The 72,089-nt window shown below is 41.8% G+C and overlaps 1 protein-coding gene across 5 annotated transcripts; it reads right to left on the minus strand.

Annotated features, from left to right (window-relative positions):
• Positions 1 to 17,673: 17,673 nt before the first annotated feature.
• LOC147451637 (MADS-box transcription factor 23-like) lies at positions 17,674 to 48,251 on the minus strand. Of its 5 annotated transcripts, none has more exons than XR_015188814.1 (8): positions 47,729 to 48,248; positions 39,536 to 39,630; positions 39,342 to 39,396; positions 39,147 to 39,246; positions 38,439 to 38,480; positions 38,312 to 38,353; positions 33,085 to 33,216; positions 17,674 to 17,981 (listed from the first exon to the last, which is right to left on the minus strand). XR_015188814.1 is itself a non-coding variant. In XM_086517556.1 (7 exons), exons 1-7 carry the CDS (start codon positions 47,908 to 47,910, stop codon positions 37,120 to 37,122), a joined length of 645 nt encoding a protein of 214 aa, XP_086373682.1. In that variant the 5' UTR covers positions 47,911 to 48,251; the 3' UTR covers positions 36,972 to 37,119. The 5 variants fall into 5 exon arrangements, 3 of the variants coding, with proteins under 3 accessions (XP_086373682.1, XP_086373681.1, XP_086373684.1); XR_015188813.1 differs by lacking the exon at positions 17,674 to 17,981 and adding an exon at positions 29,048 to 29,205; XM_086517556.1 differs by lacking the exons at positions 17,674 to 17,981; positions 33,085 to 33,216 and adding an exon at positions 36,972 to 37,248 and having other exon boundaries at positions 47,729 to 48,251.
• Positions 48,252 to 72,089: the final 23,838 nt, after the last annotated feature.

Genomic DNA, 72,089 nt, shown 5'->3' on the forward strand with positions numbered 1-72,089 from the left:
ATCTCAATCTTTTGACGAGAGTGTGTGTGTGCAAGAAAGAGTTACAGAGAACCATCTTCTCTATATGGAGAAAGACAGAGAGTGAGAGAGAGAGAAATACCTGTTTTTTCCCTATTCACGAGGTGTGCAATGTCTCCTGAGAAGAAGCTATGCCCGATGCTGCCCTTCTAGAAAGCGTTGCATACGATGCTGTTTATTTATCATGTGTTTCTGTGTGCTCCACCTATGCGTTGTGTACGATGCGGGGTTCGATCCTGTGCGCGCACGTATACTCCAACTGTGTGCGATCCGCGTGTGCTTTCTCTGTGTTTGCTACTCATCTGCTTTCTCTGTGTGCATTTCTCATGCGCTCTCTCTGTGCCTAATCTTGATAGGGTTTATTAGAATGCCACGTAAGCTACAAGTCCACGTTTTATCATAGGATTAAAAAAAAACAAAAGCAGTATAAAACATTAACCAATTCACATGGCCAAAATTAAAGAAATCATGGTTGAAAAGATGCAAAACATGTGTAATTCACTTTATAAAAAAAATCTATGGGCATTGCCCCTAGCCCTGCGGGGGCGCTGCCCCTCGACCCCGCTCGGCAGTCGCACCGGGAGGCGACAAAGGGCTGCTGCCCCTTGACCCCGCCCAGAACAATATCCCAAAATCACCCTCCCAAGCCCCGCCATCGAGAGCGCTATATTCCACATCCCCATCAAGAGCGCTACCCCCAAACCTCGCGTGGAAGCGCTGCCTCGTCGGATGCACCCCATTGTGGCATTGCCCTAAGACCCCGCATCTGGAGTGCTAAATGGGAACATTCGTCATTAGTGAAATTTTGAACATAAATTATATTTAGCATATACTTAAATATAATGTAAAAATTTAACATAATAATTAGACTACTAAATTTACTAAAGAACTTCTAGATTATGTCCAATACTATATTTAAGGTGCCAAAGTTTTGTCCTTATGGTCCTAGATTTAGCCAAGTGGTCAACACATATAGGACCAAGTACACACTGTGCCAAGAAACTTGGCCACCACTTCACTTGCAAAAGTTTAGGCCACATGGTCAATCCTAAGTTTCCGTTGTTCTTATCATGTCATAAGAGACAACAGTTCTTTTCTGTCACATTTTGCCTCGTGGAAAACCTAGGCTTGTTTTCACATACTCAGGCACTTCAAGCCATAAGAAATTTTCATTACTCTTCGGCAACCCTTTAGTTCAAGTCTTTGAAAAACGTTGTTTAAGGCCACCCTAAACCATTTTCATTTAGGGGTGTCTAAAACTAGCTTTTTGGCAATTCGGGAAGAAAACGGACAAAGTTTTATACTTAGTTTTAACCACTTGACCAATTCAATATTGGAAAGCAAGGTCTTGCAATACTTTCCTTTGGACATCACACATTAAAACTAGGTCCCTCACTTGTCCAATCTATGCTCTAATACAGTAAAGGGCTTTTGGTTTCAAGATGCACCACTTTCCCAACCTTGATTTCATTAAAGAAGCTAGCTCTACTTAGACATTTAATAGCAAGGTCCTGTAGCAGTTCCCATTGAACATTTTCCATGACAGCTAGATCCACCACTTGTCTAAGCTAATAGAGCAAGGGGGTTTTGGTTTCAAGATCCACCACTTGTCCAAACTTCATTTGGCAAGCAAGGTCCTATAATAGTTTGCTTTGGACATTCACCATTACAACTAGGTCCACCACTTGTCCAAGCTATGTTCTAATACACTAAGGAGGTTTTGGTTTCAAGGAGAACCACTTGTACGACTATGTTTTTGGAAGTAAGGTCTTTCCATAGTTCACCTTGGACCTTGGACATTGGATACTACAACTAAGCCCACCACTCGTCCAATCTATCCTCTAATATAGCCAAAGGGTTTGGGTTTCAAGATTCACCACTTTCCAAACCTTGCTTCCATTAAAGAAAGGAGGGGCTACGTAAAAATTGTCAAGCAAGGTAGCAAGGTCCTCTGGTAGTTCACCTTGGACATTGGGCGTTAACACTAGGTCCACCACTTGTCCAAGCTATGCTCTGATATAGAAAGGGGATTTTGGTTTCAAGATCCACCACTTGTTTCACCTTGCAAGACTCAAGGGCTACTTGGACATTGGAAATCATAGCCTATAGTAGTTGATAGGTGTCAGTGGGTATTACAACTAGGTCCACCACTTGTCCAACCTATGCTCTAATATAGCAAGGAGGCTTTGGTTTCAAGATCCACCACTTTTCCAACCTTGCTTCCATTAAAGAAAGGAGGTTCTACGTAAACATTGGCAAGCAAGGTAGAAAGGTCCTAAGGTAGTTCAACTTGGATATTGGGCATTATAACTAGGTCCACCACTTGTCCAAGCTATGCTCTGATATAGAAAGGGGATTTTGGTTTCAAGATCCACCACGTGTTCAACCTTGCAAGACTCAAGGGATACTTGTACATTGGAAAGCATAGTCCTATAGTAGTTGATAGGTGGAAGTGGGTATTACAACTAGGTCCAACCTATGCTCTAATATAGCAAAGAGGCTTTGGTTTCAAGGTCCACCACTTGTCCAACCTTGCTTCCATTAAAGAAAAGAGGGGCTACGTAAACATTGGCAAGCAAGGTAGCAAGGTCCTAAGGTATTTCACCTTGGATATTGGGCATTATAACTAGGTCCACCACTTGTCCAAGTAATGCTCTGATATAGAAAGGGTATTTTGGTTTCAAGATCCACCACTTGTTTCACCTTGCAAGACTCAAGGGCTACTTGGACATTGGAAATCATAGCCTATAGTAGTTGATAGGTGTCAGTGGGTATTACAACTAGGTCCACCACTTGTCCAACCTATGCTCTAATATAGCAAGGAGGCTTTGGTTTCAAGATCCACCACTTTTCCAACCTTGCTTCCATTAATATAGCAAGGAGGATTTGGTCTCAAGGTTTACCACTTGTCCAACCTATGCAAACCTTTTTCATGTTGTAGCATGATTTTTTGTTTGAAGAGTATTTTTCTATGACTATGGATTTAACAATGTAATCTTTTTCACTTAGAGGATGGACTTCGAATCTGGGGAGAAATTACATATGATACTTGACAATGAAATTGTTGGTATTGGTTGTGTGTGTAGAACAGATCTAGATTCCACTTGTGGTGGTACAAAGATAGGGCAAGGAAATGTCTCCATACTAGTGGAGGAATGCTTGAAGGATGTGGTCCTACCTTTTCCTACAATGGATACTTCATCTCTCCAAGGTTCATTATGGAGTGTTGTTCGATGGTCAAATCTTCTTTTGAGATCTTGTATATTGAATGGGAACTTAATTGATCCACACAAAAGCTACAATGGTGATGAAGAACAGGATCATTATGATCCTCTAGTTACAGATGCAATACCTATGACAAGCCCAAAATTTGAAGCAGTGATTCGAGAGTCTTGGAGAAATCAGAGGGTCCTTTTAAAAGATGACACAATGATGCAAACCATGAATGAAGGGACCATCTTATATGTATTTCAACATGATTATATCAACTTTCAGGAACTTGTTCATGATTGTGTGGGTGTGGGTGTGGGTATTGAAAGAGAAAATGCAAGCATTGATCATGTGGTTGAAGTGGGTAGTATCACTTTGCTAAAGTGGCCCATCAAGCAGACAACAATGTTGAATGGGAGCCCATTACAACGCTTTGTTCCTGTTGGTGGAATGCATGCTACATATGAGGATGTATCCAATGATGACAATGTTGGAAAAAACTTGATGGGAGTAATGTTGTCCAGTTGTCAAGGAAGAGACGATACACTTTCATGAACATGACTCAAAAATCAAAAGCAGCACCAGCTTCCACTTTTTACCTTTCAAACAAATCAATTCAAAGGGTCTCATGCATTGATTGTTGTGCACAAAAATGTTTCCAGTTTGCATATCGTGATATGGTGACAAGGTTACGACAACAATTTTGGAGAGTCTCAAAAATCACGCACTAATTATGTTTATGATGTTCTTTCTATATGCTATCAAAAAGATAATAAGTCACGATACCAATTCAGGCTAAATGGCTCTATTGTTTGCTGTAGAGCATGGTATAAGCTGCATGGAATACCAAAGACATCATTTTATCGATACAAAGAGAACTTTGAAAATGGTGTGCGCCAATATGTACATGGGAACACATGTACATTGAGAAGGGGACTTCAACATACTAGTTTAGCAAGAGCACTGCTAAATGAGTTTGTGGAAAACAACTATGAGAAGATGCCACATAGAAGTAGACCATTGCTACATGGCTCAAGAGAGACTCAATTGGTGATTCCATCAACATACAAACAAGTGGATAGTTTATGTGAAATCAACACGACACTTGACCAAATGGGCTATGGAGAAGAAGCTATCCCAATCTTCTTTTGGTAGAATTTGGAACAAAGAGTACCCACATGTCACTTTAACAAAGACGAGTGAGTTCTCTAAGTGAAATATTTGTAGCTCAATCAAGGCAAGGTTAGAAGCTAAACCTTCTCTTGAAGAGAGAGCTCTTCTCTTGAGGGAGAGACAAGTTCACATGGCACAACAAAAGAGTTGCAGAAGCCTATATTATGCATGCGCACATATTCAGAAACTCAACCACAAAAATATGTATGTATAATCCATGATAAGATGGATCAAAAGAAGACTGCCATTCCTAGATTACGCATTGTTCCTAAGGGTGTGGATTCAGGATATAATCTGTAGGTGGCATTGATTGGCATGATCACTCATGGACATGGAGAAGGTCATTAAGAACACTTTGTCTTGAATGGTTTGTGGGTAGTTGATCCAAATCTTACATTTGGCTCAATTTCTAATTGTTTACATAACCTAGAGAGGATAGATAAGCATCCTCTTGGTGATCTAGTAACAAATGGACTTCCAAGGAGCAATATTTCACTACTACATGCTTTGAACTTAAGGGATGCTTTGGACTACCATAACTTGAGTGATGGAAAAGAGCCCATTGTGCATCCATTAAAAATTGCAGAAGAGGAATTGGGGTCAACATTTTGCAGGTTGCCAGAGAACTTGTTGCTAAAATTTGATAATTGTGCAGGGGAAAACAAAAATTGATACTTATTTGCCTATTTGTCAATGCTTGTTGCAAGGGGTGTTTTCAAAACCATCCAGCTAGGATTTTTAATGGTTGGGCATACACATGAGAACATAGACGCCATGTTTAGTAGGTTTTCAAAGAAGTTGAGAGTTACACAAACCTATACTTTGCCACATTTGATGGATACATTACGAAACAGCTCATCTTCATCTCCAGCTCCATTTTTTCTCACAAAGATCCCTGATTCAAGCAATATTGTGATGGCTATCTTTGTGATGGACAAGACATACTTGTTGGACATTCCAAACCGCTTCAGTTTAGGTTCTTTATGCAGGATGAGACACAAATGATGCAATATAAATCACATGTAGGTGGATCAAGTTCGAGTGGAAGTATTCGCCTTTGGAAAATAGACATAGAAGGCAAGCCAATGTTACCACATGGAGATCCACCTCTGGTACAATGGCGGAGTATGTCAAGGCCCACGTAGAAGTCATTTTGGGGCTAAAGAACTATATAAAATTTTGGAAAAATTTAGGGAATGGTTCAAGTGTTCCGCGATATTATAGACCCATGATAGATTATTGAAGTAAGGTAATTGAAGAGATTGGAAAAGCAATCATATCAGAGGAAGTCTTGTATGAAATGTTTTGGTCGAAAACTCAAGAGTATTCTCACCTACAAAGCACTACAATGAATTTGCAACAAGGAGCAGAAAGATTCCTATGCCTTGAAGAGTTGAATGATCATTTTTGTGGGCCTCAACGAGATAGGCCAAGGGAAGAGTTTGACCCTATGTCTTATGTGCACCAAGGTGACTTTCTTATTCTTGTTCCGAGTGACACAGAAATCTATCCAATGTGGCTTGCAGTGGCTTTATCTGACATTGATAATGAGCCTACATCACCAAACTACAAAAAAACTCTTGATTCAATATTGGGCACCTTGCCCGAGAAAAAGTGGGATGACAGATACTCAAGCTTACAGTAATTGTTGGAAGGGTTGTTGGGCTGTCAACTATAAGGACCCACAAGTGTGGAAAACTGTAGATGCAATTGTTTGCTCCTGGAGACCCAACAAAGAAGGACCATTTTCTAGAATAAAGATTCCAGAAAGGCATGCTCTAAGAAAGCCTCACTCGTGCACATCAACCACACTTGGATCAAAGTTTAGATATGGTATCAAATGTGGAGTAGAATTATATGGAGCTTCTATTGGGACTATACTAGTCAATTTTGTAAACAAAATATTTTTTGTATCTTCCTTTGTTTTATGTAATTCGTTGTTTTTATTCAGATCCATGTGTTGTACATCCTCTTGACTTTTGGTGTTTATCAACACCACAATCCTATGAGATTTTCACTTTATTTACTAACCAAAGACCTCAATTTTTCCCACTTTAAGTGGAAAATTTCCAAATTACATGAATTTAGTCGATTTGGAGATTCCCATAATGTGAGATTTTTACCAAAATACCTAATATGGTCTTTGAAGACATTGAAATGAGTTTCTGTCCACAATAAGAACTACCTTGCATCGGACCGCACAAGGAAGTATATCCTTCTTGGCCTCTCCTCCAGTACCTGATCATATTGTAGATTCCATGTAGGGAAAAACATATCTTCTTCCAGATCCACTTTATGAATCAAAAGACCATTCATATCCCAAATAAGAGCCCGAGGATCATTCTGCACACTTTCTGGGACAACATGATAATCCTCCTCAGCTGATGCAAGCATCCTACTTGGATCGTTGCAATTTGGGAAAGCCCATGAACATGAGCTGGATACATACACATGTGCCAACCTGATGTGGTACATCCACTTGAGCGCCATGTACCATCTCCACCTTTTAAACGGGTGATCTATCACGAGTTTTTTTGGCCTTGACTTGGGCTTCGCTTCTGACTGTGGACATACTACTAGCATCAACATCAATTCCTTATGAATTACTGCATACACAAGACTGTCTACATAAGTTGAATAATTGCAAGGAAAAACAACAAAATATTTGCAAAAACAGCTTGGAATAGCATTCATATTATGTCCTTGAAACAGAAAAGTTTACAAAGATGCATCAGGGGACAATAGACCAGCACCATGATCTTGGCTGGTGGTATTAGGGTGATCAGCCAAAGGGCTTGCTTGATGAACTTCCTGTGGAGCACGCACACTGCCATCAACACTACCATCAATGCTCACACAATGAGCACGGACTTCACTATTTAGGCTTGCATCAGCAACTGTATCAGGAGTAGGCACGGTACCATCAATGCTCACATGATGAACAAGGACTTCATTGTTTAGGCTTGCATCAGCAACTGTATCAGGAGCAGGGCCTTCAGCACCAACCATTGTTAGGTCAATTACCCGAGTCAGAGTAGGGTCTTCACCAGCATCCTTTTCATGCCTTTCTATTTCAACATATGGGCAAGGGATTTCATCGCCACTCTTAACATCTGGAGGAGTTTTGTTGAACAGAGTTTTCTTCATCCTCTTGGATCGTGGCTTTGTTGACCCTTGCCTCTTTCTTTTAGCTTCTGCCAACATGTTCTCCAGAGTGTCTCCGCAATCTTTATTGACAGGAGATTCTGCATGTTGTTCTGCCATTAGTAAGTGCTCCAAAAAGACAAAAAAACTCAACCACGTGTAAGTGGGATGACACTAAATTTACTAAGGCATACCTTTCTGCATCAATTTATTGCAATTTGTATCTTCATTGTCAGCTCGTGTGCAATTACTGACCTTCTTGTCAACCTCCCAGACATACTTTGCCCATGCTTGCCACCTCTTGCAAGCTTTCCCTATTTTACCTTGTCCTCTATGTCTCCAACTATTGCCTCTGGAACATCATCAAGTGTCTCAGAGATCCCTGGAGCTGCAATGGAAGATGTGATTAAACTAGAAGTACCTTCAAAGCTACTTAATAGCTATCTAGAAGTTGGCTAATAACATAATATTAATTGGCTAACAGCTTTCATACACCACCTAAAACTCTGTAATACTTTGCCAACAACATGTAGCCATAGCATGGTTGGAGAGGTACACAACTTGAAACTTAGCAAGAAAATCTTGGAACTCACCTTTGCTTTGAAGACCATCTTTTGGACTTGTGGAGGAGCCCGCAGCAACGTCACGAGTACTACTTTTCCGATTACTGGTAGCTGTGAATTCTTGAAGGGGCTGCAAGAAGATTTTGTTGGGGATTCTCCCCAACAATCAGAGCTGACTGTGAATCTTGCTGAATGCATTGTATCTCCACCAAATGTCTTCGTTGACTGCATTGTATCTCCACCAGATGTCTTTTTTGGTGTGAACATACATGTGGTTGGAACACAATCAGCTGCTGTTACAAAAAGATGCTAAGCAGCAATATTAAAAAAGGAAGTCCACCTTTTGGAAACAAAGTCAAACTTTTCAACAAATTATTGGACAGCTTTTGGTTGTTAACAACTAGAAATACTTCCTACATAGTGAAAGAGAAAAGATTTACCACACACAGTCAACAGCTATTAGGGAACTGATTAACAAGCATCAAGTAGCATTTGCCTGCTACTAGCTCTCTAAACCTAGCAAATGGCTATCACCCACTAGCTGGTTAGAGCTATCTGTTAGGCATCTATTAATAACTGGTAAAAAAGCTTTCTAAGAAGCAGTTATAGCCTATTTGCTTGCAAGCTATTGAGCAGCAATTGGTTGTAAATAAATAGGCAATACTGGCCACATAGTCAATAAGAGTATATACCACACAATCAACAGCTAATGTGGAGCTATTTAACAAGCATAAAGTAGCTTTTACTAGCCAGTAGCTCTCTAAACCTAGCAGGTAGCTATCACCCACTAGCTATGAAAAATAATAGCTACCCAATAGTTAGTTAATACCTACACAATAGTTAGCTATCACCCACTAGCTATGAAATACAATAGCTACCCAATAGATGGTTAATACCTACACAATAGCTACCTAATAGCTGGTTAAAATAGCTAAAATCTCTCAAAACCTGGAAAATAGATATTACCCACTAGCTGTGGAAGACAATAGCTTCTTAATAGCTGGTGAGATAGCTACTTCCAGCTAATAGCTCTCAAAACATTCCAAATAGCTGTTACCCAACCCAATAGCTTTGGAAGACAATAGCTACCTGATAGCTGGTTCTAAGTTTTCAGTCAAGCAGCTATTGATAGCTGGCCAAAAAGCTACTAGCAGCTGATAGCTCTCAAAACCAGGCAAATAGCTTTGACCTAATAGCTATGGCAAGCAATAGCTACCTAATAGCTGGTTATAAGCACTATCAAGCATCTATTAATAACAGATTCAAATGGCTACTTCCAGCTAATAGCTCTCCAAAATTGGCAAAACGCTATTACCCACTAGCTGTGGAAGACAGTAGCTGTGATCAATAGCTACTTCCAGCTAATAGCTCTCCAAAATTGGCAAACGCTATTACCCACTAGCTGTGGAAGACAGTAGCTGTGATCAATAGCTACTTCCAACTAATAGCTCTCCAACCCTGCAAAATAGCTATCACCCACTAGCTGTGGAAAATAGCTATCATCCACTAGATATGGAAGCCAATATCTAACTCATAGCTGATTAAAAGCTCTATCATAGAGCTATTAATAATAGGTCAAATAGGTACTGCCAGCTAATGGGCCATCACCCACTAGCTATGGTAGACAATAGCTACCTAATAACTGGTCAAAAGCTGTCTGAGAAGCAACTTTAGCCAAGTTTTGGTCTATAATATCTACTTGCAAGCTATTAAACAACTATTTCTTGTTGCTAACTAGAAATAGTGGCCACATGGTGATTGAGTGTGTATATCTACACACTATCAATAGCTATTGTACAGCTACGAAAGTCAATAGCTACCTCATAGCTGGTCAAAAGCTTCGAGACCAGTAGATATGTAATAGCTAGTACCCAGCTATTAGAGAGCTATTAAATTCTAATAGCTAGGAATACTGGCCACTAGTGAATGAGAAAGTATTTACTCACACAATTAACAGCTATTCTAGAGCTATTTAACAAGAGCCAGGTGGCTATTACCAGCTACTAGTTCTCTCTAAACCTAGCAGATAGCTATCACCCACTACCTATGGAAGCCATTGGCAAACTAATAGCTGGTTTAAAGCTGTATCTAATAGCTTTTTAAAATATTGTGATAAGCAGCTATTGGTAATTGGATAGTAAGCTGTATTAGTAGCCAATAGCTATCAAATAGCTAACTCATAGATGTACCTAATACAACTATTGGTTACTAATACAACTTACTACTAAATACAAGCTATTTGACAGCTTACCACTAATTATAAGCTATTGACAGCTATTGGTTACTAATATAATTTACTACTAATACAGCTATTTGACAACTATTGGTTACTAATAGAGATTACTACTAATACTTTTGGTTACTAATATAGCTTTTCCTTCCTTGGGAGCTTGAGTAACCAGAATTGGGAACATACCTATTGGAGTAACTTTTTCTTCTGCCATGGACGTTGTCTCTGCACCAAACATCTTCTTCACCAAAGCAGAGATCTCTATGCCGCATCCCAATGCCAAGCAGGAATCATTCAGTGTGGACAAAGTTGTGAAACAAAAATTGTGATAGGGGTGTTGGCATGGTAGCATGCAAACACCCACCAGTATTTTATCCTGAAGTTCCAACCCACAGGCTGTGCACGGCTCGTCACAATAAATATAACGCCTCGACGTACATTTGGCATGATTGGAAGTGATGGAGAGAATACAGGTGCTTTTCCCTCTTGCAATTGTAAAATTGCACTACCAACAAAAGCCTCCTGATTTTTGAGTCTCGCCAAGAGCACATTCTTTTGTTCCAGCCTCTCTTGTATCGGAAAAAAAAATTCAGCAAAACTGTTCAAACACAAAATAAGAGGAACAACAGTATCTTCTTGGTGTTTGCAAATCAACCCTGTATGGCTGCAACATCGTTGTTTTCAGACGTGCCATCCTCTACGACACCAAGAACTTGCAAGTTAGCACTGATCACAATTGCAACGTCATCACCCTCGCCAACGGCACATTGCCACTAGCCTCAAGCGTGGCTAATTCCTCTCGTGCTTCCTGTAACTGTTTCAAGAAAGTGTATGCCTTTGACTGAACCTGCACTTCCACTTGCTTGCTGCATTTCTTTATAGATCTACCCTATTTCACTCTCAAGCTGCCTAAATTTAGCTTGTACATCAGATCGCATGATCTGTGCCAGCTCTACATCCTGACTATTTGACGTATCCACACTCGCCTTCGATGACTGAGCTACAAATACTGACTTGCACACTATTTTTCCGTCAGTCATGTGCGTCATTACTCTGGACATCTTGTTGGAGAGCCCTTGCTTATGTGCCCCCAGTCGAGTAACTGAGTTCTCAACCACAACAGCCCAAGCTACCCGGTATTTGGACATGTCAAGAGACAAGTCCACCCTCTAGAAATTTCAAATGCAAATGCTTTGTCAAACAAGGCAACGCACTCATCGCTTATAGGTAACTCCTGGTAAACCATCTGATACAGCATCATGAATTTATCGTAAAGCTCTGACCGTATGGTTCGAAGCTTCACCTTCTGCCCTTTGGTTCGTAGCACCGTGAACACGGACAACCAGTCTTTCTCTGTAACATCCATAAAGTGTGGGTTCTCAACCCCGTCCAGACTGAGGTTGTAGACTTCATGGAAGTCTTGTCTTGACATGCAAAGTTTTGTATGTTGGATTCTAGTAAATGGAGGTGGGTTCCACCTGAAATATACATATAAAACCAGTTTTATAATTAAATGACCCATCGAAGTAACATTTTTAATCATCATTTCACCACAAGAAGTAACTAATAACACATAAAATCTCCTAAGAGGAAGGATTTTTGCACCAATAACAAATCCTAATGTTGAAACAAGACTCTCTGTGTGTAAGTGTGTGTGTGTGTGTGTGTGTGTTCATATCTATGTCCATGGATATGCATCATGGAACAAAATGAAACTGAAAAAGAAACATACAATGGTCACAGTTGGGTGGTGAAGCTATCGGGCCATGAAGCACCTTGTAATGGTGGTGACAAGGAAAAAAGCAAGAAAAACATGTCCAATCAAAGGTGGCAAGCTTGAGACTAGCTACCCTATTTCAAACATGCAATACTTTCAGTTGTGTGTGTGTGTGTGTGTAACTATTTAAATCTTAACTAATAAGACCTAATTGAATTTTTACATTCAAAAGACAGTTGGCCAAGGAACAATGAATTGATATGTACAAAAACAACTCAGTATCAGAATTATTTAGGTACAATGATTGTAAACAAGAGGTCCTCTTTCAGTAGGGTTGGTAGTAAAAAACTTCCCCGTTCCTCAGTGGGTATTTCATCACAGTAATGTTGCTTGCCAAAGAAAAGAAAACCCTCTAAGATAAGATAGAGTCCTTACTTGCATCCATCCAAACAAGACAACAATTCTGTTAGCCTTGGATGTGTTTTACATGTATCAATGGACTATATCAGTTGTTATCCATGTCCATCTTATAGGTTTTGATTACTTTAGACAAGCAAGTTTATTCATTAGTTTTTGGTATGTTTAGCAGTCTTTTATATCACTTTATAGTCTATGGTGAAGTCCATCAGTAGTAAAACTACAAGCCATAGCTTAGTAGCTATGTATAAAAGCAACCATATACTTACCTTCAAGATCAGTAGCACCCATGGTATAAACGGGTATTTTCTTTTAGACAGAGAGATGTGAAATCCGACTTCTTTTTGTCATCCAAAAAGTCACAGATGAGGGTGGTGACAACCTTTAATGTTTAAAACCAATAAGACAACCATGTAACCGGTCAAGAGAGTAGTAAGGCCCCCCCTTTTTTTTAAACAAACCTCGGCAAAATTTTGGGAGCTATACCCAAGACAAAATAAAATTGGCCATATACTTACCTTTATTTCCATCAGTCATTATCAGTTTTCAAGAACAGTAATGTCCGGCCTTGCCAACCATAGCTTTTTTGCAAAGACAAAAAAACCTGTGAGCTGGTGTATACTTACCTTCACAAAATGCCAGGCTATCACGGACTGTTAATGTCCGGCCTCATATGAGCTCCCCATTTGTGATAAGCCTCAGCGATAATCAGTTTAATCACTGAAAAAACCAACCATTTTCGAACGCTGCCAGTCAATTAGATGCCTCTACCTCCTTAGAGAGAGAGAAAAAAACAACCAGTTATAACAGCGAAAAAAACTAGTCATAAAGAAGTTTTTATTTCCGCCAGATACAAAGTCAAGTGGCCCATTGGTCATAACCCCTATGTTGCCACAATTTATACAGTCGGGACACCGTATCAGTCCCCATTTTTGTATACACATCCAACTGTAGCATGTGTTAGGAACGGCCATCAACCCAACCATCATGTTCACAACCATATACATACACATACTGCCATATATGCTCAAGAAGCTTTATGCAGAGATGAAGCCTTTTACAATTTCCTGAGGCTACCCTTAACCACCGACCTATGTTTTCTTATGCATAAGAGACCCAAGGTCTGCCATGATGTCAAGGCTTTAATACAATAACCAGTCATGCTCATAAACCTGCTACGAATCGACAAATCCTTCAATTATGCTACATAGGCGATCTATTCAGTCCTGAGGTTAAGAGACGCTTTAATACAAGGCGGGGATACAATATCCCTAGGACCATATCAAGCTTTGTAAAATATTATCAATAGAAAATAGCATTTGTACACAGTTCTGCACGAAAAAAGCCCAATGCTTTGTATGCACAAGCAGTTCCAAGGTTCAAATAAACCTCATAGTACAGTAGTTGAATTAATGCAGCGGCTACTTTCTAAGCCGAATATATGCAGGAAAAAGAATCCATTGCTCAAGTGCTTTAGGCAAAGCAAGAAGTACATAGTGCTATGCAAGGTATTGCATCTTTACTTTGACAAAAAATCCTAAGCTAAGTAAGGTACCTGTGTGACTTGAGCTGCGAGCTCCATGTTAGCAAGATCAGACAGTAGCAAAAAAAAAAGACAGAAATACCTACTCTAGAGCTAAGTGAGGGGCAAGGTGCGCCCTCACCTTATTTATAGAGGTTTGAGCTTCATTTCCTGAGCGTGATCAGCAAGAGAGGCAAGCCGCCCTCCTGTTAATTGTCTTCAAGTGATGCACAGAAACTTTGCAAGGGGAGATCTCAGCCCAGGATGCGTAGGCCGCCTCATGAGAGCCCAATGTGTCTATTTTTAGGAGAGCTTTTTTTAAGCAAGGGCCTAGTCCCACCGGCCATGAGTAGCGAGTTATGAGTTAGTGTCCCATGAGTGCTTCAAAAGGGGGGGAAGGGGGGGGGGGGGGGGGGGGGAATATATAGAAGGAGGGTGAAAATAAAGCATTTAGTAATACCACAATGTGTGTGTGTGTGTGTGTGACATAGAAAGAGAGAGAGGGATGGCAGATATTGACCACCCTGCCTCAGAGAGCGAGAGAGAACCTGAGAGACATGCTACGAGCGCAATGAGGATCTCAATGAATGCGAGGTCTTGAAGAAAAGGAAGTTGGTTACCCTCATGAACAGAGCTTTGGATCCATCAATAACCAAATAGGACCCATGATACTTCAGTGTGTAGTCTGAAAACAACATTCTGACACTAGGATCATTTGAGGTATACTTAGTTCAATCTAAAATAACAAAAATATTGCATGTATGGTTCTTGATTTTATGCTCTTATTTTAATTATAGATTGATAAGGTAGATTTTTAAATACTCCATTGGGTTTTAGGTCAACCCCAAATTCTTTCTATCATCAATGAACAAAGAAACAGAGGTGTACTTTTGGTGGAAGGTTTTGGTGACTATATAGTCAAATGGCACATGTCAAGTGACTTAAAGAATCTTAAGTGCATGTATAACATAGCATGTGGTGCAGTTGTCGCAAATCCATGCTTATACTACATGGGTGATGCACATTGGTTTCCACGGACGCAATGTCAAAGATTAAAAAGGACCCTAAGATATCTCAAAGTCGTTACAAGGAACCTACGAAAGCATCGATAGGTGATGTTGGAGAGGGGGAATGGGGAACACACCCAGCACACACACAGATGCCTCTATATATCTCAGGGTATCCACATCACCCCTATCCTCTCAAAAAACATATTCAAAGAACACATTTCTACTAGCAGATGACCGCCTGCATACCTCCCAACTCAACAACACTGTATCAGACCACAATCAACACCCACGCTCCGCATGGCACAATCCACAGCTTCCCACACACCCCAGGAGCCTCTTTCTCTCTCTTTGCCACAAGACACCGCTAGTTCGATGGGGGCACACTTGTCTACACACACACACTCACCGACACTGCGAACACAAGTACAAGAGTAGAAAAACAAAGGGGAAAAGGGGAAATGATGCCAACATGCGGGCAGTCCTTGCTTTCTTTATTCAAGAGAGCCAATTACAAACGGCTCTGTCGGCACAACCTTGATAGGCACAAAAAAAGAACTTCAACAACCCTCATTGACATCGTCTCAATGATGGATATTTCCTCCCCTACCTTCCTCGCAGAAGCAGGCACACACAAGCTCTCCTCCCTTCTCTGGTCTTGTCAACCAAAAGAAGAAACCGCTCCTTGGGCTCGCTTCACCCTTGACAAAACAAAAGAAGAAGCTGATGAAGAAGCTCTCGTCATGCAAAAGGAAAAGCCTTCCCTCACGTTCACAAAAAAATGTTTTTTTCCTTATCCTCTTGAGCTCCCTTTCCCCACTTGGAAAAAACTCCTTTCATTAGTCCTCCTTGGCACCTTAACTTAGAAACTTTGCAATGGCAGTATCTCTCTCACACTTTAGCACATGTTAACTTATTTTCTTTTTGTACTCCCAAGGGCAACAATGGTGCCATAGTTGCTCCCTGTGAGCCACTTTGCTTTCAAAAAAACTAAGAGTAGGCACCCATGTGCCCTTGTGTGAACGCGCCCTCGCGAGCCCGCTACCATGTCATCACCCACTTTGCTTGAGCAATGTCACCCCAAAACCAGCCCATGGCCACCCGTTTTTGCCATGCACACCACCGACGCAACACCCGAATCCTCCATAACCAAGGGATCTCCATAAGCTCACCTTTCTCATGTGATACCCAAGTGGGCGCACAGCCTTGCCAAAATACCCCTGGCCAGAGGCTCTTTCCTTTGCATGTGGGAGTACTCGTGTGCCACATGGCGGCCTCCCAAAGCCTTCAAAGTTCACCAAACTTTCCAAGCCTTCATTGCATAAAAAATCTTTTTCCTCCCACCACTTCAAACTAATGCCAAATTTTGGTGCTCGATGATCGGAACACGAAGACGCAAAGTCCACCCGAAACTTCCCATTGACGGTTTTAATTCGCATAGAACTCACCGCATCTCAAGATTTCTGGGGCCACAAACTCAAGCCGCCAAAATGGGCAAAAAGCATCCGACACCATAAGAAGTGGATGCATTGTTGTTACCACCCTTTCTTTGAGAAGCAATAAAAGCCTATTCAATTGCACGTTGTCTAGTCCTGTTTTTTCTGGAAAGTGACTCTTGCAATAGCAATGTGCATAATGCATCAAACTTGACAACTTTAGTATTTCCTTGGATCATAACTCTCCAAGTACTAGCAAAAGTCTGATAAGAATCTGGTAAGGCATCAAGAACAATCTGCACAAGGGAACTGTCTAAAATGACTTCACCTGTAGAAATAAGTTGCTCATTGATATCCTTGACACCAGCAAGGAAAGTATCCATATCATCTTTCTCATGTATAATCTTCGACTCTAGCTCTTTACGCAGCAAAGCAATTTTAGCCTCATTACGACTTGCATAAAGACCAGCCAAAATATCTCAAGCCTGTTTTGCAGATTTTGTTGAACGAATGTGAGGAACAATGGTGCGCTTCACAGACAACGAAATCAATGCATGAGCCTGCGCATCCTTTACATCCCAATGAGATTGTTTTGCCGTAGGCAAAACAACTCTAATAGCAGCAATCCTTGCAATAAGACGTACCACATCCTCAACATCAACTACATCCTCAGCACCAAGACATACATCAATGCCCTGCACAATATTCTTGACATCCTTTGACACAAGAACATGTTGCATCATGTAAGCCCACATAGGGTAATTGTCCCCATCCAGTCTATCCTCAGCAACAAACATCTTGAACACATCTGCGTTGTTGTCAGCCATGGTAAATGTTGCACCAGATGTGAAAATTGTACGAAAAGAGGAGAAACAAAGCGGGAACAACACGTGCTATATAGCACAAACCGTAGAAGATTCTAAGGCACCTGATATGCAGAAAACAACACTGATAAAATTTTGCACAAAATGACGAAATATCCTGTGCAGTACTGTCTATAGTGAAAATGGAGGCCGAAATGAGCCCGAATCAGAACTTTGAGCAGACTACGCTCTACGAGCTTGTCCGAAATTTTTGTCGACCTGCGAAGCTCGCCAAAGCTCACTGAAATCGGAGAAAATGAGTAGGCTTCTATTGGAGCTGCTAACGACTAAGCCCGAGAGGATGCAACCTGCTCTGATACCAATTGTTGAAATTAGGGTTGCACAGAAACGTACACATCTTGAAGAAGATGAAGGAAGCTCAAGGCACACAATAGAGACTATATTACTTAGTTTACAATGGAAAGATAGATAGCCCTAGAGTGATGGGCGTATATACAATGCACGGGGAAAAAAACCTCCTAAAGAGGAAAAAAATGTCCCGATGGTCCTAGTGTGGTCACACACATCACTACCACATGTATATGGTAACATAATTTCCATTCATAATACAAAACAATCTTTATACACAAGTACAAGAGAATCAAGAGCCTGAAAATATATAAGTCCGCCATCTTCAAGCCAAGGAACTTTGAAAACCATAGTTGTGAAGATAACCCTCACCTGCACCCATGGAAGCAACACAACATATAGTTAGCATTGGCACGTATGCAGGTGATGCATGAGTATCCCACATGTTATAGATGTCACCCAACTAGATTGCTTTCAAAGACAAATAGTAAGAAAGGTAAAGCTAACCATAACATATATTCACGGATGGTTTCTTTTACAAGGGGTTGCAGGGAAACCATGTGGAGTCCCTTTTGCTTTGCAAGCTCTCATGAGATAAGGCCGGAGACGAGTTTTATGAGGCTTTTTAGTCCCGAAGTGGGCCAAAAATACCTGTTTCTTAACTTTAAAAAGTTTGGCACTAATTGCCGCTATTTTTTTTGGGTCAATAATATTGCTCATACATGCAATCAAAGCTAATCTCATTTGGTGGTTTGGGGCATGGATGGTTTGGAACGTGTGTGCGCACCCGTAGGTATATCTCTTATGCTCCCCTTCTTGAACCACAAACCTCTCCCTTTGAACTATTGCCTTTGGTAGCAGAGCGGGACCGCCTGCCGACGGACGGGCAATGACCCCCAGTGTATGTGTATGTCCGTGTCATAGTTGCAAAGAAATTCCATTTTCTTTCGCCGTTCCCGTTTCAACTTCCCATTCCGAATCACCATTCCATGCTTTAGACATGAGTAACTATAACAAAGAATAGCAATTGTTGCCCATTTGTGTTCCCCATTCTGGATACCAATTTTTTGTTCCTCGTAACTGAGTGTGTGTGTGTGTGTGTGTGTGTGTGTGTGTGTGTGTGTGTGTGTGTGTGTGTGTGTGTGTGTGTGTGTGTGTGTGTGTGTGTGTGTGTGTGTGTTTCATTTATTCTAGGGCTACAATAACCACAACTGAATACTTACATATTCAATAGACTCCTGACTCCTGATTCTCACAAAAGATAATACAAAACATCCCTTGTTATTACAGACATTTTGCATTATTACAGTATACAAAATCCATCAAGCTTGGAACATCGTAAATGGGGGGATGATACAATCACCCATCTGAGCCGGATAGCAATAAACAAAGCAACAGCAAACAAGATAGACCCTTACCTGCATCCATACAAACAGAGCAACATTTCGTTAGATCTCGCTGCGTTGGATAGGTATCATCAGGTCTAGTCAGTTGTTATCCATGTCAATCTACTGAAAACTTAAATTACTGCTACACCTAATAGTGCAGACCATAAGGGTCTAAGTATATAGTCCATATTTTTCCCATAGGTCATGACATCCTAGGGGAGGCCAGTGAAGTGCCTAATCCAAATATTTACGAAATCTCCCCACGTCAAAGTATCATTAACAAGTCAAGTTACCTTAAAAAAATGCAAGCTTTTCAAACATGCATAGAGTGCAGGTGGCCAAGTGGTGGTGTTTTACAATCACCCAATTCGTGCATAACACCCAATGTTTTTACTGAGCTGTGTCTAACGAAAAGTCGAGTGTAATTTAGTGTATACGATATAGTATATAGCTTATCCTCATATTTCCCAACCATAACGACGAGTATGTAAAAAAAAAAATCCAAAGTTTTGTTTGAAAAACGGATTATTTTTCAAAAAAAACCAGCATCTCTCAAGGAGACCCTCAACATGAGGATTTGTAGCATAACCTTGTCTTTGAAATTAAATCAAAATCTTTTCCAAAACATCCTCTTGAATCCCATAAATCTATTTCCAAGAAGAAGCTATCAGTGATACAGGATCTTTAGCACGAGTTGACATAGCCATAGTATGAGGGACTACACCTCTTACTACACAAAATGTTATACCTACCTCTACAGATGCATAAGTTTAAAAAAACTATCATATGGTCATAGGCCAAAACTTAGTGTATACAAACAAGGGGTACACAAACCAATGGTTCATTTACTGTGAGCTCAAAGTAGATCAATCATTGATCAACCGAGTGGTACCTGCTGATGGTGATAAAATTAAACAACTAAATCCAGCAACAATATTTGTGAATATTATGCAGAACGGAGAGGCCCATCCTAGGGCCATACTTTGCTGTAAATACCCGATTATGATCTTTTTTTAAAAAAAAACCTTTATTTAGTCTAGTCTGTACACAAGTTACATTGGTTTTTTTACAAAAAGTAGAATTCAGGCCGGATTTCCCAGCAGCAGCAGCCTTCTCAGCCAGAGTTATTCCAGACATACCATACCTTCCATCTCTCAATCCATGTTCATATGCCAGACCCCTCTTAAAACACCCATAGGGTAGGTATATTTAAACACCATTATAGTAAGCTCAGACAATGACCAGTTTATGAAACCTTAGTGTTACTTACTGATGAAGATTCACCGTCATATACAGTATCCATAATCAGCCAAACGAATTTGTGACCCATGTGCAGTTAGGATGCACCTTACCAGTACCATATACGTTCCGATGATCCATGTTAAACCAACTAGTTAGTCATAGTTTCATGATTCCCTTAGTTTGGCAATGTAACAAAACGCCCTGAAGAAGTACCAATGTCAGTATAGTCAAGCACACTCAGCCAGCAGTTAATTTATTCTATGTTAACAACCTGATGTATTTCCACAGTTTAATGTAATGTTATTTTACGGATGGACATCCATCTAGCTCACTCTATCTTAGTCCCAGTGCTACTCTAGATTAGTCATGCCATGCAAAAGCCAGTAGTATGTACATCAACCTGGACTCAACAGCCAGCCCATCTTACAGGACTAAATTAAAAATTGTGTCTTTACTATATAGTCAGAGGAAGGAGCAACAATACAGCAACCCATAAGTGCCTTATATTCACAGCCAGCTAACAGCTCAACTACTGGCCCACATATACTGAGCCCTATACAAAGCTTAGCAGGGTCAACTACTAGGTGATCTTTCCTTATGACATTTTTCAAAATATTCCCAGTATCATCAGGGCTTTAAAGATGCAATAGACCAATCCCCACCTCAATCCAACCAACGGTAGACCAAGTACGGTGAACCAGAGTTGAGTAAGGTGAACCAAACACATAATCACTGTTTATACGCGCTATCAACCATTAACAGATGTAGTTCCATAATGAACAAGTTAGCAAGCCTGAGTCATAAGGGCCAGGATGTATAGTAAGTAGCCCAATGGTTATGGCTAAAAAGGAAACATTTAACTAGAGTCCCGCAGCTATTGCCGAGCCAGAATCAAGAGGAGTTAAATGTACGACAACAATCATTATATTATGTTGCTTCAAAGAACAGACAAGTAATCCAAGTTTTCAAGCCACAGCCTTCAAGAAGCATGCTAACCTGCATAGCCTCGAGTTCATTCCCAACAGTCGGTGTTGTCTTCTTAGGCATGATTACTAATTAGAGAATCTCTCCCTTCACCTCACTTAATCCCTCAATGCAGAAAAACAGACAGTAGCGCAAACGATCTAAGTGAGAAGCACAAAGGGGCTCTCACCTTTATACATAGCAGGACTTGTAGGAGTACTGAGAGGCATTCAAGGCATTATTTCCCCGAGGCCTGGGCACGTCTAGCCATGTTGAGTGCCGAGACCAGCTGTACGACACAGTAAAGCCTCCTGTAGAATCCGCAGGCTCAATTAGATGGTGTGGCACAGGCAGGAACAAGTCCCCATCAAATATCCGTGGAGGCATCGCCTTGTATGGCGCAATTTCCACATGCGCAGAAATGCAGGGCTCGGTGAAGAGCAAGCCAAGCTACCACTGGGTAGTCTCACAGTAAATTACCCAACAAGTAAAAGCCAAGTCTTTAAAGGACTCGTCCCCCTTTTTTTAAAAACCCTTATTAGTCCATGTGCTAGGGTAGTATCATGTGTTGAAAGGTTCGACTAGGGACACTATCGGTTAAGCCCTCAGCCACCCCGTATTTTAATCCAATATGGTCAAGCCTGCAATTAGTTGGATGTAGCTTGCAAACATGAGGTATATTTTTTTTACGCGGTGTAGCGAGCAAACCACATGTGTGTATGTGTATGTGTGTGTACTGTTTATGCGGTCCCATCGGGCTTAGTATAGAATTATGTAGAGCAACAAGCCACTACCTGGGTGTGTATGTGTGAGTGTGTGTGTGTGTACATGTGTGTGTGTGTGTGTGTGTGACTTCTGGAAATCAGACCGATTGTGAGCATGCCCAGCTATTCAGGCTAACGAGACCCATATGTGTGTGTATGGTTGATGCAGTTTCTTCTAGCATAGTATTCATGTCGCGTAAAGAGTCACCACTTGTGTGTGTGTGTGTGTGTGTGTGTGTGTGTGTGTGTGTGTGTGTGTGTGTGTGTGTGTGTGTGTGTGTGTGTGTGTGTGTGTGTGTGTGTGTGTGTGTGTGTGTGTGTGTGTGTGTGTGTGTGTGTGTGTGTGTGTGTGTGTGTGTGTGTGCCCTCCCAATCCCAGGCACCATACTCTAAGAGGTAGCAGGCCCATAGAGTATGGGCCTACTACCTCATCATAGAGATGAACAAAGTTTTATTTACTTTACATCCAGGCCAATCTTTTTCTTCAATCGTCCTAGACAATAAGCTCAGCAACTCAGTTTTCTGAAAACCATTTCCTTGAAATTTTCTAAGCAATTTTGTGATTTCTTCAAAAGCTGCATATGTATTAGTTGAAGAGTACATGATTAAATGCAGCATGCCAAGGGAAGAGTTAATCGCAGTTTTATGTGGTCAGTTACTTTTCCTTTTCACAAACTCAGAGGGTAGGATCTCCAGCTTATCGCGCTTCCAACTGAATCTTGTTACAGAATCCCCAGAGAATGGTGAGACAAGAGTTATCCCAATATTGAGATAATTTGTACTTATTGCAAATGATTTTGAATTGATATCAATGTTATGAGCAGTAGTGGGAACCACTGAGAGTACTGAGGGATATATGTTTTGGAAGGAGTCAATGTTGGCATGGTTATTAATACTAAAGATATCATCCATAAACCGAAAAGTATACATAAAGCTAGGTAGCATCATAGCCGTATGATGACACGCCAGTTGCTTTAATATCCAAGAGTATTCAAAGTAGCCTAAGTACAAATTACACATAACCGGTGAGCAGGAGAAACCCATAGGGATGCCAAGTACCTGTCTAAAACATGAGTTTCCAATACGTACGAAACAATTATTGAGAACCTAGATAATATGTTGAAATAGCTTATATCGATCCAAATGAAGTGGCATTTTAAGCGCAGTGGTCTTTACCCATTTCGGTTTCTTTACAAGGGAAATCATATGGTATCCTTGCTTATTTTTGGAGTTGAAGGTCAGCTCAATTATCTTTTCAAGAGTGTTAATCAAGCCAAAGTCTCTTGATAAAGGTATATTCTCATAACATTGAGAAATGTCAGCTGTAAAGATGTTATATATCTTATCTGGTAGATTTAATAATACATTTGCAGCATTTTTTATAATCCAGAACGGGCAGATGTCAAGGCCAAATAAGTTCTTGCATAGTGTCTTCTTTCTTTCCCAAACCGCTTCAAATTCGAGTAAAATAAGATTAAGGCATACTGTAATGTTCTGTGTGATATCAGTATATATACATTTGGATGCATCTGAGATCCATCGAAACTTATGCTTATGGCTCTTATATGTAGGAAATAAAATAGGTAGTTTCCTACAAGTGTTACCATATCCTAATGCTTGTAGTTCAATTAGGATATTATTTGTAAGCACAAAAGGAGTATGGTTAGATGAGTAAAATTCATTTCCACTAAGTCGTTCTTTGGCTGCATCCCAAGCAAGTTTTTTACACATGATACTAGCATTGTTTGCAGCTTTGTCTAAGCCGACAATGAACCACTTGCTGGCCACTTCTTGACAATTGATCGCAAGAGCAGGTGTTCACCAACTAGTGTCATTGCTAAGCCATTTTATGGGAAGAGAACTAATTTTCTTTAGAAAATTGATTTTGACATATTGAGCTAAGTCCTGTAGGACTTCTGACTCCAGTTGGAGTGTTGTAGTAAGATCTGCCATGCAGTTTCATAATGCGGCCATAGCCAAGTGTGCGTTAAGAGGTTCACAAGGTATATGATTAAAGCAATTGCCCTCCTACGAGAGGTTAGTCTGTATTGCTTTTCATGAGAAAGGTAAGTGAATTGAAGCATGACAAGATGGGTGTGGATAAAAAAGTCATTGGTAGTTCCTCCTTCTTAACTATCAGTCATCCCGTAGAGGATATCATGACCAGGAGGAGGAACCCCACCCTAGGCTAGTACAACACCACCTAACACCTACCAACCTTTTGAGGGTTTACAGTAGTGGGTGTTAACTAGTTTTCAGGCTTAGTGTACCCAGGAGTCCGAGCCCTGACTATCGCAAAAATTGCGATAATCTTGTGTTTAAAAGTGTGTGTGTTTCATTTATTCTAGGGCTACAATAACCACAACTGAATACTTACATATTCAATAGACTCCAGACTCCTGATTCTCACAAAAGATAATACAAAACATCCCTTGTTATTACAGACATTTTGCATTATTACAGTATACAAAATCCATCAAGCTTGGAACATCGTAAATGGGGGGATGATACAATCACCCATCTGAGCCGGATAGCAATAAACAAAGCAACAGCAAACAAGATAGACCCTTACCTACATCCATACAAACAGAGCAACATTTCGTTAGATCTCGCTGCGTTGGATAGGTATCATCAGGTCTAGTCAGTTGTTATCCATGTCAATCTACTGAAAACTTAAATTACTGCTACACCTAATAGTGCAGACCATAAGGGTCTAAGTATATAGTCCATATTTTTCCCATAGGTCATGACATCCTAGGGGAGGCTAGTGAAGTGCCTAATCCAAATATTTACGAAATCTCCCCACGTCAAAGTATCATTAACAAGTCAGGTTACCTAAAAACAATTCAAGCTTTTCAAACATGCATAGAGTGCAGGTGGCCAAGTGGTGGTGTTTTACAATCACCCAATTCGTGCATAACACCCAATGTTTTTACTGAGCTGTGTCTAACGAAAAGTCGAGTGTAATTTAGTGTATACGTTATAGTATATAGCTTATCCTCATATTTCCCAACCATAACGACGAGTATGTAAAAAAAAAAATCCAAAGTTTTGTTTGAAAAACGGATTATTTTTCAAAAAAAAACCAGCATCTCTCAAGGAGACCCTCAACATGAGGATTTGTAGCCTAACCTTGTCTTTGAAATTAAATCAAAATCTTTTCCAAAACATCCTCCTGAATCCCATAAATCTATTTCCAAGAAGAAGCTATCAGTGATACAGGATCTTTAGCACGAGTTGACATAGCCATAGTATGAGGGACTACACCTCTTACTTCACAAAATGTTATACCTACCTCTACAGATGCATAAGTTTAAAAAAACTATCATATGGTCATAGGCCAAAACTTAGTGTATACAAACAAGGGGTACACAAACCAATGGTTCATTTACTGTGAGCTCAAAGTAGATCAATCATTGATCAACCGAGTGGTACCTGCTGATGGTGATAAAATTAAACAACTAAATCCAGCAACAATATTTGTGAATATTATGCAGAACGGAGAGGCCCATCCTAGGGCCATACTTTGCTGTAAATACCCGATTATGATCTTTTTTTTAATTTTTCAAAATATTCCCAGTATCATCAGGGCTTTAAAGATGCAATAGACCAATCCCCACCTCAATCCAACCAACGGTAGACCAAGTACGGTGAACCAGAGTTGAGTAAGGTGAACCAAACACATAATCACTGTTTATACGCGCTATCAACCATTAACAGATGTAGTTCCATAATGAACAAGTTAGCAAGCCTGAGTCATAAGGGCCAGGATGTATAGTAAGTAGCCCAATGGTTATGGCTAAAAAGGAAACATTTAACTAGAGTCCCGCAGCTATTGCCGAGCCAGAATCAAGAGGAGTTAAATGTACGACAACAATCATTATATTATGTTGCTTCAAAGAACAGACAAGTAATCCAAGTTTTCAAGCCACAGCCTTCAAGAAGCATGCTAACCTGCATAGCCTCGAGTTCATTCCCAACAGTCGGTGTTGTCTTCTTAGGCATGATTACTAATTAGAGAATCTCTCCCTTCACCTCACTTAATCCCTCAATGCAGAAAAACAGACAGTAGCGCAAACGATCTAAGTGAGAAGCACAAAGGGGCTCTCACCTTTATACATAGCAGGACTTGTAGGAGTACTGAGAGGCATTCAAGGCATTATTTCCCCGAGGCCTGGGCACGTCTAGCCATGTTGAGTGCCGAGACCAGCTGTACGACACAGTAAAGCCTCCTGTAGAATCCGCAGGCTCAATTAGATGGTGTGGCACAGGCAGGAACAAGTCCCCATCAAATATCCGTGGAGGCATCGCCTTGTATGGCGCAATTTCCACATGCGCAGAAATGCAGGGCTCGGTGAAGAGCAAGCCAAGCTACCACTGGGTAGTCTCACAGTAAATTACCCAACAAGTAAAAGCCAAGTCTTTAAAGGACTCGTCCCCCTTTTTTTAAAAACCCTTATTAGTCCATGTGCTAGGGTAGTATCATGTGTTGAAAGGTTCGACTAGGGACACTATCGGTTAAGCCCTCAGCCACCCCGTATTTTAATCCAATATGGTCAAGCCTGCAATTAGTTGGATGTAGCTTGCAAACATGAGGTATATTTTTTTTACGCGGTGTAGCGAGCAAACCACATGTGTGTATGTGTATGTGTGTGTACTGTTTATGCGGTCCCATCGGGCTTAGTATAGAATTATGTAGAGCAACAAGCCACTACCTGGGTGTGTATGTGTGAGTGTGTGTGTGTGTACATGTGTGTGTGTGTGTGTGTGTGACTTCTGGAAATCAGACCGATTGTGAGCATGCCCAGCTATTCAGGCTAACGAGACCCATATGTGTGTGTATGGTTGATGCAGTTTCTTCTAGCATAGTATTCATGTCGCGTAAAGAGTCACCACTTGTGTGTGTGTGTGTGTGTGTGTGTGTGTGTGTGTGTGTGTGTGTGTGTGTGTGTGTGTGTGTGTGTGTGTGTGTGTGTGTGTGTGTGTGTGTGTGTGTGTGTGTGTGTGTGTGTGTGTGTGTGTGTGTGTGTGCCCTCCCAATCCCAGGCACCATACTCTAAGAGGTAGCAGGCCCATAGAGTATGGGCCTACTACCTCATCATAGAGATGAACAAAGTTTTATTTACTTTACATCCAGGCCAATCTTTTTCTTCAATCGTCCTAGACAATAAGCTCAGCAACTCAGTTTTCTGAAAACCATTTCCTTGAAATTTTCTAAGCAATTTTGTGATTTCTTCAAAAGCTGCATATGTATTAGTTGAAGAGTACATGATTAAATGCAGCATGCCAAGGGAAGAGTTAATCGCAGTTTTATGTGGTCAGTTACTTTTCCTTTTCACAAACTCAGAGGGTAGGATCTCCAGCTTATCGCGCTTCCAACTGAATCTTGTTACAGAATCCCCAGAGAATGGTGAGACAAGAGTTATCCCAATATTGAGATAATTTGTACTTATTGCAAATGATTTTGAATTGATATCAATGTTATGAGCAGTAGTGGGAACCACTGAGAGTACTGAGGGATATATGTTTTGGAAGGAGTCAATGTTGGCATGGTTATTAATACTAAAGATATCATCCATAAACCGAAAAGTATACATAAAGCTAGGTAGCATCATAGCCGTATGATGACACGCCAGTTGCTTTAATATCCAAGAGTATTCAAAGTAGCCTAAGTACAAATTACACATAACCGGTGAGCAGGAGAAACCCATAGGGATGCCAAGTACCTGTCTAAAACATGAGTTTCCAATACGTACGAAACAATTATTGAGAACCTAGATAATATGTTGAAATAGCTTATATCGATCCAAATGAAGTGGCATTTTAAGCGCAGTGGTCTTTACCCATTTCGGTTTCTTTACAAGGGAAATCATATGGTATCCTTGCTTATTTTTGGAGTTGAAGGTCAGCTCAATTATCTTTTCAAGAGTGTTAATCAAGCCAAAGTCTCTTGATAAAGGTATATTCTCATAACATTGAGAAATGTCAGCTGTAAAGATGTTATATATCTTATCTGGTAGATTTAATAATACATTTGCAGCATTTTTTATAATCCAGAACGGGCAGATGTCAAGGCCAAATAAGTTCTTGCATAGTGTCTTCTTTCTTTCCCAAACCGCTTCAAATTCGAGTAAAATAAGATTAAGGCATACTGTAATGTTCTGTGTGATATCAGTATATATACATTTGGATGCATCTGAGATCCATCGAAACTTATGCTTATGGCTCTTATATGTAGGAAATAAAATAGGTAGTTTCCTACAAGTGTTACCATATCCTAATGCTTGTAGTTCAATTAGGATATTATTTGTAAGCACAAAAGGAGTATGGTTAGATGAGTAAAATTCATTTCCACTAAGTCGTTCTTTGGCTGCATCCCAAGCAAGTTTTTTACACATGATACTAGCATTGTTTGCAGCTTTGTCTAAGCCGACAATGAACCACTTGCTGGCCACTTCTTGACAATTGATCGCAAGAGCAGGTGTTCACCAACTAGTGTCATTGCTAAGCCATTTTATGGGAAGAGAACTAATTTTCTTTAGAAAATTGATTTTGACATATTGAGCTAAGTCCTGTAGGACTTCTGACTCCAGTTGGAGTGTTGTAGTAAGATCTGCCATGCAGTTTCATAATGCGGCCATAGCCAAGTGTGCGTTAAGAGGTTCACAAGGTATATGATTAAAGCAATTGCCCTCCTACGAGAGGTTAGTCTGTATTGCTTTTCATGAGAAAGGTAAGTGAATTGAAGCATGACAAGATGGGTGTGGATAAAAAAGTCATTGGTAGTTCCTCCTTCTTAACTATCAGTCATCCCGTAGAGGATATCATGACCAGGAGGAGGAACCCCACCCTAGGCTAGTACAACACCACCTAACACCTACCAACCTTTTGAGGGTTTACAGTAGTGGGTGTTAACTAGTTTTCAGGCTTAGTGTACCCAGGAGTCCGAGCCCTGACTATCGCAAAAATTGCGATAATCTTGTGTTTAAAAGTGTGTGTGTTTCATTTATTCTAGGGCTACAATAACCACAACTGAATACTTACATATTCAATAGACTCCAGACTCCTGATTCTCACAAAAGATAATACAAAACATCCCTTGTTATTACAGACATTTTGCATTATTACAGTATACAAAATCCATCAAGCTTGGAACATCGTAAATGGGGGGATGATACAATCACCCATCTGAGCCGGATAGCAATAAACAAAGCAACAGCAAACAAGATAGACCCTTACCTACATCCATACAAACAGAGCAACATTTCGTTAGATCTCGCTGCGTTGGATAGGTATCATCAGGTCTAGTCAGTTGTTATCCATGTCAATCTACTGAAAACTTAAATTACTGCTACACCTAATAGTGCAGACCATAAGGGTCTAAGTATATAGTCCATATTTTTCCCATAGGTCATGACATCCTAGGGGAGGCTAGTGAAGTGCCTAATCCAAATATTTACGAAATCTCCCCACGTCAAAGTATCATTAACAAGTCAGGTTACCTAAAAACAATTCAAGCTTTTCAAACATGCATAGAGTGCAGGTGGCCAAGTGGTGGTGTTTTACAATCACCCAATTCGTGCATAACACCCAATGTTTTTACTGAGCTGTGTCTAACGAAAAGTCGAGTGTAATTTAGTGTATACGTTATAGTATATAGCTTATCCTCATATTTCCCAACCATAACGACGAGTATGTAAAAAAAAAAATCCAAAGTTTTGTTTGAAAAACGGATTATTTTTCAAAAAAAACCAGCATCTCTCAAGGAGACCCTCAACATGAGGATTTGTAGCCTAACCTTGTCTTTGAAATTAAATCAAAATCTTTTCCAAAACATCCTCCTGAATCCCATAAATCTATTTCCAAGAAGAAGCTATCAGTGATACAGGATCTTTAGCACGAGTTGACATAGCCATAGTATGAGGGACTACACCTCTTACTTCACAAAATGTTATACCTACCTCTACAGATGCATAAGTTTAAAAAAACTATCATATGGTCATAGGCCAAAACTTAGTGTATACAAACAAGGGGTACACAAACCAATGGTTCATTTACTGTGAGCTCAAAGTAGATCAATCATTGATCAACCGAGTGGTACCTGCTGATGGTGATAAAATTAAACAACTAAATCCAGCAACAATATTTATGAATATTATGCAGAACGGAGAGGCCCATCCTAGGGCCATACTTTGCTGTAAATACCCGATTATGATCTTTTTTTTAAAAAAAACCTTTATTTAGTCTAGTCTGTACACAAGTTACATTGGTTTTTTTACAAAAAGTAGAATTCAGGCCGGATTTCCCAGCAGCAGCAGCCTTCTCAGCCAGAGTTATTCCAGACATACCATACCTTCCATCTCTCAATCCATGTTCATATGCCAGACCCCTCTTAAAACACCCATAGGGTAGGTATATTTAAACACCATTATAGTAAGCTCAGACAATGACCAGTTTATGAAACCTTAGTGTTACTTACTGATGAAGATTCACCGTCATATACAGTATCCATAATCAGCCAAACGAATTTGTGACCCATATGCAGTTAGGATGCACCTTACCAGTACCATATACGTTCCGATGATCCATGTTAAACCAACTAGTTAGTCATAGTTTCATGATTCCCTTAGTTTGGCAATGTAACAAAACGCCCTGAAGAAGTACCAATGTCAGTATAGTCAAGCACACTCAGCCAGCAGTTAATTTATTCTATGTTAACAACCTGATGTATTTCCACAGTTTAATGTAATGTTATTTTACGGATGGACATCCATCTAGCTCACTCTATCTTAGTCCCAGTGCTACTCTAGATTAGTCATGCCATGCAAAAGCCAGTAGTATGTACATCAGCTTGGACTCAACAGCCAGCCCATCTTACAGGACTAAATTAAAAATTGTGTCTTTACTATATAGTCAGAGGAAGGAGCAACAATACAGCAACCCATAAGTGCCTTATATTCACAGCTAGCTAACAGCTCAACTACTGGCCCGCATATACTGAGCCCTACACAAAGCTTAGCAGGGTCAACTACTAGGTGATTTTTCCTTATGACATTTTTCAAAATATTCCCAGTATCATTAGGGCTTTAAAGATGCAATAGACCAATCCCCACCTCAATCCAACCAACGGTAGACCAAGTATGGTGAACCAGAGCTGAGTAAGGTGAACCAAACACATAATCACTGTTTATACGCGCTATCAACCATTAACAGATGTAGTTCCATAATGAACAAGTTAGCAAGCCTGAGTCATAAGGGCCAGGATGTATAGTAAGTAGCCCAATGGTTATGGCTAAAAAGGAAACATTTAACTAGAGTCCCGCAGCTATTGCCGAGCCAGAATCAAGAGGAGTTAAATGTACGACAACAATCATTATATTATGTTGCTTCAAAGAACAGACAAGTAATCCAAGTTTTCAAGCCACAGCCTTCAAGAAGCATGCTAACCTGCGTAGCCTCGAGTTCATTCCCAACAGTCGGTGTTGTCTTCTTAGGCATGATTATAAATGAAAGAATCTCTCCCTTCACCTCACTTAATCCCTCAATGTAGAAAAACAGACAGTAGCGCAAACGATCTAAGTGAGAGGCACAAAGGGGCTCTCACCTTTATACATAGCAGGACTTGTAGGAGTACTGAGAGGCATTCAAGGCATTATTTCCCCGAGCCCTGGGCACCTCTAGCCATGTTGAGCGCTGAGACCAACTGTACGACACAGTAAAGCCTCCTGTAAAATCCGCAGGCTCAATTAGATGGTGTGGCATAGGCAGGCCATTATGCAAAATTTGGACTCACAAAGGGGTCCTTTAAGGAGTTTGACTTTACCTGTCTCTACCAAAACGGGCGCATGGATAAATTTTTGCAAATAAACTCCAAAGTGGACGGAGGTTTGACAGTTAGAATGTCCACTTCAAGCTCTATCTCCTGATATATAGCACGCCATGAGATTCTTCATATTTTAGAAGATTCTTTTTTTGATTCACCTATGATGTGAAAAATCTAAGTGAATCAAAAAAAGAATCTTCTAAAATATGAGGAATCTCATGGCGTGCTATATATCAGTAGATAGAGCTTGCAGAGGACATTCTAATTATCAAACCTCCGCCAACTTTGGAGTTTGTTTGCAAAAATTTATCCATGTGCCCGTTTCGGTAGAGAGAGGTAAAATCAAACTCCTTAAAAGGCCCCTTTGTGAGTCCAAATTTTGCCTAATGACAAGTCCCCATCAAATATCCGTGAAGGCATCGCCTTGTATGGCGCAATTTCCACATGCGCAGAAATGCAGGGCTCGGTGAAGAGCAAGCCACGCTACCACTGGGTAGTCTCACAGTAAATTACCCAACAAGTAAGAGCCAAGTCTTTAACGGACTCGTCCCCCTTTTTTAAAAAACTCTTATTAGTCCATGTGCTAGGGTAGTATCATGTGTTGAAAGGTTCGACTAGGGACACTATCGGTTAAGCCCTCAGCCACCCCGTACTTTAATCCAATATGGTCAAGCCTGCAATTAGTTGGATGTAGCTTGCAGACATTAGGTATAGTTTTTTTACGCGGTGTAGCGAGCAAACCACATGTGTGTATGTGTATGTGTGTGTACTGTTTATGCGGTCCCATCGGGCTTAGTATAGAATTATGTAGAGCAACAAGCCACTACCTGGGTGTGTATGTGTGAGTGTGTGTGTGTGTGTGTGTACATGTGTGTGTGTGTGACTTCTAGAAATCAAACCGATTGTGAGCATGCCCAACCATTCAGGCGAACGAGACCCATATGTGTGTATGGTTGATGCAGTTTCTTCTAGCATAGTATTCATGTAGCGTAAAGAGTCACCACTTGTGTGTGTGTGTGTGTGTGTGTGTGTGTGTGTGTGTGTGTGTGTGTGTGTGTGTGTGTGTGTGTGTGTGTGTGTGTGTGAGAGAGAGAGAGAGAGAGAGAGAGAGAGAGAGAGAGATTGCACCTCTACATGTCCTAGTATCTCTTTCCTATATATAGAGAGATAGTGTGCACGTGTGTATTACACATTTATGCTTTATGACTTTGTTTGGACAGTTAACTAAAAGCCATAAGACGAGAGAAAAAGAAAGGGGGGGGGGGGGGGGGGGGGGGGGGGGGTTTGCTAATTACCTGGAGCTAGTGAACTCGAAGAGCTTGCCAGAAGAAGAGAAGATGATGAGGCCCACATCAGCATCGCAGAGGATAAAGAGCTCCTGCGCCTTCTTCACCAATCCTGTGCGTCTCTTTGCAAAAGTCACCTGCCTGCTGCTAGAGTTCTCAATTTTGCAAATCTCTATCTTCCCCTCCCCATTCTCTCTCTCTCTCTCTCTCTCTCTCTCTCTCTCTCTCTCTCTCTCTCTCTCTCTCTCTCTCTCTCTGCGCCTCTACCTCCCTAATCCTCTCTTCTTTATGTTATGAATTAATTAAACCCTCAACTCTACATCAGCCAGATGGCTCAACTACTACTTAATGGCACGGAGCGACGGACCTTGCACATACATCTATGTTATATATACTAGTACGGCCGGCCGCCTTCGGCGGCCTCTCTCTCTCCCCCTCTCCCCCTCACTCATATAAACCGGAACTCACCGAATGCAGCAAACTTTGACACGTGGCACTGGAAAACCAGTCTCCTTAATATATAGTATAGATATATATATATATATATATATATATATATATATATATATATATATATATATATATATATATATATATATATATATATATATATGTTCAAATAGGGTAAGCTTTTCCCTTGAGGGAAGATTGCTTGTACAAATCAGGCGACGTCTCTCGCAGTGTGGGAGGGGTGTGTGTGCGCCCACGCAAATACACCCCACTTTTCGTATATAGGCATTGTTGGGCCGACGTGATGGGCATAAAGGAAGGGTGGGCAACTTGGTTGAGTTGGCATTGTGCAAGTGGATGAAGTCGCCAAGGACAGGATGTGAAAGCTCTCTTGCCCTCTATATAGCCTGTGTACGAATGGAGCTTTAAAAGGCAGGGGCAATGGCAACAAGAGTACGACTAGTGAAAGGTGTGTGTGTGTGTCTCTCTTCTAAGTTCTCTCTCACGCACACACACCGCTCTCTACTCTCTATTGACACGAGTGATGGCATGCACACATAAGAGAGAGGGGGTAGAGAGCGGTGTCTAAATGAATGATTACTCTAGAGTCTATGGTGGTGGTGGACCGATGGTGTTGGGCACACACAAGGTATCTGCCATCATTGATGCAAGTAGTGTTTGTGTGGGGGTGCGGGGTTGTGTCAAAAATGGAAAGAGGACAAATGCAGGAAAGGGATAGGCCTAATTAGCTCAGTCTTCCCAATCCCTATAGATCAATCCCGCCATTTCCAGGCAAGGCATAATGTCCCCATCACCTTTCAAGTGGGTGCTCTCTTTTCTCTCACATTTTGTTGCAAGTTCCCGCATGCAGTTATGGGCCAAATCAAACACGCTCTCTCTCTCTCTCACACACACACAATTGTTTTATCTATAGTGGTCTCCACCCAAAGTGGATTCTGCTCCTCATTTTTTCAAATCACAACACACACCCAATTACCTCCATAGGTGGAGGCAATCCGACTTAAGGTTAGTCTTCCCCATCCGCAAAACACATGGAAAACACCTCTAAAGGCTAGAACATGTCTTTAGACGGTCAAGGGGTGTTGAACCCACCACCTTTGAATTATAGGCTATGATTCTTCCAACTAAACTAGCATGCCAACACATGAGCAGCTATAAGGTCGGACTAGTTACAAGTATCAAGTTCAAGCCCAATCCTTAGATAGAAGTACATGTTTAAGCTAACAGAAATGTCCAAATTAGTCGATATTCCAATCGTCATAGAAAAACATCAAGATTATATTCTATTCAAGAGCTTTGCCAAAGATCTGTCACACAACAATCACTAGACATAGACCATATCTAAGCAAAAAAGGCAAGCTCAATAACAAGTCCCAAAGGCACCTCATCAAAAAAATAACCGCAACAGCTACCCCAGTAAAGAGGACCGTGTATGCTTATCTTAAACCTCCCAAAAGTAAGCCAATACTTACCATATAATATAGGGTCATCCACCAAGTTGTAAGAAAAACCTTCTATCATTACTTTCTTAGCCAAAAAAAAATCTCAAGGCAAACATTAACCTGCATTGAAGAAAGGATACAACCGTTCAATGTATTTCACTGCTCATATACATGCCTATGACATGTCACTAGGCATATATTGAAAGAATTTCCTAAACTCGAAAAGAGAGTAAAAAACCAATGCCGCAGATACCAAAGGGTCACTGGAAGTTTCCAACCATATAACATTCATACTTTTGACTTAGTATAGCCAAGACATGCATGAGTTCTATATCAAAAGTGAATCACAACACATCCATGAAGCTCGGACAGTAGTTCCATAGCAATATTTTAAGTCACCTGAGATTGAGTCGGAGCAACCAACTCCACAATAGCTTGCTCGTCTTCGTTTTTTGCCACAGAGCCAAACACTCTTAACAAGATACACCCTTGCTAGCAAAGCCTCGCAATCCAAAGATAGAGGCAACCCTTCACTAGTACACACACACCATAGAAGCACATAGGTACCAATGCTAAGTGAGCTAGGAAGCTCATCTTTTATGGGGGACGGTGTCAATAGCCAATCCCTTCCACAGCAATATGGCAGGTCTGATCTTCATGAGGAAGAAGAGCCATCGGTGCCACCCTATACACACACACACACACACACCACCAGGAGTATGCCACCACATCATCAAGCGGATGAAGACAAGGTTATACAAAGTCAAGCCAACCAACTCAAACCCCACTATCCCACTTAACTCCCTCTAAAGTGTTAGGTACCATACATTAAGAATCCACCCACTAATTTTTCACATTAGAAAGTCACCTAGTGAGTTCAAACCATTAATCATAAGATCCTTTCAAGACCAATACTAGATACTGAGATCAGTCACCAGCTATATATACCTAGGAAGAGGCAACAAGCCACTCCTATATACCAAAAGGAGTTAGACTGTGTATAAACATCATCATTTGTGTGTGTGTGTGTGTGTGTGTGTGTATGTGTGTGTGTGTGCGTGCGCGCGCAATTTGTAGAAGTGTGGGCATCTTCCAATGCAACCTCTTTTGTAAAGAGAGCATGTTCCATTATGTGATAGGAAGAAAAAGAAGATTCAAGACCCCTAATTAGAGGCTCCTGTATGCTACCAATAAAATCACAAGTACTTGTATTTATTCTTCAAGGAAGTCTCATCATCAACATTGAAAGTAGTTTTCTAAGTTCTAAATTGTCATAAAATCTGTATAAAACATGGCCTTCTGTACAACTGTCAAGTTGTTAGTATGTGCTTCAATAGGAATCTAGTACTACTGTATAATCTTTTAATAAAATGATGAAATTTAAGGCTACGACTGGTAATCAATTGGCATTTAGTCTTTTCAAAACAGTAGCCCCTATGCATTCTAAAGTATCAATAGACAAGAGATCAAGCAAGCTGCTAAAAGTCACATACTTGCCCAACTCTATATGTTATCATGAAGGTGGACCACTTAATCCACTTAGTTAAACTGATTCAAAGAGACATTGGCTAAGAATCTTTCATAGGTTAACTTTTTCTAATTCATGTTTCTAGAAAGAGATTGGAAAAGAGAAAAACAACAATTTCAAGCGATTTTAGAAAAAAATTTATCAATGTACAAACATAAATCGAATATTAATCATTTAAAGATTATTTTGATGGATACCAATTGTGATGGCTCATTAAAACTTTTCGACCAAATGCTCGGGTGAGATCTTGCATAAGTTTTATAATCTATACAAGCCTTTCAATAGAGTTTTTTTTTCCTAAAATTATGTCTAATAGACGACCCTTTTGACCTTCACTGGCATAAATGGTAAATTACAAAGAGTTGTAAAGTGACAGACTACAAACAAGTATTGAGTTCCCTCCTAGGTTTCTAAGGCTTCACAAACATGAATTTCTATTTTATCGAAACAAAAAATAGTTAATCAATTTGATTTGATCATTGAAAACATATTTCTCAACCTTGTGGACCAACAATTCCGAAATGAGAGACTAGTATTATAAAGAAAGAAGCTTATATAAGTTGCAATAGGGTGTGTCCAATAGATGTTAGGGATTGTTGACGATTAGCTTGGGCTAGTATTGGGGCAGTAGAAGAAGGTGATGGCAACGTTATTGAGTCCTTCAAAAGCTTGTGTATATGATCCACCTGCCAAGGATATCAAAAACTTCAAAAGCTTGTGTATATGCTCCACCTGCGAAGGATATCGAAGGAGGAGGGAGAGAGAGAGAGAGAGAGAGAACTTCCAAGTTGGAAAATATACTCAATAAAAGCCATAAAATCAAGTTTATTGAAGCTAAAACTCGACATGTTAAAATCAGTCATACCCTCGTTATCAAAGTACCATCACTTACGATGAACGAAGCTAGGAAAAATATTCATCCTTTCATAAAACTTAGTATTTTTAATGTTCTTTTGAATCACTTGAATGGCAAAATTATATTGTATACTGACTATTGAATAAAAAGTTTTATTGGTCAAAGTTAACTTTTTTTGGCCAATCCATAAGTGCTAATCAATGGAATAAAAAGCCATGAGAACCACCTGTAATATAAATATCAAATTTTAACCGCAAGAGTTATCTTACCAAGTTTTTGTAATTTTCTCTCATCGCGAATAATCATATGGTGATAACATAATAGCAAGGGAACTTCTTTGCAAGTGGATCAAGCCTATTATAACTACTTAACGACCCCATTAGAACTACCTCCTAATGTAAGAAATTATATACAAGTGGATAAATGTTGTTACAACTACTTAAAGAACCTAATAGAACAATAAACCCTAGTTCAAGAAAAACCTAGGAGACAAAAATGTTAAAGAGCAAACACAACACGCTACACAAGCTCTTTACATAGGCAACACAATGACTGTGAATGGATGATTATGCTAGTTAATGGACCCTTGCTACTACTTTTCAAAATTTATCTTTTCCTCAAATTGCTAGCAAAGGTCAAAAAGTAAGAAGCCTTGAAGGTATGAATGAATGCAAATTTGAAGCTTGTTAACAGAATCAAACTTCAGGACACGTGTTGATATTTATACTTGGCAAAACAGAGATTGAACCAAAATTGAATGTTGAAAACAAAAGGCAATGTTGAAGAAAACAAAATAGAAATCAAAATACTTTTGTTTTAAATTTCAATACATACAAAATCTAAATAAACTCAAGATTTTTACCATATTTCTATCAATATGGGTTTCTAACTAAATTTAAATTGATGAATATCAATGATACTTAGGAAAATCTACTTTACCTTTGCCTTGAGATCCCTATTTTCCACTTGCAATCGCTTCTCCTATCAAATGAATGAATCAAAAATAAATAAAATGAAATATACCCTTTTAGCAAACAATGAAAAATAACCATATCTTCTTACTAACTTTTTTAGCTAGATCATCCAATTGTTCCAAAAGTAGACGGTCCTTTAACAAAAAACAATTTATTAAAGTTAGCAATTTAAGTAGGGGAAATCAGTCAAAATAAAAGCATGACAAGAAGCATGTCATATGCTTAGCATATGCTACCAAACAATTTTCATGTACATTTGAATAGGTAATTGCAAGTACTTAAGGGTTTGAAGATTCAAATCAATCATAATTTTCATGGAAAATCATATTATTCTATGTTGAATAATCTCTATTTCTTTTGAAGAGCCTAGGTACAAATGATGAGATAAAAACCATTCCCTAATCAAGGATTGGCTTTACTATAATATTGTCTTAAGCAAGTTCCTTGAAAGGGTCTAATTGTAACTAACTAGTTTATTGACACCAAAGTCATATAATTTGACTTCTTACAATTCATATGAAAAAGAATCATGTTACATGATTTTGACCTGGACAAAATTGACCAAGCTTTCTTCTCTTAATAGATGTAAAATTTCACATGAAATTCATCAAGGTACCATTCCCATCATGCAAGAAAGATGGCTTCATCGAGGTGGTGCGGTGGATCAACGATAACACATTTTAGGCTCACTTTCTTTTCTCATTCATCCTATTTATCTCCTGAATAAATCACTATCCACTACTTTCTATTGCATTCATGAAGCTTAATTTTCAAAACATGTTCACACTATTCACACGTACCTTTTGAGCCCTCACTCGACCCAAACCAACATTCATTCGTTTCTCCAAGTTGTTAAGGGCTTGTAAATCTAGATGCTCAATCTCTTCTCCTCCCAAGAAACTGCAAAAGAAAACGCGACACATTATTACTCTAAAATTACTCACAATAACTACGATCTTACGACTCTTATATTTTGTAATAAGTGGCTCACTTGCATGTAGATTGCAGAGTCTCCACTTGTGTTGAAAGACCATTCATACTTTGATTCCACTAACCATTCATTCATTACATAACAAATTATCAATTTTCTTATAAACAAGAGTCTTCATAGCATGACATGTACACCTCTAAAAGAAGAAAAATTGACTACACCGATTTTTATGAAAGTGTGATAGATAATTAAGGTTACCATGCAAGCTTACATCTTGAGTCCCTTCCATTTGTTGTTTGGATGCCTCTTTTTCTGCCGTGTACCTTGTATATCGCTCTATAACTTTTGGCATACTTTTTACATTCAAACCAGAAGATGTTAGGAATTTAGTAAAAAAATAAAGAGAAACAACAAACCTAGGTAGACCTTCAACGATTATAGTGGATGACTAAAACTACTAAAAGGTAAACACTAAGATTCAAAGGTAGTATATATCTCCCACTCTTCATAATTTTTTGCCCACAAATCAATGACTTGAATTTTTGCACATAAGAGTATGAGTTTCAAAGGTAGAATATCTCCCACTCTTCATAATTTTTTGCCCACAAACATGATGCAAGTGTTTACCTTTACATATTAACCTTTCCTCGCCTATTTTGATGTAACCACTCATTAAACTTTGCAAACTAGCACCTCTCTCTCTCTCTCTCTCTCTCTCTCTCTCTCTCATGTGGTAGATTGATTATCCCATTTCCCTCTAGAGCATCAGGTCTCGAGTTCAAGACTCATCGAATAAAACTTTTAAAGTCGCTTGGGATTCTCTCTCTCTCTCTCTCTCTCTCTCTCTCTCTCTCTCTCTCTCTCTCTCTCTCTCTCTCTCTCTCCATACATACATACACACACACACACACACACACACACACACAAAGCTCTCCTCCACGGGGGGGTCATGTGGTTTCTATTTTTTCCACAAATAGAAAAGAACTCTTTAATGTCTAGATCTCAAAGTTTGGAAAAATAAAATACCCCACCCATGATGTGGATGCTATTAATTTGGCATATCAAATCAAGAGAACTACAGTTTTTAAGGAGCACATCTTTTAGCCCCAAGTTGACAATTTAACCCAAGCTTCTTACGCTATTTCCTCTAGACTTTCTAGAATGGCATCAGCACTTGCATTCAATGGTTCTTCAATTTTTCTACCGCCGGATACACTCTTTTTGAGCTCTCAACTCCATGTGTGTGGAGAAGGAGCTCTTGAAATTAACAATGCTAGCAATTTGACAGATGTAAGAAAATCGACATTGTGAGCAGTTGTGCGCTCTCCATCAACCAAGTTTGACAACAAGACAAACATTGGAAGATAGGGAGTCAGGTGCCAACACTCTTTAGCAAGCACTTCACTACTCCGAAGTGGACAAGTGCTCACATCCTTCCAACTCAAGAACATACGACAATTTTATATCTTGGTTGTTAGCCTCAAGGAAGGAGGTGTTGGCATCGTCAAGCTCCAGCAACATGGATGTACCAGCAAGACTGAAAATTCAAGACATTCATGCGACGCCTATCAACATCACGTAAGGCAAAAGCTAGGGTGTTGTATTTGAGAGATAGCAATTTCAAGGTTGCGAAGGATTCAAATTGCACAAAGTAAGATGTCACGAGGATGTAGCAACTGCTAACCTTAGCTGTTGGTTTCTTTCCGATGCTTTTCGTTTAATTTTTGAGACCCTCTTTTTGAAGTTGCAAATGGCCAGACATTGTATGGCCAGGGTGAAACTACTACCCGCAGACAGAAAGTTGGTCGGCATTGGAATTCCAAGCTCAGTTCAAAGTCATCTAGGTTCCCTCGCCGCACTTAATAAGTTGGTGGATACTAGAAAATTAACTCCAAGAGGTACAGTAACAAGGTGGGGTCACCAAGAGAAAATCACCCGAGGACTGGGCTACATTGCATTTTTGGACGTGGTCCCAATGGTGAAAGATGGTCAAATGACCAATGAGAGTCCAATGAAGGCATCTCCTAAAATTTAGGGAATTGCTATTTTGGGCCATAAAATATGTTCGTGTCATTAGCTCCGGAATGACAAGAGGAACATTTCATTACTCTGCCGCTAAGTCAACTGAGCAACCAGTTGAGATATTTTTAGGCCAGAAGGTCCAAAGCAGGGAATTAATACATGAGTGCCACTTGACACATTTTTGGGCATTTTCCAACTTAAGAGAGAGAGAAGCGTTAAAATAAAATGTGGGCTGCATTTTTTTGCAGGTACCAAAGCTACTATGTGCTTGCCTACCCTCTGTGTACAGTGAAGTGCAAGAACTGAAGCCTTGCACAACATTCACTGCTCTCTCTCTCTCTCTCTCTCCCCTCCATGCAGTTACGTGATGCCCCACAAGAGGAGATTTCACGCGAGAAATCTCGTCCGATTCAAGCCCTATAGGTGCGGGAGCTCGAGAACTTGCTACAAATGCGACCGGCTCGCGAAATGGAACCCAAAGCAGGGAAATACAGCCTACTGAGTATTTTTGCAGGTTTAGGGTTTCGGCCCTAAACGGTCCCTAATACCCCCAGGAGGTCCGAGGACGCGAGGAGACCACTGTGCGGGTGATCTGACACATATTCAAGGCAGAAAACATAGAATTCAGCATGCTGCAGATTCTCGCCAGGTTTTGCAAAGTGTCCGTATGAGTCCGAAAAGTCCCTTTTTGTGTAGGGAAATCGTCTGTGAAGCGTCCTAGTACAGTTAAGCTGCCAAAGTCAAGCCAGAACATGTTATTTTCAGCCTGGATTATGCGGGGCAGCTCGTAGGAAATTACAGGTTCTATTCCCTCTTTGAATACAATAAAGAAATATCAAAAGGGGTGCCAGTCTTTGGGGCCAAAGAGTGTCGGCGTCTGCTTGGTAGCACTCTAGCTTCCAAGCCGAGTATGTTCAAGTGTTAATTCCCATCACAGTTTTTTTTCTTTGCAAGTTTCTCTGTGTTCTAAAGTCCATAATAAAGTTTCGGGTGAAAGCCAAAGTCTACTGCCCTCCGGACCTGTTTCAAGAGGGGGTAATGTCACGAGCACGTGGAAACTGCTAACCTTAGTTGTTGGTTTCTTTCGAATGCTTGTCGTTTAATTTTTGAGACCCTCTTTTTGAAGTTGCAAATGGCCAAAAATTGTATGGCAGTGTGAAACAGTAGTTTCACCCGCAGACAGGAAGTTGGTTGGCAGTAGAATTCCAGTAGTAAAAGGGTGTCTAGGCTCAGTTCAAAGTCATCTAGGTCCCCTCGCTGCACTCAATAAGCTGGTGGACACTAGGAAATTAACTCCATAGAGGCACAGTGACAAAGTGGGGTCACCCAGAGAAAATCACCCGATAACTGGGCTACATTGCATTTTTGGACGTGGTCCCAATGGTGAAAGATGGTCAGATGACCAGTGAGTCCAATGAAGGCATCTCCTAAAATTTAGAAAACTGCTATTTTGGGTCATGAAATCTGTTCGCGTCATTAGCTCCGCAATGACAAGAGGAACATTTCATTACTCTACCGTTAAGTCAACTGAGCAACCGGTTGAGATATTTTGAGACCAGAAGGTCCAAATCGAGAATTAACGCATGAGTGCCACTTGACATATTTTTGGGCATTTTCCAACTTAAGAGAGAGAAGCATTAAAATAAAACATGGGCTGCATTTTTCAGCCGTATGGTGGATTGTTGCAGGTACCAAAGCTATTTTGTGGTTGCCTACCCTCTATGTAGAATGAAGTGCAAGGATTGAAGCCTTGCACAGCATTCACTGCTCTCTCTCTCTCCGTCCTCCATGCAGTTATGTGATGCCCCACAAGAGGGCTCTTCATTTGACCTATGTACAGTTATGTGTGGGTTATTCGCGATTGCCAAGGCAAGAGCCTCTTGCACAAGTACTCCATTAGCTAGTTGCTAATCCCCGTAGGTACAGGTGAATTTGGAGAGATTTCACGCGAGAAATCTCGTCCAATTCAAAGGGTAAGTAGTCCTACACGTGCGGGAGCTCGAGAACTTGCTACGGATTTGACCGGCTCACGAAACAGAGCCCAAAATAGGAAAATACAGCCTGTTGTGTATTTTTGCAGGTTTCGGGTTTCGGCTCAAAACGGTCCCTACGCTGTGCGGGTGATCTGGCGCATTTTCAGGGCAAAAAACAGAAAATTCAGCGTATTGCAGATTCTCGCAAAGTTTGCAAAGTGTTTGTATGCGTCGAGAAAGTCACTTTTTGCGTGGGGATATTGTCTGTGAAGCGTCCTAGTACAATCATGCTATCGAAATCGGGCCAGAACAAGTCATTTTCAGCCCCAATTATGCAGGGCAGCTTGTAGGAAATCACAAGTTCTATTCCCTCTTTGAATACAATAAAGAAATACCGAAAGGGGCGCCAGTCTCTGGGGCCAACAGGTGTTGGCGTCTGCTTGGTAGCACTCTAGCTTCCAAGCCGTGTATATTGAAGTGTTAATTGTCGTCACAGGCTTTCTTTTTTTTGCAAATTTCTTTGTGTCCTAAAGTCTAGAGTAAAGTTTCGGGTGAAAGCCACCGCCCTACAGGCCAGTTTCATAGGATGCAAGAGGGAAGGAAAAGCAATCCATTTTCAACATGCAGGCAAGCTTTTTGCGGCAAGTTTTTGCATTGGGGAGGGAGAACCTTGTAGCAGTTTGCAAATGACGTCCTACCGGAGATGAGTGTCGAAGGTGTTAGGCATCAAGAGGTATGCTAAGTCTGGCAAGAACATAGCTTTGTCCTCTATTGAAGAGGCCTTGTTTGCGGATTATGTGGGAGCCAGTATTATGACCTCTATACAAGGTCCTCTCTCTCTCTCTCTCTCTCTCTCTCTCTCTCTCTCTCTCTCTCTCTCTCTCTCTCATACACACACACACACACACACACACAATAAAAGTGGGGCTTTAATACTTTGCATTACATAAAATCAGCCATCGGTTTCTATTCAAGAAATATGGGAAAAACCCTAAAAGAAATACAATGACATCATGAGGAAGATTTCCATAACAAACCACAGGATACGTCTTGGGATAACGATGCTCTAATAAGGCAATGAAATGTAGCTATTTGGATAGTGATCAACCCTACACAAATCTGCCAAAAGCTCTCTCCCAATCGCCTGATGTGGCAAAAACCATTAAGTCCACTGCTGCGTATCTAACTAATATAAAGCACCCGCTGCAAAGACCTTATGTAGCAACTCACAAAAGCCAAGGGACTGTGAAACCCCTAGACCATGCCTCTAAAATCATCCGCATCCACTCCTAACATTTCTTGATGATGATCTCCAAAAAAGGAAGCAAATCTGTAGCACAACCATTGTAAGAGAGGCAAGACAGACCCACTTGTCGTCCACCTCAAAAGCCATGGGGAGATACCAAGATAAACATCTCTCTGATCAAACCAACTTCCCTAAAGCCTCACTAAATTAACTCTCAAACAAATCTGCAAACTATCTGATATCCATAAAATAGTTGGTCTCAACCATTCTCTGCTCCTATATGGTATCATAACCAGCCTCCTTCGTCCAAAAGGTGCCCTCATCTAGACCTTGTACTATGAATCTGATCATGGGAGCTCTCTCTAGACCAAGGAAAATGTGACGCGATCTTGACAACTACAAAAAAAACATGTCGATACACAGTGGCCCACTCTTCAAAGAGACGTTTGGTGGAGATCTCCATGGACCAAGCGCAAAGAATAGTGTAGGTAGGTTCTCAGATAAAGGGACATCTGCTGGTTATGCAAAGTCGGTTGAGTAGTCACAATCCTTCGCAAAGTGAGAAGGCTCACTCTTCTACTCTCCCTCAATAGCTCCTAAGTAAAAGGCACCACCAACTGAATCTCCAAGAGATCCAAGGTCTATTGAACTGGTCTATCCTAGAGAGCTCAGATTGGTCCTGAACTGCCACGACTACTGATCCTCTTGCTCTATCCCTCTGTCAAGCCGCTCTTGGTCCTCCTCTCGGTCCTCGTCTTGTAACCTCTCCTCTCGACGACTATCTAGAGGTTGCTCTACCACACCCAATCTCTATCTCACTACTCGTATGTAAACAAGGAGATGACATGCATGTACTTGTCTGCATGTCTGTCTTTGTCTCTGAATATGGTCAAAACTATGTTGTTGTTGAGTAAATTGTTGCTGCTAACACGGACTCCTCTGATTTCTATCATGTTTCTGCAAAGAGTCCTATCGAGTATGTTGTGGCTGTGAGAGTTGTCTCCTCGTACAGCCAATCCCTCTCTGCTATCTCCCTCTAGGAGACAACCCCTCATTAGATATCCCATCTCATGGAATCTCATGACTTCTAAGACACTTGTTCAATCTGCCCGTAACCATGATCCTCTGTGAGTGTAACACCCCTTTCCACTCAAAAGTGATGGTGTCTGGAAAGATTGTGGAAGGGGTAGTGGCCACCTTTATAGATGGCATAGATGTCTCGATTTGTACAAATGTCCGGATTTATATTGAACTCATGAATGGTGTGCCAAAGAAAGAACCCATCTGTCTCAACATGTCATGTCTGGCAACCAAAACTGTGTTGGCAGCTCTAGAAAAGCTATTTTAACAAGATGTCATCTCTCATCAAAAGCTACTATTGTAAAATCCTCATACCATGAAAGCAAGAAAACCAATCTACCTTTGAAGCCGAGAGAAGTGCGATCAATGATCCCAACAGAGTGACGCAGAACGGGCAGAACGGGCCCATACTGTTCCCGAAACACGTTCCCCGCAGAGCCGAGCAACCGAAACGGAAACGAGGACAGAACGGCGTTTCGTCCCGATGTGTAACTGGAACACGGGCCGAAACGGCCACCAGAATAGGCGAAACGCAGGTAGGAACAGGGAACGGCCGGCGAGCGGAACGGCAAATTGAAAATTTACAAATGTAAACAATTTTTCTTTAAAACTTGGCTAATTAGCGGCAACCTTTGTGAACGTTTGTTTTGTTGGGGGGGGAGGGGGGGGGAGCTCTCCTATATAATGCCACCATGCCTCCTTGAAAACTCATTCCTCCCTCAAGCTCTCAACCTCTCACATGCTCTAGCCTCTCCCTCAAGCCTCAAGGGGTCTCTAGGCGCTTGAGTCTCTCCTTCTCCCTTGGGCCTCAAGGCTCAAGCTTGAAGCTCGGAGCTCTCTTGACTCGACTCTTTTCCCCTCATTCTCCCTCTCTCCCTCTCTCTCGAGTCTCTCTCTCTCTCTCTTGGGCCTCAAGCCTCAAGGCTTTAAGCATGCCTAATAGAATTATACTTGGACTAATGGGTGTGTATGGCTCTCTACTAACATATAGATTAAATCCAACTTAATTTAAGCATATTGTATGGCTCCGGAAACGTTCCGGAGGCCCTCGTTCCCGTTCCGTGTAACTTTGGATCCTAGAGGCAAGCTTCTTTGATGAGAAAATAGCAATTGAAGTCCCTCTGCCAAGCAAGATAATGTCCTCTATTTTGCCTTCATCGGAACTCAATAGAGTGATGATGAGAGCCACTCTTGGACGTTGCCAAGAGCATAGGATCATCCGACTACACGGTCAACGGCCCCTTTGACAAAGAGAAGCTGAATATGGTAAGGAACTAAGTGGAACCAAGTGTGGAAAAATCAATGTAGCAATGACACTTGCTTTGGCATTTGTGACCTTTGACCATTTGTCGGTCCAAGCTGGTGTAGAGTGATTGCAAAATCCCGACTAATTTGTTGTGAAGCATTCCAGAGCCTTTTTGGCATTAAAATAATCTAACTTCTAAAATTTTCATGCTGTAGAATAAAGACTCGTATTTTGTTTTAAAAATCTCTCCTTAGTGAACATGTATGCCAAGCTCAATAAGTTAAAGGTGGATCATAGAGCAACTAAGCTGCTCAAAGCTAATCTCATTTGGTGGTTTGGGGCGTGGATGGTTTGGAATGTGTGTGCGCACCCGCTGGTATATCTCTTATGCTCCCCCTCTTGAACCACAAACCTCTACCTTTGAACTATTGCCTTTGGTAGCAGAGCGGGACGGCCTGCCGACGGACGGGTAATGACCCCCAGTGTATGTGTATGTGCGTGTCATAGTTACAAAGAAATTCCATTTTCTTTAGCCGTTCCCGTTCCAACTTCCCATTCCGAATCACCATTCCATGTTTGAGTAACTGTAACAGGGAATGGCAATTGTTGCCCATTTGCGTTCCCCATTTTGGATACCAATTTTTTGTTCCTGGTAACTGAGTGTGTGTGTGTGTGTGTGTGTGTGTGTGTGTGAGAGAGAGAGAGAGAGAGAGAGAGATATAGATTGCACCTCTACATGTCCTAGTATCTCTTTCCTATATATAGAGAGATAGTGTGCACGTGTGTATTACACATTTATGCTTTATGACTTTGTTTAGACACTTAACTAAAAGCCATAAGCACGAGAGAAAAGAAAGGGGGAAGGGGGGGGTTTTGCTAATTACCTGGAGCTAGTGAACTCGAAGAGCTTGCCAGAAGAAGAGAAGATGATGAGGCCTACATCAGCATCGCAGAGGATGGAGAGCTCCTGCGCCTTCTTCACCAGTCCTGTGCGTCTCTTTGCAAAAGTCACCTGTCTGCTGCTAGAGTTCTCAATTCTGCGAATCTCTATCTTGCCCCTCCCCATTTTCTGTCTGATCTCTCTCTCTCTCTCTCTCTCTCTCTCTCTCTCTCTCTCCGCGCCTCTACCTCCCTAATCCTCTCTTCTTTATGTTATGAATTAATTAAACCCTCAACTCTGCATCAGCCAGATGGCTCAACTGCTACTTAATGGCAAGGAGCGACGGACCTTGCACATACATCTATGTTATATATATATATGTGTTCAAATAGGGTAAGCCTTTCCTTTGAGGGAAGCTTGCTTGTACAAATCAGGCGACTGGGAGGGGTGTGTGTGTGCGCGCGCGCGCGCGCGCGAATACACCCCACTTTCCGTATATGGGCATTGTTGGGCCGACGCGATGGGCGTAAAGGAAGGGTGGGCAACTTGGTTGAGTTGGCATTGTGCAAGTGGATGAAGGCGCCAAGGACAGGATGTGAAAGGTGTCTTGCCCTCTATAGCCTGTGTACGAATGGAGCTTTAAAAGGCAGGGGCAATGGCAACAAGAGTACGACTAGTGAAAGGTGTGTGTGTCTCTCTCTTCTAGGTTCTCTCTTACGCACACACACCGCTCTCTACTCTCTATTGACACGGGTGACGGCATGCACACAGAAGAGAGAGGGGGTAGAGAGCGGTGTCTGAATGAATGATTACTCTAGAGTCTATGGTGGTGGTGGACCGATGGTGTTGGGCACACACAGCGTATCTGCCATCATTGATGCAAGTAGTGTTTGTGTAGGGGTGCGGGGTTGTGTCAAAAATGGAAAGAGGACAAATGCAGGAAAGGGATAGGCCTAAATTGTAAGGACTCGCTCAGTCTCCCCAATCCCTTTAGATCAATCCCACCATTTCCAGGCAAGGCATAATGTCCCCATCACCTTTCAAGTGGGTGCTCTCTTTTCTCACATTTTGTTTCCAAGTTCCCGCATGCAGTTATGGGCCAAATCAAACTCACTCTCTCTCTCTCTCTCTCTCTCTCTCTCAATTGTTTCATCTATAATGGTCTCCACACAAAGTGGGTTCTGCTCCGCATTTTTGGCCTCCCTATAGCGATGCCTTCTCTTTTTGCTTACTAAAATAAAAAAAAAGATTGAGTTATAATTTCAGTATTTTTTGATAGGCCAAAAATGTTGATTGGTTGAAATAAGATCGTGGACATTCATTGTTGTAAAACCGTGTCAAAAAAATGATGAAGCATTTAAATGGTGATCTTGAGAAGTAGGCATCGTGATTCGTGTCTTTGAGACTCAAGGTTTTTGTCACGTCGTCACCTTGGATATCTTTGTCTTGGGAGGTGGATGGTTGACATGAAGTGGGGTGAGGTTTTTGAGGCCATTATGAATTGTCTCTCTCTCTCTCTCTCTCTCTCTCTCTCTCTCTCTCTCTCTCTCTCTCCGTGCTTGCGCGCCGCAGGCCCAGCCCCCCTTCCCCAGACTACGGACTGACCTCGCCTCCTTCTCTCTCATTTTCTCCACCTACGTAGTCCCCGCCATTCCAAGCTGCGAGCCTGCTAGGGTGTGTCTTTTTATGGAGGCTAGGGTTATGTAGTGTATCAACTACAGTCTACACCGCTCTGTCAAATGATTTGCATGCACGACTCTCTCTTTCTCACGCACATATTGTTTTGTAGGGGCGACTTCGGGGGTTTGGGGAGGAGAGAGAGAGAGAGAGAGAGAGAGAGAGAGAGAGAGAGAGTAAAGGCTGTCATACATGCTCAGGTCCTTTTGGAGCGGTAGAGAGAAGCACTCTTGCGAGTGTGGCTGAGGTGGGAAGAGCAATTTGTGTGTGCAGACTTTCCAAACCAGGGGAAGGTGGAGGAAATAAGCAAGCTGCATGCAGGTTTTCTAAGGCTCGCAAAGAGGGAGGGCAAGCATGCTAAGGAGGCAAAGCCCATTGGCATGAGAGGAAGCTGCAAGAGGGGAAAAGAGATCTGGGACAGTAATAGCCCCATTTGGTTTTCATGGCATTGGTGGTAGAGGGGCATGAGGGTGCACAGTTGGAGAAGTAAAAAGGTTTTCTCCTTTTCTGTGAGGGTGAGAGAGGCAGAGAGGACACACTTTGCTAGCAAGGGAAGCGAAAGAAGTGGGCAAAGGGAGAGGATATTTGCGACAAAGGTATATCTTCGCCTCACTGTTGCTCGTGAGCACTGTGCCACACTCTTCCTCTTATCGGATCTTCCTACCAGATGGGCTCTTGCGCCGGCTATAGTATTTGCAGGTGCTTTTAAGGGCCAGCTAACGAGCAAACAAGATAGATGGCATGCTAGAATGGGTCATGGTGAGCAAGATCCATGGGGTAGGTCATAAGCATGGGACTCCCCAGAGTACCGCAACAGAGCATGAGTGGAAGGCATGGGATTGCCACTACAGCAGGCCTGTACGAGGTGGAAACATGAGGTGGAGAGAATCCATAGGGCGAGAGAATGCACGTTGAGGTTGCTAGTGTGGGGCCGCTGCCGAATCCTTCATTTGTGGATATCTCGAATACAAGACGTCTGCCAGCACGGGTGCCTCTGCCACCACCTTCAAGCTTTCGCACAGCTTACTCTTGCTCCAAGACCCTCCTCTCCTTCAATTAGTAACCACCCCCCACTCCGCCTACAACAGCTCCTCCTTCATGATGCCCATGCAACAACTCCTCCTTCATGATGAGCATGCTCTCCACATTCTTCCTATTACAAATCTGGAACATCTCTAATGAGTGTGTTGCTGCCCAATACGATGAATAGGGTTCTTGCTATGTGACACACCAACCCACGTGCAAGAAGCTTTGCTTCCTGTGATGGCATCACTTCTTGCACAGCTACTCATCCACACGGCATTCCTAGCTGGGATACTCTCACCTTCAGCTCCACCGCACTAGGCATGCACTCTGTTGATCTTGATGTTTCCCTTCATAGCCATATCTACCAATGTACCATATCTACCTGCTCTATATTATGCCTGGCCAAATGTCAATAGGTTTTGGAGCAGGGGGGGTAGCAGGTACGACATGCATTACTTTAGCAGCTACGAAGAGAAACATCAAGATCAACAGAGTGCATGCCATATCTGCTTTTAATTATATGGCACTAATTATATGTTTCTTTAGTCATACCCTTGGGTACGAGATTGGTGAAGCTATACATCACAAGCGGCCTGCATCATGGCCTCATCCTAGACCATCTTTCTTCCCTAGTTTTGTAGATGGTATTGGAGGTCGATCATGCCTTGTGCATGTTAGAAGTTAACCAAATTGCAGTACTACATGCATCAACACCGTTGCTGCAAATTTATTGCTACTCTTGCTGTGCCTGGAGCGTAGGTGAAACACACCTCTTAAAGTTAATCCTATAAGCCCCAGAATGACACACAATCATCACAATAAACACCGTCTCACACAATCATCACAATAAACACCACCTCCATCACACTTGGCTTGTAACAACAAATGGACATTATAAGTGTTCTAACCATATGTTGCAGTTTGAAATCAACCCAATGTTTTCACTTCTCTCTATAGAGTGAAATTAAATTTGAAGAGGTCTTTCTGGTCTCTCCATTTCTCTATAGCATCATTATTTTTGTATGTGTTTAAACGTGAACCTACAAATATTTCATGCACAAATGAGCACTATATTTGCAAGTATTTACAGACTAGAGACGTTGATCTATAAGTGCACGAAGTAGCTTAAAGTGATTTTCCTGTTAAGTTTATTCAATGGAGTGAGTAAGTCTTTTGTTTGCGTGCATTTTTTTATAGGCAGGCCTTGTGATTTTATCACTTGGCAGACTAATGTGGAGTGTTTTTTATGGGTATGAGAGCACTGGAGTCCTCTTACATTGTTGTGTCATCTATGCCCAATACATTTTGATGAGCTCATGGTCGCTTTTGTGAATTTTAGGGTTCATGAGCGAGAGATGTGTTCGTAGTTTTTTAATGCAGCACAAGAAGAGGTACCTTGCCTCCGTTTTTAGTGTGTCAAAATGGCCAAAATCTGGATAAAGGTGGTTTTCTTGCTTCTTGATGCGACATATGAGGAGGGGCAATATTTGCAAGGTTTCTCTTTGTGTTGTTGCATGAAAACTTGCAAGTTGTCCTCCAAGCAGTGGTAGTTTGCAACTATGAGTCTACATAGTTAGAAGTCACGTGCATAACATCTCTGCCTGCAAGAGGAGAAGCTACGAATCCATCTGAATTTGTAACGCGAGGCTTTGAAAGATACACGGTTTAGACACTTGGTGGGCAATACAAGGCCGTGAAACAAGAAAGCTATTCCAAATATATTTGCTGTGTTTTCAATGTTTGGGTCATTGTTTGCAGTTTGTTTTTATTGACATGGAATATTCATAATTATCGCTAATTTCCTATGGAGATCCATATTGAAACTTATATTGTCTATGCAATTGCATTGCTATCATGTATTTTGACTCTTGTGCATAGACTCTCCATTCACGTGGAAAGAAACAATTCATGGATCGGTTTTTTCCCCCCTGTACATAGGTTTTGGAATTCAAGAAGCATGGTTTGGTGAAAAATTATGATGGTTTAGAGACGATTAAAATCGAATGGTTTGATTGTTTTTTTTGAAATTGTCATGTGTATTTTTTAATGATGTTTCACTTTCACCTTAGGAAATATGTTTTCGAAATGTCAGCATAGCAATACAAAAATTGAAGTATTTTAAAGTATCGGAAGTTTCAACGTGGCTATTTCTTTTGGGATTGTTGTTTGTTGTAATTGGATGGAGGTAGTAACTTTGCTACTCATATGCAATGGGAGTGGGTACTTATTATAGCAGTGCGGTAGTGATTTCCACTCGTGCATATCTCCCCCCCCCACGACACTAAGTGACACATAACATTAAAGAGGAGGGGGTAAGGGGATCGACGGCGCGGAAGTGGATGCGGGGAGTCCGGGGCAGATTAAACCCGGACACGCGGCAAGTCAACGCGAAAAAGAACCCGGGCGACGATTCGATTTGAACCCAAGGCTTTGTCACCCAGATTGTGACGCATGGGGTAACCATCCCACCCGCGCGCACATGTTGTACCCATGGCCCGGGTTTTTGGGATTTTATTATTAAAACATAGACATTACTCGAGTTTAATCTGTGGCCGGATTTAATTTTTAAGTGCCCATCTACGACTGCAACCTCTCCGATTTTCGTGCACACACTTCTCTGCCCTCGATCCCCTTTCCCCCCCCCTTCTTTAATACTATGTGTTATTTAGTCCTGAGCCCCCCCCCCCCCCCCAAATTTCTATTGATTTAATGAGTTGGGTTGGAAAATCCTCCACTCCTTTACCTCACTCTCTCTGGACTCTCTCTTTCCGTTGTTATTATATATGGAAAATAACTCCTCCACTTGCTTATCTTCCTCTCTTTTGCCTCTATCTTATGTCCTTGTATAAATCCTCATACAAACTACTTGATGTGGTTATCAAGCCCCCTCTAAAATTAAAGGCTTCACCATCATGTTTAAAGTTGTTTCATTGCCTAAATTATGATCTTCATTTCTTAAGGGCAAGCCTTGTGATTTTATCACTTGTTTCAAATCACAACACACACCCAATTACCCCCATAGGTGGAGGCAATCCGACTTAAGGTGAGTCTTCCCCATCGGCAAAACACATGGGAAACGTCTCCAAAAGGTTAGAACATGTCTTTAAACGGTCAAGAGGTGTTGAACCCACCACCTTTGAACTCATAGGCTATGATTCTTCCAACTAAACTAGCACTAGTTGGCACAGCATCACCTTTATTGCCAAGCTTGAAGGAGTTGGAAAAGCTTTGGATTTTGGAAGATGAAGCCTCTTGTTGTTTATGGTGCTTGTTGACATGCTAATGCATGCCTTACAAAAGAAGAGGGATAGATGTACATTCTTTTGTGTATGTGTTTTTAGCTTGCAAAGGGTTCCTCTAGTATTCAATGGGTCATCTTAGTTTCTCGTGTCTTAGAATGCTCGTGTGAGGTTATTCACATGAGATCAAAACAAGAAAGCAAGATTAAGTTTGTCTCTTTAGTATGTAGGTCACCTCAAGAGTTCATCTAAACCTTGAACTCAAGACTCCCAGTGAGGTTATGGGCATGGAGAGACTTGTCGAGTAGATGCTAAAGATGCACCAAAGTTCGCCACACCGACTTCCTAAAATTTCATGGGAGAGAAGTGACAAAGTTTGAAAAACTCATAGAACCACAATTTTTAGCTTGGATATGGGGGCAAGACATCAAGAAGTGGTTCGGAAGATGGGATGCAACACACTCATGATACGAGACATATTTCCCCAATCACAAAAGTGTACTCCCTAATCCACAATTCACACCATAGTAATGATCTAGCTTAGCTCCCACTCCTCTCGATGTGAGACAAGCATTGGGGCCTTTGGAGAAGAGTCCCTTCATGAATCCCATTGAAGTTTGAAAGTTTGAGCATCTTGAATGCTTAACTTTTGATCACATTTTCATCGTGGATCTCTCCCTACATTCCTCTCTCCTATCCACTCTATAGACTACAATTGCCACCCTCTCTCCAAAGTCCTCAAGCATCAACAATCATTGATCAGCTCCACGAAGAGTGTGAGACATGTTTCATTTGGTCTCATAGGTCATATTCAACCTTTGAAGAGCCACTTCATAGACTTCCAATTGCCACCCTCATATCCCCACTCGTCAAGCATTCAGAGTCATTGATGAGCTCAACATAGAGTGTGAGACGTCTTTCATTGCTCCTGTAGGTCATATCTTCAAGGCAATAATCTCTCTCTCTCTCTCTCTCTCTCTCTCTCTCTCTCTGTGTGTGTGTGTGTGTGTGTGTGTGTGTGTGTGTAACCTCTGCCGTTTCGTAATTGTTTACATGAAACCCTAACCGAATAGTGCATCCTCTGTCTCCCCCAAGCAAGGGGCAACCTGTGGGGGGGCGCTAAGCCTCTAGTGTAGCCCCACCTCAAAGCTGAGCCGCCGTCAGATCGCGAGCGGGTAATCTATTTTTGAGCGCTCAGTAGCACGCAACATAACCTAATACAACTCTGTGGTCCACAATAAAGCAATGTTGTTGCCGCCCATTCCTCGTTGAGGCGGTGATAGCCATTGCTCACTGTGGAATGCTGAGCAATGTGAGTCAACAACAAACAGGCACATAGATTTTGAATTAGATCTCACTCCCACATTAAGCTCAATGGAGCTTCTTAAGGATAACGAAAAGTTGCAGGCAGGGCCACACAGGAGGAAGTTGGTCGCGGTCAAGAAAGGAGATACATCAAAGACTCCTGCGATGACATGGCCAAGTTTTGTCATTGTCTTAGCAGTATGAGCAAATCTGAACGCATTGAACAAATCCAATTGGCCCTTGATCGGGTCATAGAAGAGAATCGAAATCTCGAAACTTGCCTTGGTAAGCTCGAGGCTCGGGTTGAATCCATGGTCAATCTTGCCTCAACAAGGTGAAGGAAGTCGAGGCAAAGGTGACCAAAGCTCACTGAGTGACACTTGCTGTTGGGGTGTAGGCCAGGTGGCCGTGGGAAACCACCCTTATACACTTGCTTTCCCCTATTCAATATAGGGAGAGAAAGAGGAAGAGTTTACTTCTACTCTTTCTTCTCCACTAACCCACACAGTGGCTGCCTGTGCATCTTCCCCTTCCCCATTTCTCTTCTTCCCCTCTCTTGCACACACTCCGTACACGCACACGCGTACTCATCAATTGGTATCAGAGCTACGGCGGAGAACCACCCGTGCAACCGCTCTCTGACGATCGACTCGAAAGCACGAAGCTCGGCTATGGCAGCTTGAGCGAGGTGACAGCAATGGAGCTCGGCACGTCACAACACCGCATCGGATTGGATCGGATCGGCAACAATTGTGAGCAAGAATTGCAAGCTTTGGAAGCTCGGGAGCAAAGCAGTAGGACTCAACAAGAGAAGGGGATCTGAGGGAATTCGAGCACCCAAGCATTGCTTGAGGTGCAAAGCATTGCATCGAATTCAGCTTGGTATAATCAAGCTATCATAAGCCGTGCGCAAAACAAAAGCCGAACAGTAGCTCAAATCGAAGGCTTGAAGGGCATTCAGCAAGTGAATCGAGGTAGCTCGAAGGTCTACTCATGAAGCATTCAAAGGCTTGAAGCCTTGACAGCCAGAGCATTCAAGGGGGAAGCATCGGGCAGGGCCAGCATAGCAAGTTATGTAGGAGCCGGTTCTTTCAAGAAATTGAAGCCATTGGCAGGCAAAACACACACACACACACACACACACACACACACTGTGTGTAGAGAGCTATTGAAGGAAGACAAATCGGGCAAGACGCGAAGCTGAAGAGTAGGCAATTGCGGGATTACAGTTGCAATTGGGGAGCCACAACAAGGTTGAAAGGGGTCGACCAAGCTACAGTAGACTCGAGGAGCAAGAAATCGACAGTGAGTACCCTCAGTTGAGTGTAGAGAAATCGGCAACATCGGGCAGTAGGCAGACAAAGAAGCTTGGAAATTGAGAGAGCTTGCAGTCGAAGGCAATCGAGAGGAAAAAAAAAGCCTTGGAAGGCAAGCCGAGCAGCAGAATCCTCGACTGCCGTGAGCAGCAGAAGCCCGGCACCAAGCTTGAGAGCATGCAGTAGAGTTGTAGCAGAGCGCTAAGCAAACAGAGCCATTGAAGCGGAATTGGGTGCAACTGCAACTGAGTGCAATCGTGTAGACATTGGGGAATTTTGGCATCGAAGGCAATCGAGCAGGATCATGAGATCCGCGGCAGGTCCAACATACGAGGGCGAGGTGGAGGTGCAGCCGAGTACCATATGTCCAATTTCCTCAATACCGTGAGCAGTGCAACACACACACACACACACACACACACACACTCACTGTGTGTCTCGTCAGCGCTGTCACAAGCAGTAAAAACAAAAAAAGCAATAAGAAAATCGATTTACTTTTTTTTTTTGAGCCATAAAACTTCTTTGTGTGCAAGGGGCTATTCCCGCCCAAGGCCCTCGACAACCCGATCTCCTCATTCCCGCCCAAGGCCCTCGACAACCCGATCATTTCCCGATTACAGCCTTGACCCGGCTTGGACCTAGGGTTCAGCAGAGCTACGCGGCTCGTAAGAATCAAAAAGAGAGAGAGAAAGCTTGAGATAGAGCGGACACATTGTGTTCGGCTACAGGCGGCGACTAAGCCCGGACGGCACCGACATCGGCCCATTTCCTCGGCATTTCTCGACAACAGAGACTCTCGCCCGGCGGCGGGAGGCGACATCGGCATCAGTTTTCGACACTGATTTGACGATTTCCTAGCATTTCTCCTCCACGGCTTCGAGCACCGACTATTGGCATCATTTTATGACACCATTTCTAGCGCATCGGCTCGGCATTACTTACTCATTGCGGCGGATCTCTGACATCTGACCCAGACACCGGGCGTTTCCCCACACGAGTGCGTTCCCGCGATCGACAACCGTGCTTGCGACATGCGCGGGTGAGGTACCTCTATCATAGAGGAGTGACACCCGGCATCGGCACCGAGCGCACCGATCGCCCTGTACTACACAGTTTACGGATACGACACCTTTGGCGGCTATTCGACTAGCATATTTCTGCTCGGCGGAAGAAATCGGCACATAGCGACACCGACACGCAGGTTACAGTCTACAGGGGGGGTTTTCAGCCCATTCACTCACAGATTCTCTAGGTTACCAGACACAGCGCTTTCACAGGCAATTTGGCAATCATTTCGACAGCAGATATCCCTGCAGGGATCACTTTCACTGCATGCAGCAGTTCTTGGCGCCTGTTTGAGCGCGATTTTACTCATGTACGTTGAGTTGCGGACACTGCCCACTGTACTACCGGAATCCTCGTAGTCCTAGCAGACACAGGAACCAAAGTAGAGACCGCAATGCCAAAAATGTCGAGTGTTACTATTGCCACAAGAAGGGTCGTTACAAAAAGGATTGTCACAGTTTCCTAAGAGATCAGAAAAACATGCAAAAGGATAATTCTGGCAAAGGCAAAAGTACAGTAAAGATTGAGGAGCTCAATATCGTTGAGTCTCCCATGCCTACCACTGCAGTAGAGGATGCTCCTCCTCCCAGTGATGCTCATTATGCCCACAAAGATTCATCTCGAGGTGAGAGCATATGCCTCCGATGTTCTCATTTTCACTTCAGATCTCACTCCAGATGCTTTGGTTGCAAAGATGAGGATTATGCACAGAATTGGATCCTTGATTCTGGTGCAAGTTTTCATGTCACACCGCATAGAGAGTGGTTTTCCTCTTATGCACCCATGCATGGAATAGTCAAACTTGGTGATTCCTATGAGCTTGACATTATTGGCATTGGTGATGTGAAACTTCAGATGCATAATGGCACTACTTTTGTGCTGCAGAATGTCAGACATGTGCCCAAGCTTACGAAAAGCTTGCTTTCTATAGGGCAATTGGATGATCTTGGCTACACTACAGTTTTTGGTAATCGTTCTTGGATGATCCGCAAGAACAACCTTATCATGATGAAAGGCAATAAAAACAGATCCCTGTACTCTTTGTTTGTTTCGAGTGTCGACGAACACTCTATCTATGTTGCCGAGCTGCCGTCTCCTGAGTTGTGGCATAGCCGGCTAGGGCATATTAGCCAAAAGGGAATGAAAACACTTCAGTGTTTTGGCTACTTACCTATGTTAGATTACACGGACTTTCCATTGTGTGAGCATTGTCTATATGGCAAACAGACTAGATTGACATCTTCGCCATTGAATAAGAAACTAGGCGAACCTCTAGACTTGGTGCATAGTGATTTGTGTGGTCCAATGCCACATAAAACTCTAGGGGGAGCGAACTACTTTCTCACGTTCATAGATGATTCCACCAGAAAGGTGTGGGTGTATCTCCTTAAGCGTAAGGAAGAAGTCTTTTCGACATTCCAAAAATTCCTCGCCATGGTTGAGAACCAATTAGGAACAAAGCTCAAAGCTTTTCGCACGGACAATGGTGGAGAATACGTCTCCACAGAGTTCAAGGATTTTTGCAATAGAAGAGGCATTCGGCGACAGTTTACTGCTCCATACACACCTACACAAAATGGGATAGCTGAAAGAATGAATCGTATGATTCAAGAGCGAGTTGTCTCTATGATGTCTATGGCGAAGCTTACTCCAGAGTTTTGGGGGGAAGCTGTTCTGACAGCAGTGCACATCATCAACAGGTCACCTAGTTCTCCTTTGAATTTCAAAATTCCAAAGGAATTATGGACTGGCAAAAGGCCAAGCTATGAGCATTTACGTGTATTTGGATGTGAGGCATATGCACATGTGCCCAAAGAACTTCGTCGGAAGTTAGATCCCAGATCACACAAATGCATCTTTATTGGCTATGGTGCAAACAGAGAGATGGGCTATCGTCTCTGGCACCCAGAATCAAACAAATTCATTCGTAGCTCACATGTGATTTTCAATGAATCAAAAATGCACAAGAAGCCCATCAAAGATGTTGAGTACAGACGTGTTCTTTTTGAGGATGTAGCCTCTGAACCAACTTAGTTCAGTAGTGTTGCACCCACTCCTCAAGTGCAAGACAGTACTATTGCTCTGGAGAGAGCGGAGTCCAGCAGTCAGACACTGAGACGCTCTGAGAGAGTATCACGTGCGCCCGAGCGGTTTGAGCCGGGTATACACCACATTTTGGTCACTGACAGTGGAGAGCCAACCTGCTACAAAGAAGCTATACAAATGGAGGATAGTGTTAAGTGGGAGCAGGCTATGCAATCAGAATACAATTCGATTGTGGCTAATGAGACATGGGATTTGGTTGAATTACCAAAAGGCAAAAATGCTTTACCTTGCAAGTGGGTATACAAGAAGAAGTATACAACGGAAGATCCCGAGCCTAGATACAAGGCTCGTCTAGTTGCCAAGGGTTTCAAGCAGCAAAAAGGTGTGAATTTTGATGAGATTTTCTCTCCAGTCGTCAAGATGACTACACTTCGCACCGTGCTTGGCTTGGTTGCTATCTAGGACATGGAACTTGTCCAAATGGATGTGAACACAGCATTTCTTCACGGGGATCTAGATGAAGATGTCTACATGAAACAACCAGAGGGATTCATATGTGAAACCCAAAAACCAACGAGGACAGAATTGGTTTGTAGACTTAAAAAGGCACTCTATGGCCGCAAGCAAGGTTCAAGGCAATGGTATCAAAAATTTGACAAATTCATGCAGTCTCAGGGTTACATAAGAAGTCAAGAGGATCACTTCTTATACACAAAAAGATTGAACGATTGTTCTTTAATCATCTTGATCTTGTATGTAGATGATATGCTTATAGCAGGCAAATCAATTGATGAAATCAATCAGTTGAAAAAGATGCTAAGCACTCAGTTTTCCATGAAGGATTTGGGAGATGCCAATCACTTTCTTGGTATGCACATCAAGAGAGACAGGCAACGTGGAATTCTTGAATTATCTCAAGAAAAGTACATTCACAAAGTCTTGCAACGTTTTAGTATGCAGGGGGGGAAGTCATTGAGTACCCCAATGCAAGCATACTCCAAACTTAGCAAGGAAGACTCTCCCAAGACAATGGCTGAGAAAGAGGAAATGGCGAAAGTACCATATTCTTCAGCAGTTGGCAGTTTGATGTACGCTATGGTAGCCACAAGACCAGACATTGCACATGCAGTGGGAGTGGTTAGTAGGTACATGGCAAACCCTGGCAAGAAGCATTGGGAAGCAGTGAAGAAAATCCTCAGATATTTGAAAGGTACAACTAGCAAGTGTTTACACTTCGGAAACAGTGATGCATCTATTGTAGGTTACACGGATGCGGATTATGCGGGTTGCGTGGATCGTAGAAGATCCACATCTGGCTATGTGTTCATGTTTGCTGGAGCAGCTATCTCTTGGAGATCGTGTCTCCAAGATTGCACGTCTTCATCTACCACTGAGGCAGAATATGTTGCTGCGTCTGACGCCAGCAAGGAAGCCATATGGTTGGCTCGTCTAGTGGGAGATTTGGGCATTCATGAGGTTCCAGTACTACATTGTGATAGTTAGAGTGCCATTGCTTTGGCAAAGAATCCATTGTTTCACTCAAAGTCGAAATACATAGAGGTCAGATACCATGTCATACGAGATGCGTTGGCTGGCAAGCGTATCGAGCTTGTCAAGGTTCACACTGATGACAACCCTACAGATGCTCTCACAAAGAGCCTAACCTCGGAGCGATTTACACATTGTATAGAACTTATGGGTGTAGGATGAAGCCTTGGCAATGCTTCATCAATTTTGTATAGACTAACTATACTAATGCCACTATTGGCCACCATGACCTTCAAGTGGGAGGTTGTTGGGGTGTAGGCCAGGTGCACTAACCCACACAGTGGCTGCCTGTGCATCTTCCCCTTCCCCATTTCTCTTCTTCCCCTCTCTTGCACACACTCTGTACACGCACACGCGTACTCATCACTTGCCAAAGTAGAGACTTGTGTGATGATGGAGCTTCAAGAACAAAGGCTTCAAGAAGAGAATGATCTTAAGTTGCATTGGTGGGTTGCCCCAAGCTTGGGACACAGTTGAATATGGTTTTTTAGAGCACATCAACTTCCTAAATAAAATACTCAAGCCGGTCAACCTCGACTACGACACGATAGAATGTATCACTTCTAGGAGTGACAAGCCAATACCAAGTGGTCATGCTATTCTCAAGTTCGGGAATAAAAAAGGGAAACTAAAGTTACTGCAACATTCACATCTTGTTAAAGATAGCAAGTTTTGGATTGCAGAGGAACTCACCCCATCACAACTCAAATACAAAGGTGTAGAGCTCAAGAAAGGACATGCGGCACGAAGCAAAGGCCTATGGGCGGTTTACCACAGAGGGAAGGCAATCATACGAGAGTTCCACTTTCACAAGCCTTCTACAACCTTGCCAAACACCACCCCTTAGGTGTTAATTTATTTTCCCTAAGTGATATATGTCACATTTTTATCGTATTTCACTCTTGTTCATGTGTCTAGGAAGAGGAAGAACTTCCATGTACCTTTTTTTGGTCCCATAGGTCATATTTGATCTCTGAGGAGAATAATGAAATCTCTCTCCCTCTCTCTCTCTCTCTCTCTCTCTCTCTCTCTCACACACACACACACACACACACACACACACACACACACACACACACACACACACACACACCCAAGAGTGCAAGGTTGAAACTAATACCTTTACCTACATAGAGATTAATATATTCTTAAAGATAAATATATTCATTGGATGTTGCAACTCATATTTTTTTAAGGACCTCTATGTATGAGAGGGAAAGAATAACACATAGTGATCTCCACAAGCCTTTGTGTGTGTGTGTACATGTGTGCGCACGTGTGTATGTGTGTTTTTCGTTTCAAGTGTCTCTTGTGAAGCACGTGCTAAGACCAAACCTCCAACCTAACTGCAAAGCCTCTAACACAAAGTTTCTCCGCAATTAATGTGTTCTTCATAGTCCTATGTATGATTCCATTGAAATTATCATATAGGTTGCCCTCTATTTCACGAGCAGGGAGGCTCACTAGAGGAGGGTTATGGAGAGGTCTCCCTTGGCACGCGCAGTGGGACTCTTCAATGGTTTTGAAGTTGTTGCTTAAGGGACAGGGGCTGTCCTACGTGGGGACACCCAACTATCCTTTGTCGGCCACATAATTATTAGCAGAGGTAGAGGGAGATCTTCTTCGAGGACAAAATGGCATTCACAATGGTGTGGTTGCATGCAAGGGTGAAGCTTGTGCAAGTGGCAATTGCATGTGCTTTGGTGAGGACTACGTGCGTCGACATGCTTGGCTCCCAAATATCCTAGGATTGAAGGTCGTGCTTCTCAATGATGTGCGGTGCTTTCTTTGCTAACTAGTTTGTTCTTTGGTTGAAAGTTTTTTGAATCAGGTTCATGATAGAGTTGGGCTTGAGTGTTTCTACTAGACCTCCAATTGAATGGTGGGTATGGGAGGGCAATTGCAACCCCCCTTGCAAGTTGCTTTTTTTGTGTGGTCAACCATATGTGTTTTCTATTTTCTGTCTAACTATGTGGCTCCCTGTAAAGTCGTACGCCCGTTCTTGGTTGTAAGGTTGGCTCTCTATAAAGCGCTCTCTCTATCTCTCTCTCTCTCTCTCTCTCTCCTTCTCCTCTACTCTTAGAAGTTAGTATTTAGTACTACTTAAAAAAGGCTTTCCCATTGTGAGTTTCCAAAAGGAGCGAGTGTGGTTTCTTTTCACAAACTTTTGCATTTTTGCAAAAGTTTGTGAAAGGGAAACTCACTTTGGAAACATGTGACCTTCAAATAGGAAGTGGTATCCGAAATAAAGCCTCACATAGGACTTGCACTAGCAAGTGAGATAGATGAAGGACCACCTTTGTGAATAATATGAGAAGAGTTAAGAAATGCATCGTGTGAAGGCCCTCTTAGTAAAGTTAGTTCACCTTAGAGAAAGTTAATACATATAGAGACAAATAGAACGTCCCCATCGGGTCAATGGCCACACATCAATGGCTAAAGAGAGCAAAAGGGACTCTTTTGGCTTTCAACACACGAGTCTTTCCTTTTCTGTCATTTATTTCCCTTTTCCGTCCACCAATAATTCATCCCATCAATCAACCACTCTTCTTTCCCCTTTTTGACAATCTCCCTCCACCTCTTTTGTCTCGTCCTTTCCTTCTAGTTCCCTCCGAGTCTCTCTCTCTCTCTCTCTCTCTCTCTCTCTCTCGTTCAAGTTTCAGTTTTCAACACTCTCTCTCTCTCTCTCTCTCACACACACACACACACACACACACACAAACAAACAGTGCACACTAGTGCTCTAAAAGAACTTATTTGCAAGCACTTAAGAAAAGCTATAAATACAAAACCTAGGAGGTTTTGTCCTTAATCTTGAAGGTATTTAGACAAAACTACACCCAATTCCCCAAAATTTGTAGGTTTTTTCCACCTCCAAAGTTTATTTTTGTAGGGTAAAGGGGCCACCATAAGGCCACTTAAGCCGCATGGAAGATTTTCTCAAGCTTTAATGGAAAGCTCATCATCTACTCCAAGCTTTGTGAGAAGGGAGGCCTACACCAACAACTCTTGGATTAAAGATGCAAATCCAACCAAGAGCCAAGCTTCAATGCATACTCATCTCCTTTACCATGGTAATTACTAAGCTATGCTAAGCTTTTATGAGTGATTATGAGTGGAGATATACTTCTTTCTCGTAAGACTACTCCTTCTTCCTCTCTATCTACTCTCATACCCTGCTAGCTCTCACCATCTTCGAAGGTGTGTGAGGTCTTGGGTCTGAGACTGTGAGGGAATTGATGTTGTGTTTCATAAGTGTTTTGCTTAGTGCTTGAATCTTCCATCTTCATGGCACTAGCTAATTATTGAAGGAACACAAAGAATTATATTGTAAAATGTCTCCCTTGATGGGGGGAACCTACAATACAAAGCCTTTTGGAGGGGGGACCGGCTCCATGTAAATCCGGTCCTCAACTGTTGTCAATAGTTTAATTTCTCTCTCTTTTGAAGTATTGTTCATGCCTATCTAACTAGGTGTTATGCTTTTTGTTGCTCTGTCCACCCAAGCACTCTTGTTATGCTCATTAGGAATCCATTCTAATGAAATGCTCACTATGTTCATGTTATTTTCCGCTACACACAAGTTACTAGGCCATTAAATGTTACATTGGTATCAGAGCACAAGGTTTCTCTTTTCTTGCTCAAGAAGGGAGGTCCTCAAGCTAGCTATAAATGCTTGGTATTATTAATTGTAATTGAAGTAAGTAGAATAGGGATTTTTCAGCCTTGCAGTGCGCCTGCCTTCGTGCAGATAACGGGGCATCACCGTCGAGAGCTATGGTCTTAATAGTGGAGTCCTATGGGGCTTGCCTACGGCTTAACCACTATTGAGCTATTAGAAGCTTGACAGGAGCCGGTACTGTTTTGGTGTTGAAAGACCCTCTCTTCTATTCCTTGCAATTAATGATATTCGAGCCACAAATACAGGAACTTGAGTGCTTTTCTAAAGGGGTAAAGAGGAGCAACAACTAGGGCTTGAAGTGCCAAAGTACACCTAAAAAATTGTTAGAATGGCTCAAAATGATAATTTAACTATCTTATTTCTAGGCTTCAATAAGCCATGGGCAATCCATCCCTCCAAAGTGAAGTGCAACAACAGCTACGTGCTCATGGGATTCTCCAAGCTCCCCACCATGAAGAGAGGTACCTAGGAAGCTTCCTTGTGAGACTTCCAAAAGAGGCCTCTCTCCGATTCGGGAAGGAGAAGAGGATCCATACGAAGGGCTCAAAAATTTTCTTCTTGATGACGCATCTCCTTCCCAAAGGAGAACTCAAGAGCCCCACCAAAGGAACGAGAAAGAAGTGAGTCTCATGCCACCTCGGCGGACATGGCTCCATGCCGAGACAGCAGGCAAAACGCTCTCCATCACCTCCTAAATGGAGAAGACCATCGCACACTTCTCCACACCATAATTCAAAGAGGGATGACAAAAAGCAAGAGAAGAAAAAGGCGAGAAAGAGGTCACCCTCTTCTCCATCTTCTTCATCATCTTCCTCTTATGAAGAAAGTGATCGTGCCGACAAGGAGGACAAAGGCAAGAAAAAGGCGAGAAAGAGGTCACCCTCTTCTCCATCTTCCTCAAATTCTTCATCTTCTGAAGAAAGCGATGGTGCATCTTTTGAACTATAAAAAAGAAGAGGCCATAGGAAATCCTATGCCATGTGGAAGAGATCATTCAAGCTCAAGGAGTTCAAAGAGGGAGGAAAGAGCATCTCTTTCCTTACCTACGGTGGCACCTTTGGTGCTACGGACAAAGTCTTGGCTTTTATCCAACAATTCGATGCGGCGTTTGGAGATGAGTGCTTCATGGAATTCTCTAAGCTACGCCATGTAGCTATGCACTTTCAAAAGTCCGCCAGGCAATGGTGGTCTAGCCTACGGACCAACGGTGAAGCTCCACAAACATGGAAAGCTTTAAGAGCTTCCATCATGAAGCAGTTTTTGGCCACCGATGCCAAAGACAAAGTCCTCACAGAATGGCGAAGCTTAAAGCTCTCTCCCTATGAATCCATTCACAAATATGTAGACAAGTTTTGGGACCTACATCTCAAAGCCACTGTCTTCAAAAATATGAATTTTGGAGAGCAAAAACAACAATTTTGTGCGGGCTTAAGTGAAGAAATGGCGGAGTATGTCAACTCCCAAGGCCACACACTATATATGCGGTTATACACCATACTATGGTGGCTTCTCGAATCAATTTCCAAGCAGCGGCTAAGAGAAATCTTAAGCCCATGGAAAACAAGGGTTTCAATGAGCCTAAGGGGAAGGACAATGTCAAAAAATCTCCTAAGGGCAATTCCAATAACAACAAAGCTAAGGAGAAGGGAGTTTACAAAGGCAAAAATAAACTCTCTCCTGAAGAGATTGAGCGTTATCGTAAAGATAACCGTTGTTTCAAGTGCAACAAGCAAGGGCATGCGTACCATGCTTGTCCCCAAAAGAACACCCGCCATGAGCCTCCTAGAGCTACCTTGGTCGAAATCCAAGAGGAGGAAGCTCACCACAAAGGATCTCCTCTATGCCATGCTTGGGGAAAGGTAAGAGAACATGATGCTTTTATTCTTTCTGACCTTGGTTCTACTCACAATTTCATATCCACAGAGTTGGCCACCAAGCTAGGCATCCAAGCATATGAGATGGGAGATGTCCTACCCACAGATGGTTCTTTCAAAGGGCAAGAAGCTTCAGTCACTCCCTTAATCAAGAAATTGAGGCTCCATGTCCAAAGCTATGTGGACAAAGAGGACTTCTTTATCTCTCCTCTTAAACACAAGGATGTAATCCTAGGGGCACCATGGTTTGATCGCATGGTTGCCAATGTTAAATTCCGTGAAAGGAAATCTACTTTAAGTACAGGAAAAAAGATATGTACATAGATTCCAAAGAGATGGGTAACACCATACCCATTGTACATACGCAAGCTTTCAATAAGTCAATAAAGAGCTCTATTTCCGTGTACATGATTTTTGTTGAAGGTTCTCAAAATGAGCCTAACGCTTTAGCAAAAGAAAATAAAAATGATCGCAAGAAATTAGAGTTATATATCCAATTTTTTCAAGGGTTTTCAAGATGTCTTTATTGACGACATCCCTTGTGAACTACCTCCTTAACGAGGCAATGATGACCATGCAATTGAACTTCTTCTAGGAAGTTCATCGCCTAATAAACCTCCTTATAGAGTTTCTCAAGCTCAACAAGAGGAGATTATGCAGCAAGTGCATGAGTTAGTTGAGAAGGGCATGGTTAGGCCTAGCTCATCTCCATTTTGTTCATCTATGCTATTAGTGCAAAAGAAAGACGATACATATCGTATGTGTGTCGACTATAGAGTACTAAATAGGATCATGATCAAAAATAGGTTTCCCGTTCCACAGGTAGAAGACCTATTTGATAAGCTACAAGGGTCAACCTAGCTACTTCAGTAGAATTGACCTAAAAAGTGGCTACCATCAAATAAGGATATTTGATCAAGACATTGTAAAGACCGCATTTTGCACTACATTTGGTCTTTATGAATGCATTGTCATGCCTTTTGGTTTGACCAATGCACTAGCCACATTCAACCACTTGATGGAGAAGCTATTCAGGCCTCACTGAACCTTTACTGGAGTGTTCTTTGATGATATCATCATCTATTCTAATTCACTAGACGAACACAAGCAACACCTCCAGGTAATATTTCAAGTTCTATGAGAGAATAAACTTTATGTTAATCGAAAGAAAAGTGTGTTTTTCTTACAAGAGATTCAATATTTAGGTCACATTATCTCTCAAGATAGCATCCAAACGGGTCCATCAAAGTCAGAGGTAATAAAAGGATGGCCTAAACCAAGGAATCTTCATGAACTAAGAAGCTTTATACGTATGTGTGCATACTATAGACGCTTCATAGAAAAGTTCTCACAAATCGCGGGACCATTACATGACTTAACAAAGAAAAACGTTAGGTATACATGGTCTGCCAAGGAGAACAATGCTTTCAAAAAACTTAAAGAAAAACTTTTCTCCCAACTCGTGCTTACATTGCCGGATCTCTCAAAGCCATTTGAGGTCCAAGGTGACGCTTGTGGTTATTGCCTTGGAGCTGTTTTACTCCAAGAAGGGCATGCCATAGCCTATGAAAGTCGAGGGCTCGACCCTGTTGAGCAAGCTCTAGGCATGTACGAAAAGGAACTCCTCGCAGTTCTACATGCCTTAGACTCATGGAAGCACTATTTACTGGGGACTCGTTTCATTCTGCGGACGGATCACCAAAGCCTTAAGTACTTTATGACACAGACCAAGCTCTCTGACAAACAAATGAGGTGGGCAAATTTTCTTTTGCAATTTCATTTTCATATTGCTCACATTGCTGGCAAGCATAATCAAGTAGTAGCCCATGCATTCTCAGGACGGCCGAGAGTGAATGCGGTTTCCATAGCAACTCACAATGATCTATCTTCTATGATAGATGAGTATGCTATTGATCCCGAATTTAGAGATGTGATTTCAACCTTTGCACTAGGGAAGAAAGAGGAACCATTTACTTTACAAGATGGTTATCTTCTCTATGGAAATAGACTATGCATTACTAACTCACTACGTGAGAAAGTAATGTATGAATCTCATGCTCCTCCTTATGCGGGGCATAGAGGGATTCAGTCTACCCTAAAAGGGATTGAAACATTTTTCTAGTGGCCTACCATGAAAGCAAACAGACAAGAGTATGTTTCTAAATGTGTGGTATGCCAAAAGATGAAGATTGATAGAGGGAAGCAACCTGCATTTCTTCAACCTTTGCCAATCCCTTATTCACCATGGGAGAGCATATCCATGGATTTTATCTTTGGATTGCTTAAGTCTATCCATGGGAATATGGGAATATGGACGATAGTAGACAGTTTCAGCAAACAAGGTCATTTTATACCTGTCAAAAAGACTATCAAAGCCCATCAAATGGCAACTCTCTTCATTTCAAAAATCTTCAAGTACCATGGCTTGCCAATATCCATAGTGTCGGATAGAGATCCTCGAATGACCAGTAATTTCTGGAAGGGTCTCTTTGATAATTTAGGGACAAGACTAAACTTCTCTTTGGCCTATCACCCGCAAATGGATGGCCAAAGTGAAATAGATAACCTTACAATTCTTGATCTACTAAAAGCCTATGTAATGGAAGTAGATCAAAGGTCCCAATGGGAGAATTACTTACCCTTAGTGGAGTATGCCTACAATAACATTGTACATAATTCCACGGGAAAAGCACCTTTCGAGGTAATTGCGGGAAGATCAAAAAGTCCCCTGCTACTTAAGGTACACAGGAAGATCTTCGCTGCAAATGAGTATAGCCGAGACCTACAAGAATCTTTTCCAAAAGATTAAGGATGCTATCTCTATCTCATAGCAAAAAAAAGGCTGTTGCTGATAAGCACAAAAGAGCCCAAGCCTTAAAGAAAATGATTGGGTCTTGCTTAAATTTGCCAAGGCTCGATTAAGGCACACGACAGGCAAGAATCCTACGGGACACCAAACGCACTATGCTAAGTAGAAAAAATGTACTATGGTCCCTTCCAAATTCTTAGACTAATCAATGAGATGGCCTATCAACTCAAGTTGCCCGATCGTTGGTTCATACACAATGCTTTCCATGTGAGCCTACTAAAGCCTTACAAAGGAGAACCACCTCAAGAACTAACTATTGAAGACCCACCAGAGATCAAGGACCAAGAAGAGGTGCTGCAACCCGAGTCCATTCTCCGACATGAAGACAAGGTATTAAGAGGCGGTAAGACTATCCGACGATATCTTATTAAGTTTAAGAATTATTCTTTTGAAGATGCTAGATGGATGCAAGGCATACAATTAAAGGATAACCTAAACCTTGTCAATGCTTCCCTAGAGTAAACAAATGTACAAATGTTTAAAATGAACAAAGTTTTTGTCTTATAAGACTCTCTTTTTCTTTATTGTGCACAAATGTTAACTAGTATGCATGCTTAGAATCAAGTTTGCAGAGATGACGTCTCCCAAACACCAAGCAGAGCTTGTCACTCTACAATGGAAGATTGATAAGACTAATGCGTATACATGCTTGTGGCAGCCGCCTTAGGCTCTCAAGCACCAAACGGATTAGTCATCCATTCTGGAATGATGTCGTAGCGTAAGATAGGGATCCTCTACCCGCTAGAAAAAGGACTAATGAATAGGCTTTATCTTCTCTACCCCATAGTCGAGGACGTTTCAAGAGAGAGGTAATGTCATAATAACTAATATCTAATTCTCCTAAATGATTTTCTCATGTTAAACTGATCATTTAATATGGGGAAGTACCAGGGGAGAAAAAGCTATAATATTGGTTAAGCTGGCAGACCGGCCACAGTAAGGATCCAATGGAGGGAAAGTAGGGATCCAAAGGGGGGCCTGCAATGTGCAACAATGGGCTCCAAAGACCTTAAGGTTAAGCCCATTAAGACTTCCAAAATGCTAAGGTTCCAAAATTCAAAGGTAAGTCCAAATGGTCAAGCTTAATGAAACTGGATGCTTTGTGGGTGTACAAAAAGTCTTCAAGTGGTGCTAGATTGATGGGGGTGAGCCCTTTTAGTAGGGGATGAGAGATAAACACACACACAGACACACACATACACACTCATGCAAGCCCCTTTACACAAAGGGAATGAGGGACACATGTTAGCTCCCTAGCCCAGTTGCCCCCAAGGTGCACTCAAATCCTATTGGATGTCCATAGAGGTGGACCAATGAGAATTAGGCTAGAGTACTTTTAGTTTAATTCATTTAAAAACACTTGATAAAAGAACCAATAAGAATTAAGATCTCTAGAAGACTATTGGACAGTCTCCCAAGGGGTCCAATGAGCATTCAGCAGCCTAATGGCTTGCCTGCTTCCTATTGGCTAGAAGACAAAGAGGTTTAATGAGAATTTAGTTGCATTATTTAATTACCTAAAGCTCTCACAAAAGGGGAAAAGGGAACACATGTCACAAGGCTATCACTTATGCCTCTTAATTCCTATTGGCTAAGCTTGGAAAGGTCTAATGGGAAGCCAGCAGGAGGAATTAGCAAGAGGGGTCGACCAAGATGAGAGAGGGGGCTGATTTGTGAAGGCATTCTCACACACACACTCAGACAATATCATGTGTGAGGCAAGAAGACTCTCTCTCCCCTTCTCAAGCTTTAATGGAAAGCTCATCATCTACTCCAAGCTTGTGAGAAGGGAGGCCTACACCAACAACTCTTGGCTTTGGGATGCAAATCCAACCAAGAGCCAAGCTTCAATTCATGCTCATCTCCTCTACCATTAGGAGAAAGTTGGACTCACTTTTGGGCCCTGTAAGAAGTGCCACGTCGGCTTAGAGAGAGAAAATGAAAATTTTAACTTGTGCATTTTATGTGATACTTTTTTGCGCAACAAAAAGCCAAAATGACATTCTTTGGTAGGTAGCCGCCGTCTTTACCATTCTTATCCTTCGTTCTCTTGTCAAGAATCCAACTAATCGTATGACTAATGATTTGAAATGCCAACTTATAAGCGTTCCCTCCAGAAACATAAGCCACATGAACTCTATCAACTCTAAACTTGAGAATATGGTTTTCCCTCCCAAAACCTGAGACATTTCTCCCTCTTCTTCTCTATCAACTCTAGGAATGGAGAACACATCTTTTCCTTATGAAAACACTAATTTGAACTTACAATCCTCGGCCCCTTCATCTTGAACACTTATCCAAAGAAAGAACACACATCATCTTCATGTTGATGTATTGCAAGAGTACGCACCGTTGCAGAAACATAGGAGGGAGTCTTTCTTATCTCAATGGGAGAAAGAACTTAGAAGGACAAACAAGGAACATCATTTGGATTTGTGGACCGATGGGTCTATTTATCCAAAGGATCCTACGACAAATGCGCCACCTCCCTTTGCTAATATCACTAACCTCTTACATTTCACAGGCGATGGCAAGGATGGGCTATTGGGATACACCGAAAATTTGGAAATGAGAGGATTGAATGCGAAAAGGCAAAGAAACTTCCTGGCAATGGAGAACATGCAGCTGAAGAAACTTAATGAAGCATGCTCTCAAAAGATTTCATCAAACAAAGAGACAATCCAAGGCCTTGAGAAGAAGATCACAAGTTTGCGAGAG

Source organism: Adiantum capillus-veneris, chromosome 8 (assembly GCF_014529385.1).
Source record: "Adiantum capillus-veneris isolate H3 chromosome 8, ASM1452938v2, whole genome shotgun sequence".
In the NCBI taxonomy this organism is placed as follows: Eukaryota; Viridiplantae; Streptophyta; class Polypodiopsida; order Polypodiales; family Pteridaceae; genus Adiantum; species Adiantum capillus-veneris.

Excerpts from the sequence above, each read along its gene's own strand:
- LOC147451637 (XM_086517555.1), bottom strand. The coding sequence starts at position 47,910 with ATGGGGAGGGGCAAGATAGAGATTCGCAGAATTGAGAACTCTAGCAGC. Across the intron at positions 39,247-39,341 it reads GGAGACTCTGCAATCTACAT|TTTCTTGGGAGGAGAAGAGA; the intron begins GCAAGTGAGCCA and ends TTTCTTTTGCAG. Across the intron at positions 38,481-39,146 it reads GTCGAGTGAGGGCTCAAAAG|GACCGTCTACTTTTGGAACA; the intron begins GTACGTGTGAAT and ends TTTTTGTTAAAG.